Here is a 63,619-nt window from a genome sequence, read left to right as displayed (position 1 = left end):
GCTGCATACATCACCTTCCCAGGAGCCCCTATGCAACAGTTATGAGGCTCTGGAACTCGGAACTGGATGGGCAGGCAAATGATGTGGGCAAAGGTCCATCCACATTAGGGGAGTTGCCCAAGGCAACATATGCCCTACATATGATATGGACAAAGGTCCATCCACATTAGGGGAGTTGCCCAGGGCAAGTCAACATACGCCCTACACCACAACAACCCCCACCAAGAAAAAAAAAAAAAAAAAAAAAAAGGGTTATAGTCATAGGGGACTCCCTTCTGAAGGTAATAGAGGGCCCAATTTGTTGTCCAGACCCGACGCATAGTGATAGGGAACTCTGCTGTCTCCCTGGGGCCTGGGTAAGAGACATCACTCGGAAAGTCACTCGCTTGGTACAGCCCTCTGATTATTACCCCTTACTGTTTTTTCATGTTGGCTGTGATGAGATAGCAAAGAAAAGTCCATCAGTGATCAAAAGGGACTTCAGGGCTTTAGGTCTATTCGTTGAAATATCAGATACACAGGTAGTGTTTTCCTCTATCCTTCCAGTAGTGGGGATCAATACTGAAAGGAACAGGCAGACCCAGAAGATGTGGTTCTGAGGCTGGTGCCACCGATGCAGTTTTGGGTTTCTCAATCATGGGAAGGTCTATATGACACCGAACTTACTGGCTCCTGATAGGGAGCACCTTTCTCAGAGGGGGAAAATGGATTTTTGCCCAGGAGTTAGCATGGCTGATTGATAGGGCTTTAAACTAGATTTGAAGGGGGAAAGGGACAAAAACAGGCCCCACCAGTGATAAACTGTGGGACTGCATGCCAAAAATTGAGGGACTGTGTGATAGTAAGACCCTTCAGTCTGCCCCATGAGGAGCTGGGTCCAGTGAAGCAGATCTTAAATGTTTCTATACAAACGCACAAAGCATGAGAAAAAAAGCAAGAGGAGCTAGAAACCTTGGCCCAGTCCTAGAGCTACAACATCGTTGTACAAGCAAAACACGGTGGGAAGAAGCCTGTGGCTGGTGTGTTTTTATGGATGGTTACAGGCTCTTCAGAAGGGACAGGCAGGGCAGGTGAGGCAGGGGGATGGCACTCTATATAACGTAGGCACTGCACTGTACAGAGCTTGCAGTCGGCGACAATGGGGTTGAGAGCCTCTGGATAAGGATTAAGGGACGTGAAAATAAAGGGGTACATCAGTGCTGGTTGGTTTTTAAGCACCACCTCCTAAGAGCATAGGAACAGGCAATTCCAAGATGTCGGAAGTCAAGCTGGAAAGACAGAAGGCTGGTTTGGCTGAGCGGAGATCTTCATGACCTTAGGCAGAAAAAAAAAGTGATGGCCGCTGGAAGCGAGGTTGGACAACATGGTGTACTGGGCCTGGCTGGGATGTTAACTTTCCCTGCAGCAGCCCATACAGTGCTGTGCTCTACACTTGCAGCTAGAACAGCACTGGTATCACAGCAGTGTTGTGTCTGCTGCTGAGCAGTGCTGGCACAGCAACAGGACTCTCTCTAACCCTCCCGGGGGCTGGGCAAAAAGTGAGAAAGGAACATCACCAGGATAGCTGACCTAAACCAACCAAAGGGATATTTCATACCATATGATGTCACACTCAGCAATAAAAGGTAGGAAAAGGAAGAAGAGGGGAGGGGTGGGCTCTTGTTGCGAAAAACGTCTGTCCTCCCAAACAACAGCTATGTGCGTTGAGGCTCTGCTTCAAAGATGTGGTCTAGCATCGCTCATTAGTGGGAAGAAGAGAGTAATTTCTTTCCTCTGCACTTCCATACAGCCTTTTTTTTTTTTCTTTTTCCCCTCCCTTTTCCCCTTTCCCTTTTTTCCCTTTAGTTAAATTGTTTAATTAATAATAATCTTTCCTTAATAATTATTTTTCCTTTTAATTAAATTATCCTTATCTCATCCCATGAGTTGTTCTTTCCTTTACTTCTTCCCCTCCTCTTCTAAGGAGGGGGAGTGAGAGAGCGGTTGTGGTGGAAGTCAGCTGCCTAGCAAGGTAAAACCACCACACATGGGAGGACTACAGGGATGCTGCTCACCTTTGTAGAGAGAAAGAATCCAGGCAGCCAAAGCTCAGTTAGAGCTGAAGCTGGCCAGCATTGTGGGGGACAATAAAAAAAGGTTTTTAAAGTATTTTAGTGGGAAAAGGAAGACCAGAGCAAACATTGGTCCGATACTCGATGAGGATGGTCACCTAAACAACAGGGCCATATACAAAGCAGAGACATTTAATGCATTTTTCACCTCTGTCTTCAACAGGAGTGATGGGCCCTGGGACCCCAGCTGCCCTGAGTTGGAGGACCATGACTGTGAAAATGATAAACTCCCAGTTAACCCCAGACTTGTGCAGGATTTGCTGCTCCACCTGGATGCATATAAGTCCATGGGGCCTGATGGAATTCATCTCAGAGTACTCAGAGAGCTGTCTGATGTCATCACAGGACTCCTCTCAATCATTTTTCAATGGTCTTGGGAATCCAGAGATGTCCCAGTTGACTGGAAGCTGGCAAATGCGGTCCCAGTTTTCAAGAAGGGCAAGAAAGAAGATCCTGGCAATTATAGGCCTGTCAGTCTCACTTCGGTACCTAGTAAAATTATGGAGAAGATTATTCTGGGAGTTACTGAAAAACACCTGAAGGACAACGCCGTCATTGGTCAGAGCCAACATGGGTTCACTAGGGGAAGGTTATGTCTGACAAACTTAATTTCCTTTTACAAGATTACCCAACTAGTTGACCAAAGGAAGCCAATTGATGGAATCTTTCTGGTTTTCAGTAAAGCTTTCAATACTGTCTCTCACAGTGTCCTTCAGGACAAAATGACCAGAATACAGTTAGATAAAAGCATAATAAGATGGGTGAACAATTGGCTGACAGGTCAGGCCCAGAGGGTTCTTGTAAATGGGGTTACATGAGGCTGGCAGCCAGTCACTAATGGGGTTCCCACTTCGGTCCTCTTCAGTGTTTTCATAAACAATTTGGATGAAGGACTTGAAGTTTTTTTGAGCAAGTTCGTGGATGATACCAAATTAGGTGGAGCTGTTGACTCCATCAGGGATGATGAGGCCTTGCAGAGAGATCTGGACGAATTAGAGAGCTTGGCAATCAGCAACAATATGGAGTTTAACAAGAGCAAGTGCCAGATTCTGCACCTGGGAAGTGGCAACCCTGGATATATGTACAGACTTTGGGAACCCAGGAGTTGGACTCAATGATCCTTGTAGTTCCCTTCCAACTCAGATATTATATAATTCTATGAGTTACTTTGAGTCCATCCATTGGCTGAAAACAGCTTCTTTCAGGTCTAGAAAACTTCCCAGAAGTCTCTCAATATCCTGGAGCAGTGAGCTGTCATAGTTTCTAAGAGCTGATGTAACGGTGTGGGACAGGAAAGATTTTTCCATATGTCTTCGGAAAGCCATCAATAACTACTGCTTTTCTACAAGATCTTTGCTACCACTAGACAGCCTCTGCAGCCTCAGAGATCACCATTTTGCATGTTGCATTTGAATTACATGGCTGAATTAGCTGGAGAATGCCTAACTAGTAAGCTCACCTTCATATCCAGACTGCATAATGATAACATTCATAACAGCAAATTGTATCTTTCCATACAAATGTTAGTGTGTGCTAATATATTTCTATTGGTTGGTTTATTTGATTTTCCTTATTTAATTTCAAAGAGTGTAATGACACTTTACAAACCTACTCCCTTTAAATTAGGCACTGAAATTGTTTTCAATTGGATTAGAGGTTGATATCACATAATAGCACATTATTTACCTATTTGCACTGCATAAATTGCATTATTTCATCTTTTATGTCATTCTTCACACTCTCTACATATATACGTGCTATACAGCACTCTTGTCTATATGAACTGCACATTCCATTCCCCAGACTACTTACCAGTGAGTTTTTCTTCAGCAAAACCACCGGAATTTCTCTCCAATACAACAGTGTAGAAATCCCACCACAGTCTTTTACAGGTCCCATACCAATAAGGTGTTCAAAAATTCCTTATTTACCTGTGCTTGCATCAACCACTTCCTTCTTTTAAAGTTTATCACAAAACATAAGAACTGAGTCATACATCCTTCTGTGTACTTCAAACATAAGAAGGTAATTCTGTATCATGGGGCTTAAGTCTGCTTTCATTCAATAAATATAATTTAAATACTATGTAGGAAAACACTTTGTACCTTTTCTATATTTTTCAGCTATTCTAACACAATATCTTTGCACTACTTCAAGAACACCTACAAAATAAGTGAAGTTCCTATTGGAATTGGGTTCTCACACCACTTGGGCACTTCTGGAAATATCAAAATTCTGTTAAAAGGAAGAGGTCATAAGCGTCTGACTTACATAAGGCTTTAGGATACATACAACAGCACAGTAATGCTGGAATGTGAAACTGGGGAAGAAAAAGCAGGGCCATTTCAAAAGTCCTGAACAAGTTGAGTCTCACTTAGCCAAAGGAGTTCTATTTTGATTCTTCTGTTGCCTCTGAACTATCAATGGGGGATTGCTGTTAAAAATGCAACTGCCCACATGTAGAATGTAATTACTTTCAAACTCACACAACTCTGGGGAAGAAAAAAGTGAGGGATAAAGGACAAACAGTTCCAAGAAGCTACGGAGTTCGTTTCCTGGTTGAGGTTTTTGACTCTTCACAGTTCTGCCACAAAGGGCACAGCTCAGCACTAATTACCATTGTCCGTCAAATGGTCTTTCATGTTGTATTTGTGAGAAATAGGCACAATTTCAAGTCCTCTGACACCACAGGCCACTAATGGCCAGGAAGAACTGACTATAAGCTTCTCCATAAGGATGTCTCACTTGGAGCTTTAGAAAGATCCTTACCGCAGGGAATGAAAAAGGCGATTTTTTTCACAGTTCAAAAACATTCTGCATTCCTTGGTATCCTCCCATAGGATCTGATTTTTTCCTTTTCTTTCTATCATAAAGTTTTGTGATCTTAAACAGCTATGGCATCTCACCTTACATACAGCATTAGTCAAATGACAGCCTCATACTTTTGGTGAGTTAAGTTGCAAAGCAGTCAGTTGTGGTGGTTTTACTCAGGTGGGCAGCTGAGTTCCACCATGGCCACTCTCTCACTCCCCCTCCTCAAAGAGGAAGGGGGAGAAAATATGACACAAAGAGCTCAAGGTTTGAGATAAGGATGATTTAATTAAAGGGAAAAGGGAGAGGGAAAAAAATGAAAGAAAAAAAAAAAAAGCAAAGGCTGTGCAGAAGCACAGAGAGAGAAAAGCAGTTACTCTCTACTTCCCATCAATGAGCGACATTCATCCACATCCTGGGAAGCAGGGCCTCAATACACATAGTGGTTGTTCAGGAGGACAGACACTTCCACCACGAGAGCACACCCCCCCCCCCCCCCCCCCATTCCCCTTTCCCACCTTTTATTGCTGAGTGTGACACCACATGGTATGGAATATCCCTTTGGTCAGTTTAGGTCAGCTGCCCTGGTGATGTCCCCTCCCCACCTCCTGCCAACCCCCAGCCTGCTGGCTCTGGGGGGTTTGGAGAGAGTCCTGATGCAGTGCCAGTATTGCTCAGCAGTAGACACAATACTGGAGTGATACCAGGGCTGTTCTAGCTACAAGTGCAGCGCGCAGCACTGTATGGGCTGCTGCAGGGAAAGTTAACTCCATCCCAGCCAGACCCAGAACATCAATTTAAAGGCAAGGCATGATATATGAGTTGGGGGTACTCAGTGCCTGAAATAATTTAATGTAGTAACTCCAAGTTATGATCTCACCCAACACTGAGCTATCACAACTGCCTTGTTTCTACACATTAACAACTAAAACGTGGCCTGTATTCCACAGCAAAGTTTTTCTGACTTTATTTAGCAAGTACATTTTCCCCACGTTTAGATCTCCTGAAAAACAGTGTAATGTACCATCAATCTCAGACTTAAAAAAATAATAAAAAAAATCATTCTTTGAGTTCTGTTAGTGTTGTATAGATGAGTAGGATTTTCTTGAAATATTAAGAACAGAGGCCCTGGAAAAGAACCCTGCAGAGCTGTGCTAATGAAAAAAATTAAGTTACTATTATATGTGTATGATAAGAATATGATTATGTGGAATAAACAACTCTAAATAGCAGGATAAGCAAAACACCCCACAACAGTTATTACCATCCACATACCTGCAATTCAGTTTGAGCTAGTTCACAAATTATTTGAATCCTAAAATACATATATGGTGAGTTTCTGGTCACAACATAGACATTTCCAATTACCATCAGCTAGAAGAACCCTGAACCTAGAAACAACAGAAAGGTGTTAGTAGGTCTTCCAGCTACCAGGACCCACAAAAAACATTTTGATGTGTCTTTTTGTTTTCCTAAACACATTCTACTTTCCACACAGAAATTTTCCCCATGGGGAGGACAAAACTGCGGGCTCAGTCCTTTATCTATCTGCTTGATGTCAAGATTTCTGGACAACCAGTGGCTGACTTGTTTTTTATTAATTAATACAATAATTAGTGAAGTAAGTCATTGAATATTGAGATAAATCTAAAGTAAATTAGACTGCAAAAGCCATTTTTGGATTTTTTTTTCTGGCTTGCAGCGCAGAAAGTCAACCATATCCTTGGCTACATCAAAAGAAGTGTGGCCAGCAGGTCAAGGGACATGATGCTTCTCCTCTACTCTGCTCTTGTGAGACCCCACCTGGAATACTGCGTTCAGCTCTGGGGTCCCCAACATAAGAAAGACATGGAAGTATTAGAGGGAGTCCAGAGGAGGGTCACAAGGATGATCAAGGGGTTGGAGCACCTCTCCTAGGAAGACAGGCTGAGGGAGTTGGGGTTGTTCAACCTGGAGAAGAGAAGGCTCCGGGGAGACCTTATAGCTGCCTTTCAGTAACTAAAGAGGGCCTACAGGAAAGCTGGAAAGGGACTTTTTGTCAAAAAGTGAAGTGATAGGACAAGAAGCAATGGCTTTAAACTAAAAGGAGATTTAGATTACATATTAGGATGAAATTCCATTCTATGAGGGTGGTGAGGCACTGGAACAGGTTGCCCAGAGAAGCTGTGGATGCCCCATCCCTGGAGGTGTTCAAGGCCAGGCTGGATGGGGCCTTGGGCAACCTGGTCTAGTGGGAGGTGTCCCTGCCCATGGCTGGGATGTTAAAACTGGATAATCTTCAAGGTCCCTTCCAACCCAAACCATTCTGTGATTCTATGATTTTCACTGCAGGAGCTAAAAAAAGAATAAAAAAAGAAAAAAATAAAAGCACTTCATAAATATGAAGATACAGACACACATACCAGTCTGTCCTGTGATGTTACCAAACTCCCCGTCTAAGCATAGCACTCAGTGAGGGTCTCTCTGGAGCCAGCAGTGATAAATGTCTTGCCTGCACCTTTCCCTGTCCCTTTTCTTCTGTTTTCAGAGTGAGGGTCTCTCTATCCTGTGTGCATTTGTGTCCTTGGATGTCTAAATGCCAGCAACTGTAGATCACAGGTGAGAGAGCCTGTGTGCCTCTGGTGCCAACAACTGAAGTGACTAGACTAAGTGAAATCAAGTCTCAGCAACTAACCTGGGGACCTGGAGATCATCACAAGCTGATAACTAAATCTCTCTTTCCTACCTAAAACCAATTTAAGGCTGAAGTGGCAAACTTGAAAAATTCTGCTCAGCTGCCATCTAAATCCAGAGACACCTAAGCACAGCAGTAGTATCTCTGTGGTGGGGAGCAAGTTGAAGCTGGACACAAAATATGAATCCCAGCATCAAATTATTAGATTATTAGCTTGGTTATTTATTTTTAGTTTTTTAAATCATTCCAGTTTTACTTTTTTTCATAAACACTGTTTAAAAAGATAGAAGTATTTTTACTAAGCATACAGATTATGGTTTTGTCAAAATTTTATGGAAATCCAAGGAAGAAAAATAAAGAGGGGCTTCAGGACACAAATAGTGCTAGAAAAGATGACAAATTCATCCTGGGAAAGAAAAGAAAGCTAGCAAGAGAATACAGATTTTCTTGCGAAATCTGTAGACGGTGTTACAGGAGATGAACAACGGCCAACAAATTAACTATAGCATAAAATGCCAGGAAGAAAAGGTGTAGCAGATCAAGGTTCCCACACCACCATACACAGGGATTTAACAGCTTCCTTGCTGTGAACTCCACCAAGATCACAACTGAGATATGCCAAAGTTATTACACGGCATGTTTTACTGACATAAAAAAGACAATCAGAGGGAACAAAGTAAAAAAAAAAAAAGCACCTACTGCACATGATGGGTCTAGGCAAGGCAAATGAACAAAGTAATACAGATAGCCTAAATACCTACACCAAAGTTAAAGATACAGCTAATGTTCTGCAAAAGCACTGACTGCAGGTACAGACTTGCTTTTTAGCACAACAAAATGGAAATGGGGTGAAAGAGGTAAATGCACAGGGTTAGAAATATCTTGACAAGTAGTACAAGCATAGTACAATAGTATTTTAACAAGTGATTGAACACTGTTGGGTTTTTTTTGTTTGTTTTTTTTCTTTTTTAATACTTAACATGTGTTTAAAGGTGTGGACAATATATATTTTGGGTAATGGGAGTGGCATGGCTTGGATATACAGGGCGAGGACAGGAGAGAGGCGGCAAGAGCTGTACTATTCCACTCGCTTTCAGGGTCAAATAATGATCCTGTGCTGGTCTTGTATTGCAGCACAGTACCACTGTGATACACTGAAGGAGAGAGGGAGATTATTGGATTCTTTCTAAGATGCAGAATTTCTGGGGTTTGCTGGTAAGCACATTTGACATCCTCCACAGCTAACAAGGAAACACTGAGCAAAACACCCATACAACTGAAGGCTGCAGCATTTCTGCCACCATCTGTAGCAAACTCGTTTACCTTCCATGGTAGAAAATGAGCAGCTTACAGGGCAGGCTCCAATGAACACCAATAGGCTTCTAGCATGAGGAAGGACAGTCAGCTGGAACTGGAGCAGAAAGAGATGGTCCAAGCCAAGGAAAAATCCTATTCTAGCCAAGAAAGGATTCTGTGAATCACACTTTCTTATTGTTTCTGAAATATTTTAAACCCATAGGCTTCGGGAATGGTAAGTCTGGATGAAAGCTCATTAACTGGGTTAAACAGTCATTGTCATTAGCACTATTATGCCCTTCATCACCATCCCAAAACATGCTTCCAGCCTTTAATCTGCAAAGTAGGCCCATGTGCACCATGCACTATAACCCTCAGACCTATTCTACATATTTATTTCTAAGAAATTCCCTCACACTTCATAGCTGGGGATTTTCCTCCCAAAACTGGACTGGGCTGTATTTTTTACTCATTGACATTTTTATTCTTTTTTTTTTTTTTCCACATTCCTGAAGTCTTGAATGTTCATTCAATTGCTTTCACCCTCACAGGTATTTCCCAAACTTTCCAATTTAGAAACATCTTCACGTGTCCTTAATGCATCACCAGTCTCGTCTTGCACATCACAACAAAAAACTGCATTAAGCCAAAAATCAGTTAGGCATTACTTCTCTCTAAGTCCCCACACTATCAATGGGCACACTTATCATCACATTATTTGGTTTACAAGCCTTAAGGTTCTCCAGCTGCATTTAAATCCAAATTAGCATTGAAACTTCCATCAGTATGAATCATGTTTTCCTCTCAGAAAGAAGACATGTAGAGGTTCTGCCGATAAGGAGATTGAACACTGCCAGGATTCACTCATTTTGTAATTAAAATTAAGGATATTATCACGTGTGTTCTCCATATGTTCTGTACTCATTGAGGTTCTTTTATCTGGTGGCTTCTTCCCCCCCACCCCCAATTATCTGTATTTGTCCACCCAGGTTTTAAAGCAGCACTCAAAATCTGATAGTTGCTCAAAATCGATGTGGTTGGTCTCCACAACCAAAAATTGAGCAATGTTGTTTTCAGCACACTCCCAACTCCCAGTTCATCAGAGCTGATCCAAAACTTTTAGCTATTTTTATGAAGGAACCTTTCAACTGACATAGAAATGTTCGGGTGCCCAAGATTTTCTTAACCTCCCCATCTCTCATGTATTTTTTTTCCCCTCCAGGCAGAGGAAGAAACAGTGGCATAGGAAGATGAACAACAGAACACAAATACAGCCATGATAAACCTTGTCCAAAAAATTTACCTCCTATTTTTCTAACTGCTTTGCAGAAGACATTAATCTGTCTCCTCCCTTCCTCCTTGTAGGTCATACTTTCTTTTATTACACTAGAAAAGATGAAGCATATATTTAAAATAAATAAAAAGCAAACACACCCTCCCTCATACACACACACACAATTACAAATCAGAAAACTTTGAAGGAAAGTATTTAATGTCATTTCAATCAGTCTTATTGGCCCCAAAGATAACTACTGGCCAAGAAAGTTACAGTGGAGGTGGGAAACCTACGAAAGCATTTGCAAAGCAGTAGCACTGACTACCAGCTGACTAAATTCTAATCAAGGCACTGGCAGCACAAGGGGTAAACCAACAAACATGTATTGCTATGTGTTCTCCTCAAATGGACACTCAGCTGAGCTCTATGCCCTGCTCCAACTCAGAATTCCAGCAGCAAAATCCCTGGAATTTAAATGAGATTCCCTAGTGACAATGAGAAAGACTTAATTTCCACTTTCTAGTTTTCACCAAAAATCAAACAGGCTTTGCCCCTTCACATTAGAACACTCTCTGCAGTCTTAGAAGATCAGCTGTGATTTATGGTTGTTGATTTATATAAAAGCCAAAATAGAGATTTGTGTCAAAACAGGCCTAAGAAAGAAAAAAAAAAAAAGGCACACAAGAAGAGAGCACTAGCTTCATTCAGAACTTTCTCCAAAAGGTCTAATTTCTTTATTATAAAAACTTCAATGTTACCAATCTTGTAAGCTCTTTCAGGAAAGAAAGTGCCTTCTGCCTCCATACCTCAGAAAGGCTGCAATAACATTGCCACAAATTACTTGTACACACAGAACTTTGAATTATTTTAAATATAGCAGTTCTTTGATCTCCTATTTCCATCTCTTCTAGTACCTTTGCTGGACTACACATCACTTAGGGAGACAGAACGGAAGAAGAGAAAACAGCATGTAGGTAGAGGTAACTGCAGAATAATTATTGCCAATGGGATTGCTCTTCCCAGTTGTTAACCATCTGTCTTCTAAGAAGAAAGTTTTAAGGTTTTCCAAGTGAGTCAATGGAAAGAGAAAGAGAGAGAGAGAGGGAGAAAGAGAGGGAGAGGGAGAAAGAGAGAGAGAGGGAGAAAGAGAGAGAGAGGGAGAGAAAAGAAGCAGACAGGAACATTTAATTCTATACAAGTCACCTGTTCCAACTTGGGCACTACACAGTAATTTAAGAGTTACCACATTTTCAGCATAAATACACATGCAATTAGCAGCAAGTCCAAACCAGAATCTTTATTGCTTAGGATACACAGTCTCTGAAGAAATCTAAAGTCCAAATCCTTACAGGCTAGAAAAATGGGCCCAGGTGAACCTCATGAAATACAAGGACAAGTGCAAAGTCCTGCATCTGTGTTTGAGCAATCCCCAGTACTGGTACAGACCGTGCACTAATTTGATTGAGAGTAGCCGTGCCAGGAACAGTGGGATACCGGCTGGTGGAGATTTGGACACGAGCCAACAGTGTGCACTCGCAGTTCAGAAGGCAAATCATACCTCGGGCTGCATAAACAGAAGTGTTGCCAGCAGGTTGAAGGTCATGATTCTCCCCCTCTACCCTCATAAGGCCCCCACTAGAACTACCGCATCCAGCCCTGTGGCCCCAGTGAAAGGAAAAGCTCTTCGGTCCAGAGCAGAGGTCGGAAATGAAAAAGCCTGAGCAAGAACCAGCTGCAAATAGAGGCAAGCCGCATGCTTTTGAAGACCGTTGCCGCTTTCTGCTCCACCAGTGACCTCTTGTGGACAGGGTGGAAAACAACACAGTGCTTCGAAAAGCTCCCCTCAACGGCGTTAAACCCGTGCCTCTAGATTCTACGTACTTAAGGAACCTCCAGCAACTGCAAACTGAAGATTAACAGAAAAAAATTATTGCAGGTGGTGAGGCACTAGAGGTAGAATACGACGTAAGACCTTCTCACTGATAAATGAGCAGGGATAAAAACCACAGATGAAATTGAATCTTATTTTAGCATGGCTTTATGTGATGGTCATACCATGAAACCATCTAATCATTATTCAATAGCCGTCAAAAAAAATAAAATGTTTGGAATTATTAGAAAAAAAGGAATACAAAACTAAACGGGCAAGCACCACTGAAGGACTCTGTAAAGCCAGGATAAGCCCAACCCTTGATTGCTATATATGCAGTTACTCTTACCCACCACCAAATGGACAAAGGATACAACAGGACGAGAGACTGCAAAAGGCAAAAAAGGTACTCAGCAGCTGCTACAGACCAATAACAGAACTTCAATCAAAAGTGGCAAAGAAAGAAAAGACTACAAAAGTTTATAAATTCTCAGCAGTTAAAGGGAAACTTAGTAGGGAAACAGTATTTCCTTAAGCATGAGAATGTAAGAGAAAGGGATCACAAAACTCAATCAAATCAAATGAGACAACCAAAATGAGGAACAACCAAAACAACCAAAAACAAGGAAATGTTTCCTCCTGCTGAATGCCCTTGAACTTGCAGAGCCATAAGGTTTTATAGGTGATACAAGTTTTCTTAAGATTTAGAAAATAATTAGAAAATAATAATGGAGTGCCGGTGCATTGAGGTCTACCTCAGGTAAACTTCCAAACTACAGATTACTAGAAGATGGGAGAGTACCAAAGTAAGTATCACTCTCATTGTTCTGTTCTAATATGTTGCTCTATGTATCTGCTACTAACAGTGACAAAATACTGAGTTAGGCAGACCACTGTCTGACCCAACACAGAAATAGATCTGTTCATGTCATCAGCCGTTCTACCACAGGATACGCAGCTAAAACAGACAGGAAATTCAGAGTGGGATTAGTCCATTGTTTGCCTACATGAGATTTAGTACCAAAAGAACCTAAGATGTGCCTCCTCCATTTTTCACAGGAATCTTCTTATTCAACTTCAATTGAAATCAATGAAAGCTACCTACCACCTAAGTATTATGTAGGATACGACCTATTCTGAGGAAGACTAGGGAAAAAAAACAATACTTTTATGTTTATTCTGCAATCACCGCTTTCTCACATAGGTTCACCACAAAGAAAAAAAAATTCTTCAAAGACTTAGCCAATCAAAGAAACACCATAAAAAGAAATGAGATTTTCTAACCCCCAGTGCTCGTATATCAAAGCAAGGGCACAGCTTAGAACAGAGCCCCACTTTCAGATCCCCATCAAGGGCACTAGTCATATTCTAGCAAAAACAGAAGAAGCAGCAAATGCTAATGATTCCCTGTCTTTAAAGGGTACTTCAATGGTGCTGCACTATATTCCTTGGCAATAAACATTACTCTAAACTCAAGTGACAGCCAAAAAGCTATACAGAGACTGCGAAAAAATTGACCATATTAAAAATCATTGAAAGAGTGGAAGTAACGGAAGACACACTGCATAATGCAAAGCATGGAAGAGATTAATCCAATTAAATTTACAGGTGTGCCTTACTCACACAGCTTGAGACCATAGGTATGATGCCACCTACTGGCATTCATTCACAACAAAAGAGATACATAGCTAACTGAAGTCAACAACTGCGAACTACTGGAAGCTCCTATCTAGTTTTTCTTTGTAAATGAAAGAAAATAATAGTGACTGAGGCTGCAGTATCAGACTCTCAGAAATGAAAAATGTCAGAATTCAGGCTTCATACACTAGCTTAATTTGTTCCTCTTCCACATTGTGTTCTGATCTGTATTACCGTGGGTTTTTTTTTCAGTTTTTATTTGTTGTTGCTAATAGATTCAGGAACCGCGTGTCCTATGGAAACTTGCAGCAGCAACAGCTGAGCACTACTATGATGCTCCTCTTCTCTGGTATTCTTACCTGATGTGGAATAGGCTGCTTAAAGCAAACTTTTCATGGATCAGGTGCACGTTCTCTATTTAATGTGTATCTGAATTAAGATCCTGTAGGAGTGGTCTTTGGTGCAACTGAAGCCACTGGAAAAGCTGTACTTAAAATGCTTACTGTAATGTTGTTTTTTTTCCCCCCATTCTCAGAACTGGCATCTATCATTACAGCAGTACCTTTGAGAACTTTTTATGCCTGTTTGCCATCTGAAAATGGAAACTGCTCATTATCTGTGCAAGACTATCATGATAATTGCATATCTCTGTCTGTACTCTACATGGCTCCCGTGAAACAGTTTTGAAATACTAGTTTTCCCAGCAGGATGTGAGTAACATGCACAAATCAAGCATAAGCCATACATATTAAATGAGCACAAACAAGGCTATTTATTTAAAGCTAGGGTCTTACGGAAAAAAAAGGATTTACTCAATAAGTAAAAATAATATAAGGATCAAATTATTAACAATATGCACTTCCAGTTTGTCTATCTTTTGAATGTTTGAATTGGCAGGTTTATTTTCAAGTGAATGAATTTACGTTATCAAGAGAAAAGTAAACTATGCATGAGAGCCAAATCAAACACATGGCAGGCAGAATCAGTAAGTCTTATTATTACAAGAATCTAACTCTTCCTAACAAAGTAAACATTAGCAGCAGGTTTCTGTGGAAGAGCAAAATGCAGCAGCTGTTGAAATTAAAGAAGCACTTTGTCCAGGAGTTTCACAGTACTTCAGCAACAACACAAACACCAAGATTCTGATCTTTGGGTCCAGCAATCATCATGAGTTAAGAGACATTTTTAATGCTTTTCCTAACCTTGACCTTTTTGTTCTTTTCAATTTGTCCATTCTTCTTCCTGCTCTTCTTTTTTGTAACCTATTCAGTCCCAATCTCCACTTCAAATTTCTCCTCCACCATTAGGCTTCTACCTTTGACACCGTGATTATTTGTCCCAGTTCCTTCTCTCCTATTGTCACATCCAACAAAGTCAAATAGTAGGAAGCAAGCTTTGAGGTGAAAATACAAGGTGCTCTGTCACTTGTTTTATCCCCGTTTTCAATCCCACTCAATTTCCCCACCAATTTCAACTTATACCAGCTAAAATACTTCAATGCTCACCAACTAAGGAACAATACACAAATTTGCTATCATGACCTTTTAAAGAGAAGAATTGTTACAGTCTTCCATAATTAAAAAGAAAACACTGGCAAAATACAGCTTATGATTAACATATTTTACTCGGTATGTACACAGTTCTTCAAACAAATTAGGTCATACAAAGACAGTTTAGGAAGTGTTAAGCAACCACCTAAGCAACTGTTTACATGTTGTACGTCTTTGCTGGTTTTGCCTCCTCCAGCTCAGCATCCAACCAGCGGTATCTGCGGTGACGGCGCAGAACTTCAATTGCTTTTTGTTCTAGAGGTGTTGGTTGAATACCCAGGTCTTCCAAACCAGGAAGGTCAGGAAACTTCATGTCTGTTATGTGAAACTTCAAGAAGAAATGAAAAGGGGGAAAAAAAAAAGAGGGGGAATTAACAGAATGAACAGCATTAACACCCAGTGTAATTTTTAACATGCAAAAGAGAAGTATTGTGTATTCACGCCTGAGGTTACCTTTTTTCTTTCCTAAACACATACTAGCATAAATCTCTAGTACTAGAAACATTTTAATATGTCTCAAAACAATTTTCTACACGACAGCTCTTCAGAGATTCAACTGCAGTTTTGAGGCTGTTGATAAAAGGCTATTTCCCCTACGAAAGAAGACTTCATTACAATACATTCCCACATCTTGTAGTAGATCTGAAGAACTATTTAAAGAAACATGGACTCAGCCACCTATGTGTCAGTCCCTGCACACCAACTGTAATTTTGGCACAATTTTTCTCTCGGGGGGATGAAAAGACTCAACATGGCCCTACAAAACTATGGCCTAATTATACAATGTATTAAGGACCCATTGTACTTAGCTAGGAGATACAGATCCTCTGCACTGCTGGCAAAAAAAAAAAAATCCTTCAGACTTCAGATTTAGATACAGGAATAAATAACTGAGATATGCAGAAAGATTTTTCATTCTCTTTCCATCACGTCTGCATACCAGTAAGATTACTCAATTGAAACCATGAAATTAGGCCAAACTTGTATGTAGAGGTATATTTGAACTGCAAGTATACATCCTGCTTTGTCAAGAAAACGCATGTTGAATTATTGTCTTTAGTATCTGCTTTTCTCTGCTTATGGTTACAACAGGGTCCTATATAGGACAATTATTTAATTCTATTAACTTACTTTCAACACAAACGACCTGTACCTTAGAAAAGGGGGATTTCTCTTACAGTGCTATTTCTTAAAAGGTCTAAGTCAATCATCTAATTTTGTGTACAGATTGCTTACAGATGAAAAGCTGGAAAAGAGGGGAACAATCAGACACAGGAGACAGAGAAACTTTTATACTACCCATACTACAGCTGAATTGCAGTATTTTTAGTCAACTGGTACAGGCTTATTTCACAAAAATCTAACTATGAACTATGAAGGCAGCTAGAATTAAAGTTTTCATGAGGTAGCATGTCCACCTCCTGGGTCAATATGGTCAATAGAACTACAGTGCCAACTCCCTCTAACATCGGGAATGTGTTAGTGGTTTGGAAAGCGGAAAAAAGCTTTTATCTATACCATGAATAAACTTAATTCCTCTATTATATATACTATCCACGTTTTTTCACAATTAATTTCCATCAGGAATAGAAAATTACTGTTTATTTTACAGATGGAGAAATGCAAACAGGAAAGTTAATTCCTGACAGCTATTCAATAAGCAGCTCTAAGGATAAGACCTAGGTCTCCCAGATTCTTGATCGTCCCAGAATTTTAGAGACAGTGTACTATCAGGTCATAATAGGCTATTGTCAAGCTTTTTGTCCAACCTCCATTCACATACTCTGAGAATTAGGAATTTTAATACTCTGAGAACTTAAGAATGAACACAAAGTTTCAACACCTCCACTAGAAATGCATTCAAATATTAAGCAAGAATTTTGTCTGTATTCAATGTAGTTCAACTTGAGTTTTTAAAAAATGACACTGTCTGGGTGGTATAAGTGATTTTAATGCAGTTATAGGAACATAAATTCACTAGTTACCTAATTTTTAATAGTGTTTGCTGGGCAAAGAAGAGGGGAGGTAATGCATGCAGCCCTGATCACTTAACACATATGAATGTTGGGCATTCACCTGTCACCACATTACCATGTTACTACTACTAATTATATAACCCTTTGCCAATTGTTTCGACCACTTTCTTAAACCTAGTTAAAGAAAAATGTTAACTATTCTTCCTCCACCAATATTAGCAGAAAAACTACATCCTAATGATACCTTTAAAAAAATCCAGTTAGTCTCTCTATATCTCTTACTTAGCCTTTGTAAGACAAGTGTTAAATTGTTGTACACTGTTCAAAGTCTGAAGTTAATTCTTCATAATCAAACTCTAGCTAGTGAACTGACTGAAATACTGTACCACATGATGTACACACACTTCAGCACTCCTTGAAACGAAAGGAGTGCTCCTTGTAGAACTACAAGTGGAAGTTACAAACACAAACCTTCCCCAAGAAAAATTTGAAAGTTCTCCTTCACTTACCCGGTCTACTTTGTCTCGCGTTAACCATGGTTCAAATGGACTGATCTCAAAGAATCTTGCAACTAAACTGTAATCAGAAAGTGTTGCAAAATTATAGTCATTATGCAGATACAAAGGAAAAAAAAACCCAAGAACTAGGAAGGATATTACACACTTTATAGTGTGTGCTGCTTGTGCAAAGCTACAAAATCATTAATGCAATGAACATGCCAGCAAACAATTTCTTAGCTGTGTTTCTGTTAACTTTAACTGTTTGCTACTGAATTATTCAACCTCCTACTTTTCTACTTCATAAAGGGATGAAAGAGTAGATATCTAGAAGTAAAACTGAGTGTTGTTAGTAGGTAGAGAAAGTAAACACATCCAATTCGCTACACACCAGAGGGTTCGGTCCTTCCCCTGCCTTTCCTCCAAACTCTTTTCCCTAATAGCTTAGGCAGTAATCCAACTAGTCACAAAGTTTGATTCAATGCCTCCATGGGAAAACAAGCTTGCTGACAACTAAATGATTTAACAGCCATATAAACAAGATGATGGAATCTGGAACAATCTACATCTATAAAAAGGATGAGTATTAGTGTATTTACAATTTCCAGAAATCAAATTTCCCTTGAAAACAAATGAATCTGGCAGAGAAGAAAATAATACTACAGTTCTTGCTCGGTGATTCAGGACCAACTGTATTCCAAGGTAGAACCTCTTACTGAAACGCTCAGGTGGCAGACTAGGACAGTATAAAGTTACTACACAAACAGAACTAGGCTTATCTGCCTTACAGACATGCTCTTTTCTCAAAAACATGAAATACCACTTAGTTTAGCCCATAAAGAAAAATATATAACATGGACTGCAGCTAATATGAGCTAATAAGAATAATACACACCCATGCAGTTACTTTTTAACAAGCTTCTCTATGTCATCTAAGCCACGTTAACTAGAGGACTCTACAGACAATTCAGAAATAGATGCAACAGTTGAAGATGTTGTTCTAGAATTATTCATCATCTGCTACGTGAACCTAGTAGTTCATTAGTAGATTGATTCTGTAGATCAGCTTCTCTCCTGAGCGCTCTAAAGGGACAAAACATACAGCTACACAGGTTGTTCAGTGCATGCAAGCAGAACCTTTACAACTCATCCACTGTAGTCAACTGAAGTGATGCTACAGCTTTTTTTTTTTTTTAAACTATTTTCCTATTTATTACTATCTTCTGAAAGATGTTACTTTCCTCATATTGCCAAAAAAAAAAAAAACCAAACACGTGCTCAAATGCACTGCTTAAATTCCCAGGCCAACAACCCAACAGAAACTTACCTCCATCACTAGTTGAAATGAATACCCAGGGCTGAACTAGAAAGTCAAGTCAATACCCATAGATACCCACATCTCAATTCTATTTCCAGTGTGGCAGTGCTCAACAGACTGGAAGGACAGCTGACAGTAGCTGCTGCACAAAACATCTGTCAGGGCCTATGGTCAGCAGCATACACAGTTTTTCCCTGTGGTACTACTAAAAGTTCGTTCAATTTGCTACTGAGTGTCTCCACTTTGGACCTTTTACTAATTCTTGGCTCAGAAAAAGCAAGGCCATTCAATAACTCTGGAATAAATAGTTAAGTTTACTACAACTCCACTTTTTATTCAGTAGCTTATCAAGGGCAGGCCTGTGCCTGAGCAGAAGACTCAAAATTAACAGATGTGTACTTGGGGAAAGCCAGTTTCTACAATCCTACAACATTAAATAGCAATTAACAGTACTAATAGTAAATGACCAATGCAACAGTTATTTACACTTCTATGCTGCTTGAAAACTTCCTAGTGAAGGAAGGGTTCCACTTACTGATACAAAGGACGTGGAAGTGGATATGGAAAAAAGGTTCGAAAGGAAACTGCATATGCATATTCTACGAGGTCATGAAGAAGGTAGCGATTAGGTCTGAAAGAAAAAGCAATAAACATTATAGTTAAATTAGGTGTACTTAAACATTTGCAGTAAGAGAAAAATTAGAAAGACACACACACCAAGCCTACCAAGGGCCTATATTCTTCAGCGTAAATTATTTGTCAGGTTTGTCAAGTTACCTCACAAGAAGTGAAAAAAATTTTGTTATTAAAATTCTATACTGTTTGAAATAAGCAGATTAATTTAGAAAAACATATAATCAGATGTTAGCGATGATAACAGTACACTTCACGAATTACAAAATTGTTTTATCATAGTTTTGGGTGTCCCTACCAAGGTGTTGGCAGCAGGGGGGATGCTGAAGTGGCCTCTGTGGAAAGAGTTCAGGCGTTGCCCCATGCCCAGACACTCATCTCTGACCAACAGACCCACTGTCAGTCACAGATAAGCCCATCAGCCAAGCTGGCGGTGCCTCTGTGAAAACATATTAAAGAGGGACCTTGACAGACTTGAGAGATGGGCCTGTGTGAACCTCAAGAGATTCAACAAGGAACAAAGTCCTGCATCTGGGTAAGGGCAGTCCCAAGCACAAACACAAGTTTGAGCAGTGAAGGGAAGAAGTGTGTCTGAAACAGCAGAGAGAACGCCAATGTCAGAGGTGGTGGCGGCTCTAAGCACTGGAGCAGAGATTCTTCTACAGCCCACGGGGAACACCATCATGAAGGAGGAGAAAAATATGAAGATGAAGGAATGGCACAAAGGAGCTGCTACGGACTGACCCCATATGACATTCCTCAACCCTCTGCACCACTCAGGGAGGTGCAATAGAAGAGTCACGAGTGAAGCTGAGCCAGGGAAAAGGGTAGATGGGGAGAGGTGAGGTGGTTTCTTTTGTTTGTTTTGTCTTTATTTCACAATGCCAAAATCTATTTTAATTGGCAATAAATTAATTTTCCCCAAGTAAAATCTCGCTTATGACAGTAACTGGGTAAGCTGTCTCCCTGTCTTTATCTCAACCCACAAGGTTTTTCATTTTATTTTCTCCCCTTGTCCTGTTGAGCAGGAGGAAGAGTAAGTGGCCAGGTGTATGGGTATCTGGTTGCAGGACTAGGCTAGCCCACCACAATCATACTGAATAAAATGTATTCTGTGTGCTTCTAAATCACACTCTTAATGCGCCTCCTCCAAAGACTCAAATTCTGTATACAATACACTAAGTACTGGGATAGGACTGAATCTGTAGAAGCCCAGGTAACACTTTGTAATACAAGAAAGCCAAAAAGCTAGAAAGCAAACACTAAAATTAATAAAGGTTTCTTCGGTAGCAAATGGTTGCAAGGAAACTAATTCACTTGCCTTTGAGAGACTAAGAACATGCTGTTCTCTTCAAGAGCAAGAGGAAGAAACCAGGGTAAATTCCCCAAAAGAATGCATTCACCCTCTCAAAACGGAGGGATGGAAGCAGTCAGGCTCTTGTACACCTGCAGTCGTTTAAGAGAAACATACCACTGGGAGTTCCTATTCTTTTCTTGTTCAGACTTCACCTTGGCATTTAAATACTCCATTTTTCTAGATGTCTTGGACTGAAACAATTATCTACCTTGGCTTTCACGGCAACTTTCTGGTATTCTAAAACATTTTGAAAAATCTTCGTGACTACACACTAGAGCACACTACTAAGCTCTGATGTGTCATTTTGTGTTTCAGCCTTCAAAATTCTATGCTGCAGATCATGATTCAAAGAAACAATGAACAAACCAAAGTGTGAGTCTCCTAACGTTTTGTTGTATTTTTCAGATAAGGCAGAGACCTCAGTGAAATGACAACTATCTTAAGACTGACTCCTTCATAGGTAGAATCATCCTAAAAATAAGACTGTAGCTTTTCATCTGACAATGAATTACTGCTGGAATCTAAAATCCCACATAAATGAAGAGTAAGTAATAACTAGAGTAAGACTACATAAAACTCCAGAAACCCTTGGCTATGATACAAAAAACATCAATTTCACTTTGATAAACCAAATATCTCAAAGATATCAATGTTTGAGGTTGTAGGAATGGAAACTGAGCCTTCAATAGCTCAGGCTCAATAGCCTGCAATGTTCTTTGGAGAGAACAGAAATGCAAATAAGCAAACAAAATTTGTTGTTAGATGTTAGAAAAGAGAAAAATGCTAAATTACTACTAATATATTTTCTAAAGGCAAATTAGGGCAAAACAATCTAATGGGTATACTTTAAAGGTAGGTCAGCATATTTGGGAGAATTCAAATGAATTCAACACTCCAAACTCCTTGTTGACTTCATGCAGGTGGCTAAATTATATAGCCTGATAAAGATCTGGATTTATGAAGTTACACAGAAGGAGTACCAGACGCCAAGTTTTTTGCCTTTATACTTAAACATCCTAATACCTATCCAAAGCTAGTAAAATAAGCCAAATTTACTTCAATCTTGATAGTTAAAATCCACAGATATATGTAAGGTAGCTCTATATAATAAGATGTGAGAACAAAGACCAATACTTTTGTTCCTTTATAAATTACCAAACACTAACAATGCAACTTTACCAAGAAAAAAGTTACATACAAGTGTCATTACACCAACCACAAAACCAGCAGACAGCAAGCTTTTAGCATCCAAGACAGATTGAATGAACGGATGGAGCAAAACCAAAGACATCAGAGGAGAATGGAACAGAGAAAAAACATACAAAATCTTCAATTGCTCAGGAGCAGCAATGCTACCACCAGGTGCCATAGTTGAAACTCTATTCCACCATAGAGTAGGAGAGGGAAAAGCATTCTTTTAAAAAATTAATATTTTATACTCAAACTGTTAACTCCCTTTAAAAAAAAAAAAAGGAAGAAAAAGTGCTTCACACAGCTTTAGTCAAGGGTTATGTTGCAGAGTTCCTTTGGTTTTCCAACACTGACTTGAGTCTTCGGTTTAGACTATCACTTATTCAAAAGCTTTTCAGTCATTGTTAGGTGCCTGAAACTCTGTATTCCTTGCAGCAATAGCCTGGCATCCTCGCTTGAATTCCTGCCTCTGAAACCTAGGTGTTGAACTCCTGGCCTTCTCCAAATTGCCAAAAAATGAGACTTTGAAACTGCAACAATACAAAGTTTAGCCAACTGCCCTTGCATTTGGTTGCAAATATTGTTCTATTTAGTATGCAGTTCTCAGTTTCTCCTGCCATTGGAATAGTTACTTCTGCTGAGATAGGGGTGAAGCTAAAAATTATTTTGCTAGTTTTTAAACAGAAGTTCTTCAGCCTGATTAAAAAAAAAAAAAGCTGCTGCCTTTTCAAGAACATCAGCATACTGCACACCTAACCTGGCTACTAGAACAGCATCTTCCTCAATAGCTCAGTTACATCAAAAGAGTGAAAGATAAACCAGTAATAATCTCTGCTCTACAGTGACAGCTTGTTATTCTTGTAACAGCATCACAAAATGAATATGGAAAGAACAATAAAGTCTCAGATATGCCTTCTGCAAAATCCAGTACATTTTCAGGAATAACCGTGTAACTGATTTCAGTGCCACATACTGAAACATGGACCCATTCATTACCTTGGCATTTAGCAGGTCATCTTTCCTTATTGCTAATGACCTATTCTGACTTGGAGCTTTTGTAAATAAATATTCCAAGGGATCCACTGACTTTATCCATTCTTATTCAAGGTGATTTCCACGTAGTTTTAGCAGCATTTTCTCTAAAGCTGTTTTGTCTGGTGTATTTTAAAAAGACTGGGTTATTTTTTTTGTGCGCACATACATACCATTAAATGCAATGGGGCCCACACTAGGATTTTCAGAGTACTCACAACAACAGCTTGAGTCATTTTTCCTCCCAAAAAGGAGGTGGAATTTATTGCAGCTCAAACTGTGTGCATGGACGGAGAAATTAAATGTACTGTGCAGCATGCCAAAAAATGACACCAAAAAGAAGTACTTCAGATAATTAGAATCAGAAAAGTAACCTACCCAGCCAATGCATATGTTTTTCCTTTAGCATCAGGATCCTTAATTGCATTAATAATTGCCTTTGCTACATCAACCACCTGTGAGAAACAATAATAACAGATAATTGTCAACAGAAAACATGAATGCATGCACACTCTCTTCTTCAAGAGTGATTTATGTGGAGAAAGGAAAATAAAAAAAAGACACAGGATTTGGGATTGTCTTGCTTTTAGGAAAACTTACATATACTGGTTGCTTTGCTGTTTTTTTGCCCATTGAAATAAGAGGCACACCACCAAACCAGCGCATGTCTGATGGAGAGAAACAAACATAACTTGAGAATAAAATCTGTGAATCCTTTCAGCAGGCAAATAATAACCAATACATGTTGCACAACACTGAGTGTGGATCTCTTCTGAAAAAAAATTGATTAAAAAAATTGGAAATAATTACCACCCACATTCAGTTTTCTTATCAGCAACCATGGGAAGGCTATACTTGCTGTTCACCTAAAGTGGTTCAGGGATACCTCAACTTTGCAAGCCAGAAATAGCTTCTACTCTCTGCTGTCTAGATTGTCAGAACAATCTAAATAAAAAAAGTAGTAGCATATAAAATCAGTGAAGTCTAATTAGATTGAGGAAGAATTCAGGATCTACCATTTCACCACAAGACGAAAAATTATTATTCTTCTGTTACGCATCTTCAGTAAAGTAAAATACAATACATTTCTGATAAAAAAAATCAACTCTCCACTTCTCAAAAGTAAAATGCATTTTCCCTCTGTTCTCTACAAATATGTATACATACTGGACATGGTTTTATTATTTCAAGAATACATACTCGCATAATGATTGAGAAATCGGTCCTCCCTCCCAAACATCTCAGCGGGCTTCATAATTATAGCATCTGGAAATTCTTCCCTCACTGCTTTCTCTCCAACAGCCTGTCATTCAATTAAAGTGATTATATGAATTAGATCCATTCCAGATAGACCAAAAGATAATACCTTTTCAGAACTTAGGGCATCCTGACAATAGCACTCAAGAACTCAGCAGCAGCAGTACAAAATTATTTGTATCTGAGCCATTTGATTTTTGAGATGCTAAGTTAAGTTCTCGAAGACTGTCCCAAAAGTCCCATAAAAACGTAGATAACTTATTCCACTTGAGATACAACAGTCTCATTAGTGAAGGAATGCCCATTAAAAGTGATGAATTTCAAAAAAAAAAAAACCTAATCTAAGTACTTCTCTATCTTATGTCAGAATAGAGATTGAAAACAAAACAAAAAAAAAACCAATGTTTAAATAACCCCTACTGTATTATTAAAACACTCCAAGAATTGCTTAAGTACAGTGAAAAAACTTCAGAAGCAGCTGTTTTCCACATGGGACTGGTGAATACAATAAGGCCTATCTATATCCTATAGACTCATTACACTCTGAGAGCTACCAAATTTTAACTGTGTTTAACAAAAAAAATCTATTATAACCAAGACAACAGAGTCCAGTAGGCAGGACAAAACAAAAGGATACCAGAAACAGATTTTTTTTGTAGTAGTAGAATTATCTGTTCTTGTACAAGGGTCTGTAATTCTGATTTTTTGTTTTTGCAGAATTCATTCTGGCATAATCTATTTACTCGCATTTGTTAGGTCAGCCTTAGATGTAAAGCATGATATCGGATCCCAAACCACCACCAAACTCCTTCCTAACAACTGTAATTGTAGATGCAGAGATACCCAAGGACAGAAGAAAGGAGTAGTTTTCAGGAATACAAGATCTACTTCCCTTCAACGTACATGAAAAACTTAGGAGGATTTCTAGCCCCAATAAGCACAGTAACATAAAAATTCCTCAGATGAAGACAAAATTCCATAGAAGAGTGATTTACTTCAAACAGACTCAGTTGGAAAAAAAAGAGACAAAAAGTAGGCTTTCTGCAAATATATTCAAAATTATTCTAGACTTACCTTATTCCTTAGGTATTTGGAAGGACTCTTCATGCTAGCATTCAGGTGAGAGATATGAACAAGTGTTTCCACACCAGCTTCCCTAGTTATCTGGGCAATACTTTTGGGAATATTTACAAATTCATCTTCAAAACTGAAGTTTCTAAAACAAGCCAAAAACAAATTTTAATTTAAGAGTGACCAATAGTGGTTGCCTACCAACCAATAGCAATCATTACATATTACTTGAATATATTTCAAAAATCTATCATCATCATCATCATCTATCATCAAAAATCTATCTCATTAGAAAGTTTAAGTTTGTGAGATATTCTTTTCATAATAAGAACAAGTGAAATGCAACAGTGAGCTTCAATTACAGCAATAATACTGCCTTCTTCATCTGGTAAGATCAAATCAGTATGAAAAATTCTCTTGCCCACTCATCTGTGACAAGTAGAAACCCTTCCCAAGACAAAACAGGTTTGGGGATTTTTTTTTGTTTGAAAAAAAGTGTTTTGTTTGAAAAAAAAGTGCTGCATTTCAAAATCTGAGCAAAACTGTCTTTTTACAACACCTGTTCAAAATCTGACTTGATTTGGTGCACTCAATTACATTAAAAAGGAACACAAAAATTCTGAGTAGCCTAAGTTAGGACAGATGCTAGGCATTGGGAAAGTGGACAAAAACAGACCAAAGAACTCACGGGTGCTTATGCAAATGGAAAATTTTACACTGACAGAAGAGTTACAACTATTCCATAGCAGCTGTAAGGGGACTTCAAGAAGAAGCGTGCAGAAAGAAAAAAAAAATGCTCTACTCACTTCATAGCATTCAAGGGGCCTAAGTTAGCGGGGTTCAACTGTAATCTAGTTTGGCATCTGCTCAAGAACAATACAGAAGCTCAGTCTCCAAGCAGAACTGACACTATAGCCTGGCAACAATCCCAGAATTCCTTCCAATTATTCCAAGACTGCAAGAAAGAGAACTGGCTTCTCATGTCTTCATATTGTCCTTGTAAGCACCCCACTCCATCTTTTGTATTTGATTCTGAGTAACATACATTTTTGTTACTCAGAATGCCTCTCCGAAGTGCCTCTCCCTCTATCCTTATCTGCTCTCACAGTTCTTCAGATCCCACTGGAGTCTAAAGAAAGCCTTAAAAATAAGAAGTTATTTTTGACCCTTCAATAGCTAATCTGATCCTGGGAACCATTACTCCTGTTCTACTCACAAAAATAGATTTTAGAAACACACAAGAATGACCAACATCCCTCCTGTAACTATGGAGTTTTCAAACAACATAGTATACACAGATCATACTGTATACTAATACAAGGCAAGGAGAAAAGTATTTAATGGCAGGCTTTACTTCTCCCTCCTCCCTTCCCACCCCAATCTCCACTTCTAATCTTAATCTTCTTTTTTTCCTGCTTATGTTTCTCACAGACTTTGGGATGATTACAATGGTTAGTGTGACCTCACGTTTAACAGGCCACAGAATTTTATCACAGGGTTCCAGCACCACCATTGATATCACCATAGTAGATAAAAAACACCTAAGGACTTCTGAGCAACACAGTAGCAAATTTTGGAACACTATGAAGTCTTTAGGGTATACTAAGACTCCTCTGCTTTTGACACTGCTGAAACCGACCAGAGCAACAAGATTCTTTTATTTGGTTTTGATTGTTTTTTTAAACTAGAATGAAACTATTTATTGTTGTTTCGCTTACTTTCACTAAAAAAGGAACTCTCCCTTACACAAATCATACTTTTTATATGAGTCCAGAAATGTTGAGGGAGAAAGAACACATCTGGATGATAAATGGAGATTACATTGTCCTTTGGCCAACTGTACATATTATATTCATAATGTACACATTATGAAGAAATTGTTTCTGTTCTAACAGCAATAAGAGTTTCAACTTTCACGTTCATAGCTTAGTAACCACACGTATTAGTCTTGACAGGTTGTTTTTGTATGCTTTTACCTATACCCCAAAGTCTGAAGAAGACAGAAAAAGAACCAAAAACCTTGTCAGACGCACAGAGTTAAGTTAGTTTAGATGTTTTTCCCCAACTAAACTATGTATAGACTCCGAGAGCAGGATAAGGAGCTAAGAGACTATCAGGAAAAAAAAGAAAAAAAAAGCACCTCTAAGAGTTTGAATGCTATATCAAAGAGTCTCCCAGAAGTTATGTATAATACTTGACCAGACAAGAAACAGCTGAAATAGGTGCTTGCCAAGAGACACACTATTTTAGGAAAAGTAATTGTAGAACTTAGGACTACACCAACAAGTGACTATTAGCCAAAAATAGTGCAACAGAAGCATTAGGCTTTTAAGTATAGGTGAAACCAAGATCTACGTTTGATTCTGTCTGCCATGACAGCAAGATTATGTAAAAAGGCAAGCCACACAGTTAATGAGTTTGTGTCTGGCAGTTCTGCAGTAGGCTTTGAATAAAGTTGGAAAATTGCACACATGCAAAAAAAAAAAAAAAGAACCACCAACAAAACAGAAACAGGCTATTATGTGCATTTTTAACCTGAAGTATGTGAGATTTTTTTAAAAACGGATTTCAAAAAGGAGCTACTTAAAAAATTATTACCAAAAATGCTTATGTAGCTAAAAGCATCTGTGCCAAACTGTCAAAGAATTGTTATTAAACATAATAGGGACTTTCCATAGCTATTTCTGTTCATTAACATTTACCAGAGAATAGAAAATCCTTGATCTTAGCTTATTATAGTAGGCTACAATCCACCATTACCACAAAGTGGCAGGATGAAAGCCCATTTCTTTAACAAAGTAAATGAGTCCACAGAAACTGGAAAGCCTCCACAAGATACAGAAAAGGGACCCACCAAACATCAGTAAGGTGTACAAAAGCAGTAAATTTAACTCTCAAACAGAACAAAAACTGTACACTAGAAAATTACAGAAATAATTTACTTCTCAAGAGCAGATCATAACCACGTTTTAAAACATTAAACATTTAAAGTGGAAGAACGTTTATATGCAGGATTTCAGTTTTGCCTTTTGTATAGAAGGCAAAAATAACGTGTCACTGCATATTGTACGTGTGCTGTAAAAAGCGGCTGCAATATCCAATACCTGTTGCAAATCTATGCATATAGGGGAAAAAAATTTACTTTGTTTCCCATTCTTTTCCAACAAGATTAATGACCACATTGCTGTGTTCCACGGCTCTTCGGATAGAGTCTTTGTCCTTACAGTCCCACTCCTGTAACCAGAGCATCAAATGGGAAAGAGATGAGATAATGTGTAAAAAGGCATAATCAAAGAAAGCTCTTTCACATCATTTCCATTTACAGGCTAAACAATAGCAGGAGTTCTGACTTTGAGAATGATTAACAGACTTCCTTGTATAGCAATGGTATTATATTTGATCTGAAGCCAAAGTAAAAGACTTACTAAGAAGAGAAGTTGTCCCAGGTCACCCATTGGTCGCAGATACATGAGGTCATACTGATCACAGCGATAGGGTATGATTACTTGAGATCCAATGCGACCTAAACATTTAAAAAAAAAATCATTTAAACTACTACATACCTAAGTAGATGAACTTCTGAACGTACAGATTTTTTCCTTTGTCCCTAGCTTTAAGAACAACACAGACACATAACTATCTCAAATATTATCTGCAAAGCTGAAAGTAGCAAAGAAACAAGTTATTGAACTTAAAACATCATTTCGATTCTTAAGCAGGTAGATACTTGAATACTTGAGTGAATTAATAAGTCAGAAAATAGTAAGACAATAGTAAGTAAGTAAGTAATAGTAAGACAATAGTAAGACAGAAAACAAAAAACACAGTGCATACTATAAATGCAGTACAATACGTAAAAATGTGTCACATCTAAGGATATTTGCATTTTTAGAAGGTGGATGGAGAGAAGGAAAAACAAAGCACAAGAGTTATTTTCTAAAACTCAAAATCAAAAGGACAACTCTAAAGAACTCCAATCAAACTTCTGCAAGCTATTTACTATGATGTGCTAACAATGCCAAAATCAGAAGAATCAAATACATGCTGTACCTCTTCTCAGAGCTGTATTCTACAGACTGGAAAAACATTATGTGAATGAGAATGACTGGTCTTAATGATTATAACAATCTTCAAATGCTTCTATATTTTCTAGATTAAATTTGTTTTTACTAATTGCTACATCTTGGCACTTTACTAAACCAAATACTATGAAGAAATGATGCAAAACACTTTTGCGCTGCTGCATTTTTAAGATCCAAAATGCCACAGACTTCTAGATTAATCTGTAACCTAATGAAAAAACAGAGCTTGGTTAAGCACTTAAACTTTTAATTAGTATTCCTGGAGAGCATTACCTAAACGATTGACAACATAGCGTCCTAGGAAACCTGTAGCCCCAAAGACAGTGGCCACAATGCCACTAACAGAGGATCGTCCACTTCTTCCATGAGGGATCACTGCATGATGAACATGGCGGTGCTGCTGCAACACAGATGGAGCTGCAGCTAAGGCAGAAATCCCAGGGCCTGCAATACAAAATGGGAGAGAGCACGTGATACAAGCTAAAATTTATCAGTGTCAAACCACAGTTAAAAATACTTTTTCTCATTACAGACCTATTTTGTTTAGTTTCTTTAGTTTTTTAGTTTTGGGTTGTTTTTTTTCCTCCTCCTCTGTTAGAAAGGTTTTCCATGCCAGGATATTTCAGAGACATCTGGATAGGTCAGAGGACAAGGAGCATGCGGGAGATGTGGATAAAAATTGAAGTCCAAACTAAGACACAGAAGGAGCAGACTAAGGCTATCGGTTCCTAAACAGCAAGTAAACCTTAACTGGCTAGCACTAGTATTTGCTGTATGAGGTAAGACACAGAGGTTAAGCAAATAAAAACTACTTGCTACAGGCAGGTCCCTTCCGAGTACATCCACAACCTACTCCTAGACCTGAGATCTGTGAGACAAAGACATCAAGCTCATTCTAGATGTGCTTAAACCAGACTTTTTACCTCAGTCTAAATACAGCAGACTCAAATGTTGGAGGAGGCAGCAATCCTCCTGTAACAGAGCTCTAGAGTGCGGGGAAATGAAGAGATGCAAAGAGCCACCTCCATGATGCACAGGATATTGACTCAAAGCTGTTCCTTTCCTCAAGGAGGTACAAAGAGTTGAAACCACAAAAACAGCAGATCTGTAGAATATTGATATAAATTGACAAGATACCTCGAAGAGGAAGTTTGGAGAGCACATGTTTATTCTCTTCAAACAGGTTAGGCAAAAGGAACAAGGAATCTACTCAAGAGATTTTTGAAATTGGAAGTGTGTGGTGCTACTACATGGCCCTGCTCATAAGAAGAAAGAAACAGATGAAATGTAGAGTATAAGAACAGCACAGACATCCTGCTGTTAACAAGAGCAGACTGTAGCAGCTGTCAGTGGAAAAAAAAAACAGAAGAAAAACAGTAACTGACCTTCCAACTTCTAATAAATCATGACCACAAGCATTTTATAGGTAAAAAAGTTTCATCTTCCCCACACAAAACTAGGCAAAAAGAACTACAGTGAAAACAGGAAGACTAGTAATTGATACCAGAATCAGATGATTAGGAAATTTTAAGAAATCCCACTTGTACACTGAAGGAGCTGATTTTAATCAGATATATTAGGTACTGCCAGTTGAGACAGTGACACTGATGCCATAGCCACAATGTTAAGAAGATAAAAACTACGAGGTATGCTTGCAGGTGAATTATATTTTATTAGGTCAGATGATAACATTCCAACCAGAAAATCCAGCAAGACTTCAGTGCTCAAGACCTGCAAAAAATCCAGCAAGACCTGTTCCCAAAAGTTTGTCTATCCTTCCTCTCTTCATACTGTACAAACTGGAAAAAAATAAAGATGCCACATCTACAACTTTGTCCCGAAAGGCAGTTTGACACACGCTTAATTAAATAAAGCAGAAACATTCATTTGGACTTATCAAATTAATCTAACGTGCTTATAAACTGTACTCCAACTGGCCGATAGAAACAGGACAAAATAATGTATTACCTACATAAACTTCAAGTTTATGACTTTTCAAAAGCAACTCTCCTATGCAAAAAAGGCCCAATCTCAGGAACGCTTAAACAGCACGGTACCTGGCTCAAAGTAACAGATATGCTACTGCATTTCAAGTTTTTTAATGTGATGCAGTAGGTTCATATTAAACTTTGCGATACCTCAGATTGAATTCTAAGAAACATACCAATTCATCACTGCCATATTCTCCACTTATCTTCACTCTCTACTTTTTCTACCATACAGTTAATTCAACACTGCCCTCTAAAGTCTCTGTGTTCACTTCTGGAGAAGTACAGAGAAGGTGAAGGCAGTCATTTCAGTGAATTTCCAATACAGCATATCATAAACAAATTACCAAGCTGTCATTACTATGTTATCTGGCACAGAATACACAAACATGCAGCCTATATAGGTTCCTTGGTACATTAAGAAAAGCTGTATAAAATACTGTGTCACTAATTTTTAAGAGTGTTATGTTATGCAGTTATTCTGTTTTTTTCAATGATAACAGCAACAACTGAACTCTCAGCCTAAAAATTTACCCACATTTTTATGCTTAAAAATACTTGGGGAGAGGGCTTTTTTTTTTTTAATTTCTTTTAAACAACAACAAAGTAAATCTGTATATGTAAACAGGAGTGTGTATTGAATACTCTGTACAGAATAAAGCCTGTATGTAATGTAACAAGTGGCTGGAAGGTGGAGATCAGCTAAGCCCAGTACAAGTGCAAGTATAAAGGATAATACTGGGGCAGACAGTTGGATAAATATGCTGCCTTCGTTCTTCTTGTGTTCTAATAACCTTTTTTTTTTTTAAATACTTACTTTTAGGAAAAGCAAACCTATAGAAAAAATGATTGGGTTCTTCAAAACCAGATTCCTTTAATTCCAAAGAGCTGCATAGCATGCTGAGATGGTAAAATAGAAAGCTTGATGACCAACTGTCCTTCTTAATACTCTGTTCACATACACTCCTCTTTCCAAAGGTTTGAGGAGAAAAAAAAAAAAAACAGAATATCCTATTTACATAATTAACCAACACTCTCTCTGTTATGGTTCACTAGGAACATTTCAGTCCTTAAAACATAAAATATAAACCCAACAGGATTCTAATCTACTGTTAGTACCTTTCAAACGTAATATTATTAAATAGTTCTACCTAAATAAAAAGAAAAAGAAAGATAATATGAAAAATTTCTGCATGTGCCTTTCAACACTTCCATGGGTTCTTTGCTGTTATTTCTGCAAAAACACTTGATGACAGTCTCTTCGTGATACTACCGCTGTCACATTTGTAAATAATATCCCCTTATTGTCTTGTATTCTCCCACTTCTATGCACGCACCTGATGGTACTTGCCTTACGCTGTAAGCTCTTTAGCAGTGTACACCTTTTCCTGTTGCATAATTATTCAAGATCCATCACAATGTATCGCCATCTATGGCCACATGCCCAGTTACTACTACATTACCAAAAAAAAGTTTTAAGGATATCCATGAGACTCAAACAAAGCAAACTAGGGAGGTCCTCACACAAGATTCACAACCTTCTGTATGGTGTGCAGCCCTGCCAAAATGCAACCCCTAGTAACTGAGAACAACATAACTTAAGAGACCCATACAGCTTTCATAACCCACGTTAATATTTCCAGACTAAGCAGCACTACTTAAAGCTTTTTGTCCTATGCTAATGTGTAACCCAGACTTGACAAACAGTTCTTTCCCTAGATGGGCAGGATGCCACCTTCTTCACTAGGCAAAATCCATTTGGGACTAGAAGCTTGTTTTTACAATCCTTATCTGAAGCAGTTTGAGTACTGTTTTGAATTAAATAAATATCAACAGTAAACCACAACCACATTTCTCTTGAGAAGTCCCGCTGCTGCAATTAAAAGCATGTTAAACTCCTTCCGCACCTCTACCACCCACCGAATGGCCACCTCCCACTTTTCACAACAGAGGAGCACACGGCGAATCCATGTCACTAAATCGGTTCCGTTTCGGAGCCAAAGGCCCGCATCTAAGCGTTAAATATAACCCGGGCACCTGCGCACGTTAGGTGACACAGAGTTACCTAACAGAACATGAAAAGAACCCACACTATTAGCTTTCAGATCAACATTTCACCTGCTGAGGTGCTGGCAGCCCCTGCAAGAAGACGAAAAGGGGGGTGGGGGCCGAACCCCCCCCGTTTGTGCCACGAACGCCAGGCGCTGCCCGACGCCGCCCCGCTCCCTCAAGCGAGGGCCGCAGGAGGAGCAGGGCGGCGGCGCAGCGCTCAGACACCCCCAGCAGGCGGGGAAAGGAGCCGGCAGCCGCCCCCCGGGCCGGGCAGGGAGCAGGAGTGCCGGCAGCCCGGCCACACTCACCTGCCCTTGGCAGCCACAGGCCGCGGGCCGACCGAGGGCACAGCGCCGCCGCCGCCGCCATCTTGCCGCTCAGCCCACAACCCCCCGCGGCCGACGGCGGGCGGGCAGGGCCAAGCGCCTCGTATTGGGAGGGGGGGGGGGGGGAATGGCTGCGCGGGCGCGGCGCCCTGTGAGCATGCGCAGGGCCCGTCATGGTGGCGGGTCTGGGTGCCCGTGTGGGGGGAGTGAGCCAAAGCAACTGCTAAACCACAGTAACTTCGGTCGCCGCTGAGCCGGCCGGTTGAAAGCATTCTCAGTAACAAGTACTTACACCTTCAGTTACCTGGCCTCCTTATATTAGCCTTCCGTGGGAATTAAGCTATGACATGATTACAGCCAACCACCCTACGGTTCCCAGCCCCTCCTCTCACCTCAGCGTTGCACTGAAATATTTTCCCCCTCAGCAAGTGCTGTTGTGAATCTTGCATCGTGGTCACACGCAGGGCACTCTAAATCTGCCACCTGACCTATTATAGCCTCGTTTTTCCCATGAGCTCCCATTGCTTTTTAGTCTGCATGGAATACAAATGGCTGTTACTTTGTAAACTGGCTTGCACCGCTGTAACTGCTGCTCCTACTCACTAAAATGGTTTTAAAACATCAACAAAGTAAGAGTGGAGATTATTTCTGGCGATTTGATGCAGATTCCAAAATACTGACACAAACCCAAAGTAGCAGTTCTGCCAGAGATGGGGCGTAGCAAGGGACTGGGGCTTTGGAGCAAAAGCCTGGATGCTCTGCACACACTGGCCATCTCCAGTTCTCAGCCACAGTGCACTTTTGCGTCTAGCAGATAGCCAGGTGCACACCAAACTGAATGCAAGCATCTTTTGCTGGTACCTGGGAATTACAGTGCAGGTCCCGACGGCCTCCTATCCCCAAACTATGCCCTTTTCCCCTTCATCATGCATGACGGTCTCACCACAGCTTTTCTGAGTGGCCCAGCCTGCCTCTTCTTTGGGAAATCTCGTTTGTAGTGCTGTAGTACAGAAAAGCCTATTGTCAATCTGCAAATGCAGTGGCTGCCCATGGAAAGCAGTGGGAACTTACTTTCTGCATGTCACCCAGGCATGTTGTTCTTGACATAACTCAGAGCCTCTTGCTGTGGAGACTTGACCCCTACTTGTTTTGTACAGTGACGTAAATCACTTCCACAGAAAGTAATTTTATAACAAATTCAAAAATAGGACTAGAAAGAGAAGGATGAATTAAGGCTAAGGCAATGGAGTACAAATCAGGAGATGTCTTCCACTCCAGACTTACGACTGCCTTTGGCTCTGATTTTAGGAGAGATGAGATGAACCAGAGCTCTGTGCTTTCTACTCTCCATTTTTGAAGGAACATTTTCCTATCATTTTCCTAGCAGTGCTATTGTAGGGATAAGATGTGCCAGTTGAGCAGAGATACTCATGTGTTACAATGATGTAATCATAAAATAAAAAAAAGCACTAAGGTAATGGACACATCCTACTTGTTACATCTCCAATTACAAGTTAACTAGGTTAAATGTGCAATTTACAGAGAGCTGAATTTGATTTAATAAAAAATATGTGGAACATCATATTGCTGATTAAGGACTATCTTACTGTATTTGAATCCCAGAGAGGTTAGAGCCAAACATCTAAAAGTAGCCTCAGGGCTACTGATCGCCTAAAATGTGTGAGGATTTATTCAGAGTCCCCTACTGAGTGTCTGGTGTCTCTCAGCTCTCCCACATCACCAAAAGGCAGGCTAGCTGCAAGTGCTGACTTTAAGGGCTGGCAGGTGTAAATAGCATACCACAGTTTTTATACAAACCTGCACCCTTGATCTCCTTGTGGCCTTACTGCTGTTAGGGAAATACTAATATCACTTTGCCTTCTGGCTGGAGCAAGGTAAAAGGGAGACCAAAGTGCCTGTCTGGTGGGAACAACCCAACACCTTAGCTATAAAATTATCCTTTGAATGCTCTCTGGGCCCAACAAACACACTGATGCAGCCGATGTAGGAAAGTCAAATTGATTTTCTTTACAGTTGTTGACCATGTGAGTCTTAGAATGTAACATAGACAAAATTTTTCTGTAGGCCATCTCAGAGTGAGGCAAACTGCAGATTATTCAATGCATGTGAGGGATAAATAAGACCATGAGTTACTGTCTGGACACCCCTTTTACTTTCTATTTTCACTATCCTTTGAATTCATTTAGATGTTTGAGCTGTTTAAGAAACCTCTTTGAAATAGTTCTAGACCATTCAGTTCTGAGGCTTTCCCTCGCCCTAAACCTCCCTTGTCCCTAATCTGGCTTTTTGGAAAGGTGTGTGAAGAACAGTTTCCTTCCCCTGAGAATTCCTCCTTCCCTTTCTGATGGATTTCTCTGCTGAGTTGTGTAGGTGCCATGGGTAGGCAAGCAGGAGGAGTGTGGAAGTACCTCTGCTAAGCGCTATGTTGTGTCTACTTAATGCAATGTTCCATCTGTTTCATTTGTTAACTCCCTTGGAAAGTGTTTGATTTGTAAGATGTTACGTAATTTCCCCAAGGTGTTAACTTCTCTTGCACTCCATACATCAGAGTGAATGTCAGAAATGTCATTACATTTCTGTATGCAAGTAAACATACACATGCTGTTGAGATCTTTGTGTAATAGGTTGTTTCCTGTGATGCTGCACATAAATTTGACTGAGAGGAAGCTAGACTATATACTGTAGATGGCAGAAGGGGATCACAGCATTTCCAGTGGAACCAGTGCAGGGTTAGCGCTCTGGAGACCTAGGGTGTGCTCCCAGTCTTGCTGCTGCTCTGTTCCGTGACATATGGAAGTGGTGTCACATTTTCATATCTCAGCTTTCTCATCCATTAAGACTAATAATGCTACCTAATTAAGGAAACACTTAGATACAGATTAATGAAAAGCAGTATGTTAGAACAAAGTATTTATATTGTTGTTATTTGTTGATATTTCCTGTAGATAGCATATTTTTGAGGTTAATATCCCAATCCTACAGCATCCTCTGTTTATATAGAATTATAACTTTTATAATGATTTGAGGTGTTTTTTTTTCTTTTAAATTGTTTCTTAGTAGCGAGATATTGCCATTGCTTCCTTTATCCTTGGAAGAGTGGTAGCCTAAGTTACTCCAGGCTCCCTACAAGTAATTTTTCTCATAATATACAGCAATAAATAACTAAGAGAAAAAATGTGACCGTCTCACATTAAGATACAGATAAACAAAATATTTTAGTGTTGACATAAAGGCGTGCTCTTAGATAAATTGAAAGATAGAGCATATTAAGTTCAGCCTCAGTTGAAATTGATGTTAGATCTAGATGTTGGGCCTCTGAGACAGAAAGGGGAAGAGGAAGGTGAGGGCACACAGCAACCACATCTTCTGGAGCTGGGTGCAAGGTGCAGGGGGATTATGGGATGCCTGCATCATGGATGTGAATCTGCGGCTCCTTTGCTCCTGTGATAATCCCAGGGAAAACAGCGAGCATCTTTTAGTCTGCAGTCCTTCTACTAGAACTGGGATGTAAGCTAGCAGATAGCTGAAACTTCCACTGGCCTGGACCCCCCTCAGTGCATTTGACACAGTGCCTGAGTCCAACAGTCTCTAATTAGTTGCTTTTAGATATTCTACATGTGTAGGTTTTCATGCTTAATACCAGATTTACTTAGCTGAAGTTATATGAAGTTACATGGGGTTTTCATTTAGGAGAATGATACAGCCATGTACTTAAATGACGATACAAGTAGAAATTACACTTGCAATATAGAGCTGAATCACAATAGAAACCTGATTCTTAATAAGGGTCTCTATAGTATGCTCACCATCATAGTGGTGGGCATCGTTGGTTCATAGAATCATAGACTCATAGAATGGCTTGGGTTTTAAGGGCCCTTAAAGACCCTCTAGTTCCAACCCCCTACTGTCAGGTTGCCCAGGGCCTCTTCCAACTCGGTGTTGAATACCTCCAGGGATGGGGCATCCACAACTTCTCTGGGCAACCTGTTCCAGTGCCTCACCATCCTCTCTGAGTGAAGAATTTCCTCGTAACATAGAATCTAAATCTTCCCTCTTTTAGTTTAAAACCACTCCCCCTTGTCCTGTCACTGTCTGGTCAAGCAAAAAAGTTGCTCTCCATCTTTTTTATAAGCTCCCTTTATGTATTGAGAAGCTGCAATGAGGTCACCCCAGAGCCCTCTCTTCACCAGGCTGAACATCCCCAGCTCTCTCAGCCTTCCTTCATAGAAGAGGTGCTTCTGCCCTCTGATCAAATTCATGGCCTTCCTCTGGACCCGTTCTAACAGATCCACATCCTTCTGGTGCTGGGGGCCCCACATCTGGATGCAGCACTCCAAGTTGGGCCTCACAAGGGCAGAACAGGGGGGTACAATCCCCTCCCTCGACCTGCTGGCCACTCCTCTGTTGATGCAGCCCAGGATGCAGTTCTGGAGGGGCAGTCTTAGCGGTGAACACTTAAGCAAAGAAGACATTCAGTAGCTCCACCTTCTCAGTATCCCCTGTTACAAGGGCACCCACCTCATTCAGTAGTGGACCCACCTTTTCCTTAGTCTTCCTTTTACTGTTGACATACTTTAAAAAGCCTTTCTTGTTATCCTTGACCTTCTTTGCCAGATTGAATTCCAAATGGGCCTTAGCCTTCCTCATTGCATCCCTGCAGGCCATGACAGTATTCCTGTATTCCTCCCAAGTGGCCATCATTTCATAGACTTTCTTCCTGCCTTTATCTATGAGCACCTTGCTCATTCATGCAGGCCCCTTGCCACATTTCCCTGATTTCTTACTCTTAGGGATGTACCAATCTTGAGCTTGGAAGAAGTGGTTTAAGTGCTGACCCACTCTCTTTGGCACCCTTACCTTCCAGCACTCTAGCCCATGGGATACCTCCAAGTAGGTAGACTTCTTTGAAGAGGTCAAATTTGGCTCCCTGAAGTCCTGGCTTGCAATCCTACTAATTGCTTTGCTTCTTCTTCACGAGATCCTGACCTCCACTATCTCATGATCTCTGCATTCCAGGCTGTCTCCAACCTTCACGTCCCCAACCAGTCCTTCATTGTTAGTAAGAACAAGGTCCAGCAGCACACTTCTCCTCATTGGCTCCTCCACCACCTGCATCAGAAAGTTACCTTCAGTGCATTGCAGGAACCTCCTGGACCTTGTGTACCTGGCAATGTTGCTTATCCAACAAATATCAGGATGATTGAAGTCCCCCTTTATATATGTCATCTCTGATACATAAATCTTAATTTGGGGTGAATGAATATTCCTTTATAGTTTGGCCCAATGACAACAAAACATCTCTGGGGCTTCCATTTCCATTTATCCTCTTGCTGAATTGTACTGACAGAACTATTTTTCTTGGTCCCCTTTGCTCTCCAGCAAGGTAGGCTTCAAGGCACCACACTCTGGGTGGAATTAATTGATCTGCTTTTTTTCTGATTTAAAGGAACACAGTTAACTTGAAAATTAATTATTTCAAAGTAAATTAAATAAAAAGAATGACAGGTACCATATCTGTTCTTGAGTCTTATCATTTTGTAAATCAAGTTGGAAGCATTTTCTCCCACCTCTAGCAATATGGAACAACCAAATAAAGTAGGAAATTGGACAAGAAGATTAAGTGATTGAAAAAGATATAAAAATATATGCCAAGAATACAAAATGCATAATAGAAAATTCAAATTCCCCTTGTGGCTACTGTTGTAATCTTACGTGGGTTTTGTAACATAAATAAATGAAAAAAAGTCATGTAAAAGAGAACATCTATGCAGTTGACAACATTCCTGTATTTCACTGCATCTGTAGCCAAGCCTTCATCGGAATATTAATCAACATTCTGCAGCAGTAGTGCTGTGGACTAGAAATTCTGTAGCCTTTTGTGGTACTCCAAAAACAAATTTAAGATTTAATAAATGCAATAGGATAAGACAGCATGTGGTGTATAGCATTCTCTTTTGAACATGAACATTTAGTGAAGTGCACTTCATAGACAGGTTCATGAAATCAACAGAAAAATCCTGAACTGTAAAATTAACTACCTGCATAAAACTTTGCAGGATCTGGAGTATTAAAAATTTGCATTCAAACTCTTTCTCAACACTATTGAATAATACTAGTGATATAATGTCTGCTCAGTTAATTATATTTTAGTTTATATTTTGTAATAATTGCAATTGTTACAGGATGATTTATATTGAAAATGAAAAACAAAACAAAACAAACAAACAAACAAACAAACCAGAAAATTCCTCTGGAAAAAGATGAACATCAAAACTAAGTTATTTCAAAAACTTAATTAGAACTGATCTTTGAAAGAGGCATTTTTTGGAGTTAAAGTATTGAATTAGGATTTCCTGATCCTTTATAAATCTAAGTGTAATATTTTCAGCTGAATGAATTAAAAAAAAAAAATACAGGCTCTCCCTACAGAAACATCCCATACTTTTATGCTTATATTTTCACTGAGACGGAGATTTTTTGGAAGACTTTAATTTTCTTTGAAAAATCCCAGTTTCAGTGTGAGTCTGTCTATAAGCACAACAAAGTGTAAAGCTACCAAATTAAACTCTTACTTTTCTCTGGTGAAAAATTGAAAGTCCCATATTTCCATAATCTACTACATACTGTCAACAATTATTTTCTTTTCATATCCATTCCTCTCTTGTATTTTTATTATGATATTCACCAGTATCTGGTAATACAGTCTGGTTACAGAGCAGAAAACCCTGTAAAATAAATTGTTATATTCTTGGAGGCAAGAAAGAAGAGAATGGGATGGTAAAAAATGTTTGGTTTTTTTATTATTATTATTTTGTGTGCACCTGCATGTAGAAAAAAAAAAAAAAAGTACAATAAATCAAGAAAGAAGATTGTGTCTTGTTAAATATTTTAAAGAAAGTTACACCTTTTCCTTGGTAAATTTGCTAAATAATAATAATAATAATGCTCTTTGCTACTAAATACCAGATTGCACAACACAACTTTGGGTTCTTCTCACAGCTTAATTCTAGATCTGCCATCCCATCAGTGCAGAAACATCTCTGTTGCTTACATACTATAGTTACTGCTGCTCTGCAGTAAGGAATTTGTTGACTAAATAAAGAGAGCAAAATTCTTCAGTTTCTTGTACTGTAAATTGGGTAAGGACATGCAGAGACCTGAGACATAGAATTCCTCATCTGATATATACATGTTTCTTATCAGCCAAAATAAATCACTACTTACTTTTTTTTCAGACTATGTTCCTCAGCGCTTAATAGCATTATCCTTTACAAAAGCTGAGACGATTTTAATTAAGATTTAGTCTGTAAATCCTAACCGAGTAATTTCAATTTGAAGCTAGGCCTGGGTTAAGACTAGCCTAGCTGTTTCAAGCCCCTCAACAAAGTTGCCCTGGTTTCTTCCCAGAGTAACTACAAAAGTTCATTTCCTGTACATGAGGGCTTGGATATCAAAGGTGAATATTTCCAGCAGCATGTATAGTTCAGTCTGCATCTCTGTGTAGCCACCACATAGTTAAAATTTTAACTGAACGTTCTTTTTAGTTGTGATACCAATCTTCTGGTACTGGTGATAGTACCAATCTTCTCTCTCTTTAATTTCATGTGGCGACATACACTTAGTTTAAGCAAAGGTTTGAGGTTTGTTTACCTTCCAAATACTGATAAAGACAAAGAATGATAGGAAAAATTTGCAAAGGTCTTTGCATTGTGGATTATTTGAGATGGTTTTAGAGATAGACTAGATACAGGATAACTGGACAATCCCATTTTTACGTAGAAATTAAAGAAGAAATAACAAGTGAGGTAAAAAAGGAAGTTAAAGGAAAAGAAGAAGCCATGGACAAATAATTCTTTTTTTCCACCAAATCTTTATGATAATCACTGGTATTTCAGCTTGCAATACATAAAACTTTCACAAATGATGAAAAGATGGTGGAGCTTGAAAGGAGCTTGTTTGAGGAAGATAGGAGAAAGGAGACAGCTTTCAAAGAGTAACTAAAAAAGGAGAGGTGAGAAAATAAAACATAGTTGAAGACTGCAATTCTCTATTCTATGTTCCCTGGTGTATGACAGAGTAAATTACAAATCTACAACATTCAAACAGCCAGGTATGACCTAGAAACATAAGGAAAAGGCCATCATTTGTGGCACAACCACAGGCTGGAATATGTATAGCTGAAGACACAACTGTCTACTGAAATGGATGCCAAATATATCAACTGTTCCAGCTAGCAGAAGTGGGCCATTAAGTGTGGTCAGAATGACCTAAATATTGTTTTGTGCCAATGCGAAAAAAATTGAAGCTTTCAGACATTAAGGAGTGTCACAGCTGTAATCTGTCTGCTTCATATTTCTACTATGGCAATGGAAATACTGTGCTGATGAAAGTGCCATTTTTAAAATGGCTTATCCTAAATTCTAGCAGGCTAAAACAAGTCCCTGCCATTCTGTTGTTACCAAACGGAACTACAGTTACATAAATAAGCTCATGCCTATCTTGATGAGTACGCCTGTATCTATGCCTACAATCTTGAAGTCTACCGCAAACTTATTCTTGCGTCAGTACTGAGTGTAGAATACATTCTCCAGATACAAGTCCTTCTTAAGCATTCAGAGAGGATGAACCTAGGAAATTCTGCCACTAGGATTAGTGCTGCATGCTGAAATAGAACAAGGAGTGAACATATGTAGCCATGTGCTGTATCCCCCCATTTTTGCCAGTATTTGCTGCACTGCTTATACTGACATGTATACAATTTTTCATACAAGTTTACTGCAGATACTGACCTTGAAGCAATGCTAGGCAAAAGACTGGTTGTTGCAAGTCCCCAGACAGGTTCAGAAAACAGAAAATATTCTGTCGTGCCTTTCCATAAATACCCTCAGTGTTCTGGGTTTCTCCTATCACTCGCTGTTTTTTTGTTTGTTTTTTTTTGTTTGTTTGTTTGTTTGTTTGTTTGTTTCATGTGTTGTCCTTAATTCTTTGGAAAGATACACAGTAAGAGTAGCAGTCTGACTGTACACTGATTGTAAGAAAAAACAAACAAACAAACAAAAAACAGAGTGGTAGGGTCTTAGAGTCTATGTTTTTAATTTAACCTAAAATTAGAAGTGTCCTTAATAATGTCTGCAATAAGGCCTGCAATCTGCAATCAGACAGTGGTTGTCATCACCAGTGGAACAACAGTCACCCTCAATAGAAACCATCAGACAAGTTTAATGGCATGATGTCATAAACACCTAGTCTTTTTCCATATTAATATTCACATCATTTACGTCACTAGTGGAGCTAGTTGCTACCACTGCTATTTGCATTGACAACATACCACTGACATCAGTATACATACTGGTTCCTCTGTACAGAATCATAGAATGGTTTGGGTTGGAACCCCCCTGGACCTGGGCAGGGACACCTTCCACTAGACCAGGTTGCTCAAAGCCCCATCCAGCCTGGCCTTGAACACTTCCAGGGATGGGGCATCCACAGCTTCTCTGGGCAACCCGTTCCAGTGCCTCACCACCCTCATAGGAAAGAATTTCTCCCTAATATGTAATCTAAATCTACCTTCTTTTAGTTTAAAGCCATTACTCCTTGTCCTGTCACTACATTAGCTGACAAAAAGTCCCTCCTCATCTTCCTTTTAGGCCCCCTTTAGGTACTGGAAGGCCACTATAAGGTGTCCCTGGAGCTTTCTCTTCTCCAGGTTGAACAACCCCAATTCCTTCAGCCTGTCTTCACAGGAGAGGTGCTCCAGCCCTTTAATCGTCTTCGTGGCCCTCCCATGGACTCATTCAAATATATCCATTTCCTTCTTGTGCTCGGGGCCCTGGAGCTGAACACAGGACTCCAGGTGGGATCTCATGAGAGCAGAGTAGAGAGGGAGAATCACCTCCCTTGACTGCACCACTTAGCTTGGTGTCATCAGCAAATCTGATGAGAGTGCATTCAATCCTACTGTTCGTATCGCTGACAAAAACATTAAACAGTGTCAGTCCCTACACCGATTCCTGAAGACGACTTGTCAGGGATCTCCACTTGGACACCGAAGTGTTGACAGAAACTTTTGGGGTATGTGATTAGAGCTCTTGCCAATGAAGACTGAGGCAAAAAAAGTAATTAAGTACCTCAGCCTCTCCATAGCCTGGGTAACCAGGTCTCCTGTTTCATTCTGGAGTGAATCCACAATTTCCCTAGTCTTCCTTTTATCACTGATGTAGTTACAGAAGCCTTTGTTGTTGTCCTTGACGCCCCTGGCCAAATTCAATTGTAATAGGGCTTTGGCTTTCCTAAGCTGATCCCTGGCTGCTCAGACGATGTCTCTGTATTCCTCCCAGGCTATCTGTCCTTGCTTCCACCTTCCGTAGGCCTCCTTTTCTGACAGAGTTTAGCCAGGATCTCCTTGTTCATCCATGCAGGTATCCTAGTGTTTTTGCCAGACTTCCTCTTTGTTGGGTTGCGTTGCTCCTGAGCTTGGAGGAAGTGATCCCTGAATATTAAGCAGCTTTCTTGGGCCCTTCTTCCCTACATGGCTTTGTCCCATGGTACTCTACCAAGCAGATCCTTGAAGAGGCCAAAGTCTGCTCTCCTGAAGTCCAGGGTAGTGAGCTTGCCATGCTTCCTCCTCACTGCCCTCAGGATCCTTAACTCCACCATTTCATGGCCACTGCAGCCAAGGCTGCTCTTGAGCTTCACATACCCCACCAGCCCCTCCTTGTTGGTGAGAATGAGGTCCAGTACAGCATGTCTCTTTGCTGGCTCCTCTATCACTTGGAGACGGAAGTTATCATCAGTGCATTCCAGGAACCTCCTGAATTGTCTGTGCCCTGTTGTGCTGTCCCTCCAACAGATACCAGGGTGGTTCACGTACCCCATGAGGACCAGGACTTGTGAATGTGAGGCTGCTTCTATCTGTCTATAGAGGGCCTCATCTGCTTGGTCTTCCTAACCAGGTGGCCTGTAGCAGACCTCCACTATAATGTCACCTTTCCCTGCCCTCACTTCAGTTCCGATCCATAAACTCTCTGTCAGCTCCTCACCCATCTCCAGGCAGAGCTCCATGCACTCCAGCTGCTCATTGACGTAGAGGGAGACACCCCCTCCTCATCTCCCCTGCATGTCCTTTCTGAAGAGCCTGTATCCTTCCATGCCAACACTCCAGTCATGGGAGCCATCCCACCATGTCTCTGTAATGCCAATGAGGTCATAGCCCTGCAGGTGTGCGTACGTCTCTAACTCTTCTTGTTTATTCCCCATGCTACATGCATTAGCATAGAGACATTTGAGCTGGGCCCCTAATGAAGCTGACTTACTGGCTGGAGAGGCTGGAATTCCTTTGTGCTGCTCTTCAGGTGCTCTTCTACTGACCTGTGACCCTTCTCCATGCTCTGGGCATCTATCACTGACACCAGCATCAAACTGAGAGGATTGTGATAGATTGAGATTCCTCTCCCCTGGCAACTCTAGTTTAAAGACCTCTTCACCAGCTTGCCAAGCCTATGACCGAGTCCCTCACTGCTGCTCCCAGGGCGCTGTAAGCCCTCCTGGCTGCATCACTGGCCCCCCCATGAAACAACAGCAGTGGATAATAGTTATTAGGCTGTACAAGGCTTGGTAGTCTCTTGGTGACATCCTTGATACGAGCCCCTCGTAAGCAGCAGAAGTAGTCACTAAGACCAACCAGAATTTCACCTCATACTCAAACACAATTCCTTGATATGCACAGAACATTTGTACCAAGATACACATATTGTGGATAAGGAATCATTATGCATTTCCATTTTGTTTTATTCCTGAGACTGATTCAGGAAACAATTTGAAAAGCATTGCATCCAATCCACTCAGAATCTTGATCTGGTTTCAAAAAGACACTGAAGACTGTGCACCCAGCATTGAGGATATGGTGAAAGTCACAAAAATATCCGAAATTCAAGATAATTATCTACTGGAGGGCAGAGCTTCCAACACAGCAGTGTATCACCTTGAGGATTCAGTGTCTACGGTGAAGATACTAGTTTGGACATCAGATTCAACACCATTCATCAGATTCAACACCACCAGATTTTCACTTGAAGATGAAAGCCACTCCAAATCCAAAGAAGTCAAAGGCCACCGAGGACAAGGCCACTGCTTGAAAGCAAGTAAGATTTCTAACCCTGTCATTGCAATGGCACAGATTAAGAGATTAATGAAAAGTCAGATGCTTCTGGCCCATGTATACACAAGACATATTTTGTTGTTCTTTGGAAGTCTAGTCATAAATCTGTTGGACTGGGTACAAATAAAGATAAAAATCATCTCTCAGAGAACGCCACTCATATCAACTTGAAAGAAGCTAAATATAAAGAGAATCCACCTTCCAAGAAGATGTTTGTAATAAAGAAATAAACAAGTCTTCTGGTAGAAAAGAACTTTACTGGAAGAGAAGGGTAGGAAATCAGGAAAAGGAAAAGGACATCACAAAAATATTTTTGGCCAAGAATAATTTACAAATAATTTAAGCAAAGAATACTAATTTATGCAATAATGTGATTTCAGGCATGGTATTCTCAGTAATGAAAACCACAGAAGGTCGAGCAAATGACTCGAATGTATCTTGTATCATGCCGAATACATGTTGCTGAAGCACTCTAAGACAGTGGTTTCAGATTTAATAGACTCCTGTATGAAAAGCTTACATGACATAGCAGGCAAACTGTTGATTAATTCAGATTTTTCTTCTTCAGTGAAGCAGACTTTGTGCAGCAATCATAAAAGCTACAGGAACTGTACAAGCAATGTTGAATAATTTGTATTCTACCCTGATAGTACAAGAACCTGGAGGAGATAAAGTCTAGTATATGCTTCTATGAAGACAGGCTTGAGAACAGATGCAAAGGCTCAGGTGCTGAGGTTTGCAGCAAGGACAGAAACACCGCTGAAAGAAAAATAAATTACCCGTGCAGACACAGTTGGGAATCACATCATTAAATTAGGGTTTACCCTCTGGCATGAAAACCAAAACCAATATAGCCAATGCTCAAAATCACAACAAAGAAGAGAAGCTGAAACAAGTTCACCAAATAATGTGCTCTGGAGTTCAGAAATTCAGCATATAGCCAGAATGTCATGAGATTCATGGGCTTGATTTTGACTGCATTATTGCTCGTGCTTTATCATCTAGTCTAGCAGGAGACCACCAACAAGAAGACAAAAGAAGCTGGCAATGCTAGCAAAGAAAATCCCTCTTTGAATTCTTATTATGGGAGCCCTATGGCCCCACCTTTCAAATGTTTTTAGAAAAGTATCAGGATCCATGAAAAAAAGCTAAGAGTCAGATTCACAGTGGTCAGACAGGCAGAAGCCTGAAAATGACATGTCCAATGCTACGTTAAAGCTAATCTGAAAGTTAATTAAAAAAATAATAATAACAACTGCTTGCAAACTAAAAGGTCAGTCTGGAAATCCATTCATCGATGAAACAACCCAAAATGCTGGCAAAAGGATACACTGGCCTTTCAGAAATTGAGCAATCCTGTGAAGAGGTCATATCTGGACTGACTAAAATGCTTACTGATCAACTCAATCTGAGCAGAAAAGACAGAAGCAGTACACAATTTATTGACAGTCTGGTGGATACAGTAGTAAAGCTGTGTCTTATGAGAGCTAAGATACAGCAACCTTGAGTCCCTTCTGGCAGAGTCAAGGAGCGGGGAAGATGACACTGGATCAGTAGGCTCTAAGGCCATGGGAAGTGCTCCTTGGATGCAGTAAAGATAGTGTATTGGGACACCAGGTGGTAGTGGTGAATCAGAATTGGTGAGCAGAAGTTAGAACACACTTGGACTGTTGTTTATTTGTTTCTGCCCCATCCCCCAGTCTGATGCGAAACAAAAAACTTTTTCTCAAGAAAATGTTTTCTAGACATTTCTCTTTTCTAGTGCCCAGAGCAGCGATGTGGTAATATAAAATCTACTGACTTCTTACAAAGTAGTAAACTTACGGGAATTAAAGATATATATAAAAATATGCACCTTTAGCTCTGCACAAAGAATGGTGCAAAATTATGTTGTATGTTGTATTTCCCAGAAATTCGGTGGGGTCTAATTTTGAAGGTAAAAAATACATTTGCTTTCAGCACATTATATAAAGATTTTTACATTCAGAACTGTTCTAATGGCAATGCCATTTAATAAAGAAATATTTACCTTATAAACATTATGAGGTGTTCACAAACATTTTTACCCATGTTGCTGAATTGCTATGGACTCTGAATATCAAAATAATTCAGAATCCCAGACTACTTTTCACTTTATATTTATTATATATTTTTTTTTAAACTTCGACAATGAAGAGCTGTCTGAGTTGTGTTTGTAGTCTTTTCCCCTATACTGATCACCTAGCAGACTGCAGCTCTTCACATCTTGCAATAATTCCCAGTTTGGCTGCTGCTTACAGACTCCAGACACGGAGAAGGTCCAGCCTGCAAAAGCAGGATATAAGTAGAGGGCTGGGATGCATCTGGCACATCATGGATGCATCTGTGCGCAGATGCCTGCATGTGCACAGCCCTCCTCAGTTCCTCTTTAAAATGCCCATCCTTATCAGAACTCCTGGTATATCACTTCTGGTGTATAACACACTTCTGTTGTGTTTCTGTTTTTCCAAAATAGGGGAAATTTTGTGAGCAATGCTGAAATACAGGTGATCTGGTGAAGGCTCAGGGGACTTTGGTTAGTTGCCAGTCTTGAACTGTATGCTTAATACCTTGTGAGCAGGGCCATTGCCCCTTATGTCCTCACCAGCAGCACGATGGTGGTCAGCAAGATGCAGAGTGCTGATGCCAGCCAAGCACTTAGCAGAACTCCATCATTTCAGACTCATTTATATACCACTGGTTTGTAGGAGGTGGTTATAGTTGTACTGCTCCTGACTGGCAAACATATGAGTTAAAAGAGTATACAAAATACCTTGGAAAATCTATCTAAAAAAAAAAAAAAAAAAAGTTGGTCGTAAATACTGCTGTTTGTCTGCCTCCTCAAAACAAATTTTACATGCTCTTCATTGATGCGTCCACCACAGAGTTCCTGTCCATCCTGTGTATCTTCCTTCAGGCAAAGCTTAGCCTAGTGCACAGGGACCTAAGCTCTTTTCGTTGAGTTTTTACTGTGCTGTACACACTGAATGCAATACAGCTTGATTCTTTCTCCATTTGTTAGATAATTTCCCATGAAAAGCATGAGAAAGTGAAAACATCCGAGGAAAGGCAAACTCCTTGCTCTCTGGAGTGACCCGGGGGTTGCAACAAACCAGCCCATCACTCATGCGCTCTGGCCAGTCCTTCTTCCCTAGCAAGCACTACGGTTTTAGCATTTGTCAGACTTAGTGCTTTATCCACTTGAAAGCATTTGCAAGTTTGAGATCGATGTCTAAACAACCAAGGTTTTTTGTTCTTTAATGCATAGTCTGTTCTTCATATATATGTATAGTGGTATCATAAAAATCACAGAGATCCAGGGAAAGCACATTGTGACACAAATTTAGGGACTGGAGATTAAGAGGGATTTCAAATAATGTGGAAAATACAAAATAGTAAATTATTGAAATTTCCAGATAATACCAATAAGACAAAAATTACCACTGACAGCATAGAATATGACCCAGAAAAAAATAGTTTTATATTATCAGTAGAGACTGCGTACCATATCAGAAAAGACAGAATAATATAATATTTATAATATAATGTATAATACCAGGAAAGACAGAATTTATGAAAATGCAAGGCGGGTGACAAAAAATAAATACAAATATGCAATAGAAAGCAGAAGCCAGGAAAACAACTCTGAAGGAGACCAAGGAGTGACAGTGAAGATCAAGTGAGATGTGTTTTCAATACGTTGTTATACAGAAGCCAAAAGAAATAAAGATATAAAGAAATATGTTAAAGTGTTAAAGTGCAAGGATACCATAGTTCTCCACTGTGCATCCCCTTATGATTGCTCTTTGAACATCAAATGAAGTCCAAAAAACTGCTCTAGCAGAAAAATACTGAAACAATGGAGCAAACTTAGCAGACATAAAATTGCTAATGGGCTACAAGATGTGACTTTTTTGAATAATTAAATATATCTACTTGGGTTACAAGATTACATATGAATGGATATATAAGGTCTGCATGTGCAAGAGATCTGTAAATATTAGAGCAAGAAGGGAAATTATTTAGAAATATACTAGAAAGAACAACTGAAATAACAGAGGTAAAGTAAATGAGTAAATAATCACTACCCTTCACCAAGATTTACAACTGTGTATTTCACAGCTTATCCTGGCCAGCCATTTGTGTTACTTTACACAGACAGTGTATATACATTCATGTTACAAAGAAGGTCCGTGAATTGAGCTTTCACGTTTCCATTCCTTGCAGGACATTGCGTGCATTTTGCCCTAGTTTGACCTCGTTTGCACCAGTGCTAAATCTGGAAGAACTCAGTAAACGAGCTGGCCCTCTGCACCTTAATGGGTTTCTGTGGCAGAACTAGGACCATGATGGGGAGATTGCATGACTCTTGGGTGATCTGTGCTGTATTTTGCAAGATGGCTCAGCCCCCTTTCTGGACAGACTTTGACAATCCAATATTTCCCAGCAGAAATCTGGCATGGCTTGTGCCAGTAGTGGTGCTGTATTTTTCACCACTGAAGGCCCACAGAAAAGACCCTCCACAATTAACCAAATAAATGATCTTGCCCAACACAGCTTCTCTGTGTTTATTCTGCTGAAGCCCACCATCAGATCCTTTCCACGTGTTCATAAAATACAGTGAGAGAAAGAAAAATTTTCAGAGAACAAAATCCTTTTCAGAGAAAAGTTTCATGGCGAAAAGCACCCTGCACAGCTGGAGGACCACACAGCTCAACTTCATTTGCCAGATTATAGCCAATGATCTCATCTTAGATGTCATCTCAGACATCTTAACTAAACGACATAGTTAAAACAGGAAGGTTTAATTAAAGCTTGCTTTGGGCGGAGAAACAGTATCAGCAGCAGGAAGAAGTGAAGAGATTGTTTTACTCTGTGGGTATCACCTTTAACAGAGCTGGGAGAGAGGCTCCTCAGATTGTAGGTTGCTTCCTTTGGAAACATTACCTTCTATTTCCTACCAAATGGACAAGAGCTGTCAGGAGCCAGCAGGAAACATCCTTTTGGAATAGTTAGAAAAAGAAACAGCACAAAGTGAATATTAGAGGCAGAAAGAACCAAGCTAATCTTTATACCTGATAAAGATGACTAACTAACTCACTCCTGCATGTAAGTACAAATAGGTTCACTATGGGAGTCTGTAGATCTCACACAGAGTAAGCAGAGACATCCCCGTTGCTGCCATCAGCTGATGTAATGCTGTGCTTGGGCTTGTGTTTATGTCAGGAGCTGCTGAGAGTGCTAGTGACAGAATGGAAAACTTTGCATTAAGGAAAACATCTAAAACAAGATTGCGGCTTCTGGACTTTGAGGAAATAAAAGTCTGAAATTAATATGTTGTTATTCTCTCTAACTAGGCAAAAAGATGCTACCCACAGTCTACCAGGTGGCATATAGTATTTCTGTCAACTCCATCTACCCACAATTTAAAGTTCCTTGTATAAGCAAGGGTCTGGATTTCAAAATGATTTCTCAGACAGGTGGAGAAGGAATTTTACTCAATAGCTTTAGATCCCTTTGTGATCAGACAGGTAGGGAAGGTAGCTGCAGCATATAGCCAAGGCAAGGTAGAAGAGTCCATGTCTAATGATTTGCTAGGACTGAAAAAATAAGAGATCATTGATATTTATGGATGGAGTTTTGCTTTGTTGGGTTTTGCTTTTGTTTACCAGTTCTTCTGTCTGCTTTCCATGATTTATCTCATCATCTGAATTCTTCCCCACCTGGTTGCATAGTTTTTCTTCCAGCTAATCTCAGAAGTTTAGACTCTCTATTACCGGTGCAATTCTGTGTCAATAAAAGTCAAGAAGAGGGATTTTAATGTATACTAATGTCAGTGAATGAAGACTCTTGTTGCTCAGACTCCCTTACTATACATACATAGGAGAAGGGTGGGAGAATGCCTGTTACCTTATTCACTCTGTTGAAAAAACAGCATGCAGACAGATCGCCACAGACTATATATCTGGAGCTGGCTGTTGGTCTCCAGGTGAAGCTTCAGGGGCTCAACACCAACGCTGTTTCCCAGGGCAGGTGATCAGTTTAATTTCGCATTGTAAAACAGCATGAACTCCTAAACACTTCTAGCCAAATTTTCAATGGAAGTATAAATCAGCTTGTAGAAGGTTACCATGAGTACTAGGGGATTTATTTGTGGGCCTCAGTTGTAGCAGCAGCAAACTTAAATTTGAAAGTCCCAGCTGAGCTCCAGCCATTACAGTGGTACTCCAAACACATCAATCTAATTCACTGTCCTTAATCAGCCAGAAGACTCTTTTGTAACATAAATGATTTCCAGGTTTCCCTTTCCCACTGAGAATATTCATTCAGATTATATTTCCCCAAGTATGTTAGCATACATTTTCCAAACTAAATCCTGTTTTATTTTCGGCCTACATTTCAAATGCCTGTGTGTTATTTTTCTGTCATCTTTCATTTGCAGTTCTTCATCTCGTATGTATATTTTCTTAAACTTTAGTTTGTATATAAATGGATTTAAAACATTACTATACATCTTCCCAAGTTCTTGGCTAACACTCCTTTCTGTTTGTCGGCACAGAACCATAGAAAATAAATTTACAGGAGACCCAAAGAGGTCTCATGGTGTATTCCTCTGTTCTACAGTAGGATCAGCACTACCTAAATTGTTCCTAGCAAATATTTACCTGGTCTCTGCTTAAAAGTCTCCTAAATTAAAAATTCTATGATTTTTGTAGGTAACGTATTCTGTCCAGTTCTCTTAACCAGCCTTATCAATTAGAAAAAATGTTGCAGTGTTTAGTTTAACCGTTCCCTGAAAGATTTGAAGTGGATGAATAAGCATCACTTTGGTGCTTCATTTTAACCAATATATCTTCTTTTTTTTAATTCTTTTTTATTCTAGTGTCTTCTTTCAGGTTCACCTGAAATCCATGCCCCCTCAAAGATATGCTTCTGAGTAATTTGCAATGAGTGTGAAAAAAAGGAATGTTACTGTTACCCATTCTTTAACAGTCTTTTTGTTTGGTTGGTTGGTTTTGTTTTTGTTGTTGTTGTTGTTTGTTCGTTTGCTTATTTGTTTCAGGTTTACCTTGAGAGTGGTCCATAACAAAAGATTTCAGAAGAGATCTCAAGGAAACATTTTGACTTGCCATTAAAAAATTTAACAGTGCAGCAAGTACAATAGCTAATAGCCACACAAAGACATCTTAGGAAATATTTTACACAAAAGGCACAGTGAAAGCAGTTTCTAAGAAATCTCAGTTTTATTTGGCAGTGTAGCAGTTGTAGGTCAATTCTTGGATTTTTATTTTAAAGCAGCAGTTCACTGCTGGTGAAAGGAGTCAGCCTGAGAGACATAGTGACTTCAGCCTGCAGCCCTCTGGATCAAATAAATACCTTACAGAAAACACCGACGGGTTTGCATTCGTTTGACTGTTCCTCCAGATCCCTCTGTGGGGGGCATACATGGACTGATAAATTAATTATTGCCTTCATGCCCTTCCCCTCCTGGTCTTCTGACCCCAGACCTCTATGCAGAAAGAAAAATATTCTGTGTCTGCAGCCATTGGTCACTAAGCATGTTACTGCAACCATCTTTTCACTTAATATGACTGACTCACTGAATAGCCATTGGTTGGTAGCAACTTCTGGTAACTATGGGCCTCAATTGGATCTCATCCAGTCTCTCGCAGACCGATTCAACACTCAGAGAGACAGAGAAATCTTTCCATCGACTTTAAAAAGCACGAGCTTGGGCTGTCTCCATAGGCTTCACATTCTATCACAATATTCTAAGCCGTTTAGCTGTTACATGTAAGTTTTAAAGTTTATCTATCATTTTGCCACATCTGAAGCTGAAGACTTCCTCTAAAAATGCCTGAAAATTATATTTTAATTTCATCTTAATGCATAAATATTTCACTCCAGTGTACTGCTGAAGGCAGTTGCACCCCAGACATACCAGATGGTTTTAGCAGGATTACATTAGTGTGGGTCAAAGATGACACCTCAAGGACTAGTGCATGATGGCATACCAGTGTGCTGGGGTTACAGTTGTGCTGGGTCTTTAAAGAAAGATTCCACCACCTTTAACAGAGTGCCTTACAGTTTCAGATTTCTAAATGCTTCATAAGATCTCAGAAACAAGGAACCAGGTTTAGCAGAGACCCAGTGAAAGGCAGGATAGTATTAGCACCAGTTCTCTTACTGGGCTCAAGGGAAACCTTTGCTTAGCCTGTTCACCCATTTCTCTGTTTGGGTTGGTGGAATGGGCGGTGGGAAACTGCATCAGCTGATCTCAAAATGAAGACAGCCTGCCTGGATTCAGTTTCTCTTCTACCACTTGTTTACTTCCTTTTCTCACTTTTCTCACAGGGGGCCTGCAGGGGGGAGTCTCTGTGAGAAGAGTCCAGAAGCTGCCCCATGTGAAATGAAAGCCAGTTTCAGCCAGCTCCAAAAGGGACCTGCTGCTTGCCAGAGCTGAGCCAATGAGCGATGCTCTGTAAGAGCATGTTTAAGAAAGGGAAAATACTGCTGTGCAACAGCAGCTGGGAGAGAGGACTAAGATAATGTGAGAGAACCAGCCCTGCAGACCCCAAGACCAGTGCAGCAGGAGGGCAGGAGGTGCTCCAGGCATGGAGCAGCAGTTCCCCTGCGGCCTGTGGAGAGGCCCCTGGTGGAGCAGGCTGTCCCCCTGCAGCCCATGGGTCCCACACGGAGCAGATCTCCACACTGCAGCCCGTGGAGGAGCCCCCGGTGGAGCAGGTGGATGTGGCCTGGAGGAGGCTGCGGCCCATGGAGAGCCCCCGCAGGAGCAGGCCCCGGGCCGGAGCTGCAGCCCGTGGAGAGGAGCACACGCAGGAGCAGGGGGTCTGGGGGGAGCTGCCACGTGTTGGGGATCTGTGCTGGAGCAGTTTGCTCCTGGGGGATGGACCCCGTGGTGTCATTGCAATTACAGAAATGTAGTGGGATAGATCACATGACCAGAATGCTCTTGTGGATGGCTACAGGCCAAGAAGACAAGGTGGTGGAGTTGCTCTTTATGTGAAAGGGGAACTGGAATGTATGGAGCTCTGCCTCAGGGTGGATGACGAGTGCATTGAGAGCTTATGGATAAGGATAAAAGGGCAGGCTAACATGGGTGACACTGTTGTGGGTCAGGCCACCTGATCAGGAAGAGGAGTTGCCAAGACCTGAAGACATCTAGAAGTAGCCACATGATAACAGGCCCTGGTTCTCATGGGGGACTTTCTCCACCCTGATATCTGCTGGAAAGACAACACTGTTAGGCACAAACAGTCCAGGAGATTTCTGCAGAGCACTGACAACAACTTTTTGACATGTGGTGGATAAGTCAATGAGAAGAGTTGTGCTGCTGGATGTTGTATTAACAAACAAACAAGGACTGGTTGGAGACAGAAAGGTTGGTGGCAGCCTTGGCTGCAATGACAATGAGATAGTGGAGTTCAGGCTCCTGAGTGGAGGAAGCACAATAAACAGCATTACAACTCTGGACTTCGGGAGAGCAAATGTAGGTCTCTTTGGGGACCTACTTGGAGAAATCCAAGTTAGGGACCTAGAAGGAAGAGGGGTCCCAGAGACCTGGTCAGTATTTAAGCATCACTTCCTCCAAGCTCAAAACCCTTATGAGTAAGAAGTCAAGCAAAAAAGGGCAGGAGACCTGTATGGATGGCAAGGAGCCCCTGGCAAAACTCAAACAAAAGAAGGAAGTATGTGGAATGTGGAAAAAAGGGACAGGCCACTTGGGAGGAATGTAGGAATGTTATCAGAGTGTACAGGGACATCAAGGACAACAACAAGGACTTCTTCAAATACATCAGTAGCAAGAGGAAGATGAGGGAGAATGTGGGCCCTCTGCTGAATGGGGTGGGTGCTCTTGTGATGAAGGATACCGAGAAGACAGATTTATAGAATGCTTGCTTCAGTCTTTACTGCCACCCTCATGAATCCCAAACCCTTGAGATGAGAGAGGAAGTCTAGAGAAAGGAAGACTTTCCTTGGTCGAGGAGAATGAGTTTAGAGATCATTTAAGCAAACATGATACCTACAAATCCATGGGCCTGGATGGGATGCACCCATGAGTATTGAGAGAGATGGTGGACCTTACTGCTAAGCCACTCTCTGTCATCTTTGAAAGGTCATGGAGAACAGGAGGGGTGTCTGAGGACTGGAAGAAAGCCAATGTCATTCCGTCTTCAAAAACGTCAAGGAGGACCCAGACAGTCTTACCTCCATCCCTGGAAAGGTGATGGAACAGCTCATCCTGGAGGTCATCTCTAAGCACGTGGAGGAGAAGGTGATGAGGAATAGTCGGCATGGATTCACAAAGGGAAAATCATGCTTAACCAATCTGATAACCTTCTGTGATGGAATGACTGGCTGGGTAGATGAGGGGAGAGTGGTGGATGTTGTATACCTTGACTTCAGCAAGGCTTTTGACACTGTCTCCCACAACATCCTCATAGGTAAGCTCAGAAGTGTGGGATGTGTGGACGGTGACATGGATTGAGAACTGTCTGGATGGCAGAGCTTAGAGGCCTGCAAGCAGTGGTGCAGTCTAGTTGGAGATCTGTAGCTAATGCTTTCCCCCAGGGGTCAGTATTGGGTCCAGTCCTGTTCAACTCATTCATCAGTGACTTGGATGAAAGAACAGAGTGCACCCTCAGCAAGTTTGCTGATAACACAAAACAAGGAGAAATGGCTGATACACCAGAAGAAAGCACTGCCATTCAGAGAGACCTGGACATGCTGGAGAGTTGGATAGAGAGGAACCTCATGAAGTTCAGCAAAGGCAAGTGAAGGGTCCTGCACCTTGGGAGGAATAACCCCAAGCACCAGTACAGGTTGGGGGCTGATCTGCTGGAAAGCAGCTCTGTGGAGAAGGACCTCAGAGTCCTGTTGGACAGCAGGTTAACCACGAACCAGCAATGTGCCCTTGTGGCCAAGAAGGCCAATGATATCCTGGGGTGCATTATGAAAAGTGTTGCCAGCAGGTGGAGCGAGGTGATCCACCCCCTCTACTCAGCCCTGGTGAGGCCATACCTGGAGTATTGTGTCCAGTTCTGGGCTTCCCAATGCAAGACATGGATCTCCTGAATAGAGTCCAGTGGAGGGCTACAGAGATAATTAGCAGACTGGAGCATCTCTCTTATCAGGAAAGGCTGACGGAGCTGTGACACCTCATGGGATTTGCAAATAAAAATGCTATGCCATGTCTGAAATCCCATCCACTTTTTCTCCAAAGTTTCGAAACATTTGGTGCACTGTATGTGTAAGGCTGAGCCTTTTCTCAAAGCCAGACTTGTCCACTACTTTTCAGGCATCCTCATAAGCTTTTAGCACTCTCTGGAGGAGGAGAGTCTGAATGCTTTCTTCTCCTCAAGATGTCTTGTAGCTCTTTTATGTAAGGCAGATAACATGGGGATAAGGTGAAACAATGCAACCCATACCATTTACATATCTTGGGATCAGCTTGCTTAACCGCAGAGTAGGCACTTGTGGAGTCCTCACTACAACCAGTCGTCTGGATAGAAAGTTATTGAGCCTGGCCTGCTTAACATTCTTACCACACAATACAGCTATAACATCAGTCATCCCTCCACTTCACTACAGCAGCTGGGAAAACTCAGCAACTAACACATTTCTAGAATAAATTGTTTCAGAGTTGCATTTTTCTTTGAGAATGAGGGACAGATGAAGTTATCTTCTTCACCTCTTTTGCCTGGCCTTTGCCAGCTCTGCCACCTAAACTTTTGGTGGAAACTCTCCACTGAAGAGAGTTTTTCCACGAGCTCATGCTGTGAAATAACCAGGAAGGTCTATGCAGAAAAACGCCTTTACAAGACTAGTCCTGAGAGACTTTCCCCCTCTCCCTTCTCCTTTTTTCTACATATTCTCCTCACTAAAGATCTAAACCTTAGGAAGAAAGATCTTTTCAAAAGTCACCATGTAAAAGCTTGGATTTTTAGTTACTTGAACAAGTGCCTGTTTAAATGGTCCTTTTCCAGCCCTGTGGCAAGAATGCTGAATTTATAATCAGTAACTTTGTCAAACTCAGTCTGGGCTGTATTAGTGTCTAAGAAAGCAAAACAAAGAAAACCCCCAAACCCAGCATACAAGTTTATTTGAGTGGCAAACAGAAGGCATAAAATTAAGAAAGAATCTCCATGGACTGTTTCCTCTCCACAGAAAATCCTGAGCTTGGAGACATTTTGACAAGCCAAATGCTGGTGTTGTATGATTATAGATGCTGCTGTCAGTGGATTTATTTTGTGGCTCTCTTCAGAGATTATCTCCAGTTCTGTGGTTTTATATTCTGATGCATGGCCTGTTTTGTATTTCGATTGCGTATGTGTTGGAGATATTCATTAAGCTTTCAGAAGGATATTCCATAGCTGTAAGCCTTTTAAATCACATACAATGTGTTTCTTATTTCCCTATGGCATTCTACTTGCATCTGCTTGGTATGTAGAACGTCCTGGCCAGCCACATTTCAGTGGACCATTTGTCTCCCAGTGATGGAGCACGTGGCTGATAATACAGGGACATGAAAGCATTCATGGTGCTTTTCTTCTGAAAGCACATGCCTAGTGTTCAACACAGTCAATACTTTTAGGGACGAAAACAAGACAGAACTATCCTCTGTACCCAAGAAGAAGGAGAAATGTTGGAGTATTTGAGCTGGTGAAAACTTCACATTTAAGGTTCATAAAAAAATAAATTTGAAATTTCTCTTCCTAAGGCAATGATGCGGATTTACACAGAATGTTGATTATGTTTGCTAGTTTATTTGCTAGGGAAAATCCTGTCTGTCTCAGTGACTACAGAATCAGTGCATTCCTGTTTCACAGTGAATTGGTTTACTGAGGGCTGCAGCAGGCAAGCAGAGTTAAGTCTGAGGAGAAAAATCCTGCAGGAATGTCTGAGAGAGAAATCCCCCTGCTCTTCCTCTTTCCCTTTCTGCACTCATCACAAATGAGCAAGGAGGAAAGCCTAAGACAGAGACTGGGATTCCTTAAATTCCTAAAGCATCATGCAGCTGCCTAAATGTCCTTGCCTCTTCCAAGTGTTTTCCTACAGTTCACTAAGCATCTGAATCTACTGCTGGACAGATGTACTGTACTCCATTCCCTGACCAGAGTGAATGCACTGAAACCTAGTTAAGCCTCCACAGGAGCTCTCCATCTAGTTCAGCTGTAAAGTTGAGTCTGATCAGCGTTTTCAAAGCACGCTTCCCAGGTACGGCTCCATACAGACAAGCCAGAAAAGGAATTTCTTTCCTTAGCTCATGCTGGGCACATGAAATGGTCGAGCCAGGTTCAGATCTCTCTTCAGCCCAGGCAGGTGTGTATTCATATCTCCAAAGCAGATGGTGAATACTCGAGTCAACAGTTCTGGAAGAGAAAACTAAGACAGCCTCCTTTCAACATACAGCTCCGTGGTAGGACGTTCAGCTAGAAGATGGAAATCACAGCAACACAGAGGTGGGACTGAATGTGAACCTAGCACAGGCTGTTTCTCTTGTAGGATGTACCTTGCAAGCAAGAGCTTTCTTGGCTCAAATGCAAGTCTCCAGAAGAGAGCTCATTGGTGGGAAGCACTAGCAGGGATGGGTGCTTTCCTATAGGGTTCTTACATTACACCATCTCCCATTTATTGGTGACTACCTAGATGTCTCCCATGGTTTTTTGGGATGCCATGTTTTGGTATGCCTGACTCTCCACATGTGCTATTTTCTGGGTGCCTTGCTTGATCATCGACTCTGCATTCCTTTGAACGCTTTGGATGCCTAAAAGCTCTGAATCCTTTTATGGATCTAGCATGGAAAGCTTACTTATGGGACTGTGCAGACCTGCTAGAAGAACTCTATAGAGTTATCATGACAGCTGTTCTCCTTGAATTCCCTTTCCAGCAGTTTTCATTTATATGTAAAAGAGACATTGGACATATATCCTGCTGCTTCCAAAATGAAGATATTTACTGAGATAGAGTCTTAGCTATTGAGACTCAGCTATTGACAGCAAGTTGAATATGAGCCAGCAGTGTGCCCTGGCAGCCAGGAGAGTCAACCGTATCCTGGGATGCATCAAGCACGGCATCGCTAGTCGGTCGAGGGAAGTGATTGTCCCGCTCTACTCTGCGCTGGTGCGGCCTCACCTCGAGTACTGTGTGCAGTTCTGGGCACCACAGTACAAGAAGGACGTTAAACTGTTGGAGAGTGTCCAGAGGAGGGCGATGAAGATGGTGAAGGACCTAGAGGAGAAGACATATGAGGAGTGGCTGAGGTCACTGGGCCTGTGCAGCCTGGAGAAGAGGAGGCTGAGGGGGAACCTCATCACAGTCTACAACTTCCTCGCGAGGGGGAGTGGAGAGGCAGGTGACCTGTTCTCAGTTATCACCAGTGACAGGACCCGCGGGAACAGTGTTAAGCTGAGGCAGGGGAAGTTTAGGCTTGACATCAGGAAGAGGTTCTTCACTGAAAGGGTGGTTGCACACTGGAACAGGCTCCCCAGGGAAGCAGTCACTGCACCAAGCCTGTCTGAATTTAAGAAGCGATTGCACTGTGCACTTAGTCACATGGTCTAAACTTTTGGGTAGACCTGTGCGGTGCCAGGAGTTGGACTTGATGATCTTTATGGGTCCCTTCCAACTCGGGATATTCTATGATTCTATGATTCTATGTTAAGACGTAGTGCTTCATAAAAAATAGTGGATGACAGTTCATATTCACTGATGAACTGCTGTGGTTTTAGTCTTTTTTTCTGCTTATCAATGTTATTCAAAGATAAGAAATTCCCAATATAGTACTTTTTAATGGGGAAAACTGCAGTGTTTTAGTGACTCAGAATCTTAACAAGACATGACTGTACCCATTTTGTTTCCTCACTTAAAATTTTGCACAGCGTGATGGAGCAGGAGGCGCCATCAAATGGGCTCAGTATCCCCTTTCACAAATAAAGCGTGTACAAAGTGTGTCAGCATTTCAACTGGGGCCCTTCTCCTGAAGGCCGTTAATTAGTGCAGAACGCAGACTTCAGTTCTTTTGCCAGGGTAGATGAAAATGATTTTGGAAGACAGCCCAGACAGAGGAATTTGTCATAGGTTAGAACTGTTCCAACTCTAAGAACCAAGTGTACAGCTTATGCAAATTACTTTGCTAAACACAGATTCTGTGTTAATTTTTTTAGTGCTTTTTCTTTGACTAGCAACAAGAACTCACTTGCCAGATCTTGTCTGAAATCAAAAAGAAGTGATTCCTTCTCTGCCCCTGAAAAGGAAAAATGTTTCTAGTCTAAAACATGTCGAGAAAGAGCTGAGATGTGAGAATAAGGCAAATATTCATAGGAAGTAGAAATGGAAAAGCCCAATGATATCACCGCTCCATCTGCCCAGCGCCATCAGACTCCTCAGTACAATGTGCTCCACAGTACATTGAAGATGAGGATGGAAGAAGCATTGAGCAGTGTCTCAGACTGCTCTGAAGAAATGACAAAACTGGAAGTCAGAACATTTTCCTGATAACTGGCAGGTGTTGTCACTGTTCCCTTCAACAGAACTATTCATAGTGCATAAATCTGAATTGCAGGTAGGTGAGGATTCTGTTTGAAATTATTAGCACTGAATTTTGTCAACTTTTATCAAGTTATTTGGTGCTTCATAATTTACCAGAGCAGCACTAGAGAAATTGCCAAAACCAGCAAGAAGGCAAAGCTTGAATTTGAATTGCCCAGTTTCACAATTTTAGTTTTCCAGATCTAGGTACATACTTAATTTGAGATGAAATACAGCTCCAGAGGCAATATACCTTGGCCATCCAAACAACTACTAAGCCTCATTAGAGAAGTTCCTGAAATTGCCCCAGAATGGCAATTCTCTGCAGAGATTAGCATTCACTGGTGTCCAAATCATAAAAAGAAACCCAATGTCATCATTTACAGTAGGAAATTTCTGCTCGTTGTCTTTAGATGACACATTAAATCACAGCTGAGTTACTTTGCCACCTCTCAATGCAGAAAACTTACTAGTTTAATTCTGCTTTTATGTTTCCATCACACCACCTTAAATACTGCTTTTGAATCGTAAGGGGGAATAATTTCATTTTGGATTCACATGAGAACTAAATCACGATATCTCCGATAAATCTGGAGATTCAAATAGAAAATACTCCTCCACATATAAAAGTTGCTTATATTTAGGTTTTAATGTTTGAGCCACCCATCATAAGTAGCCACCTGTTAAGTATCTATTAATTTTTTATACACCATAAAATATAGAAACATATATCTTGTAGAACACTTCCAAATTATTCAAATACCTGTATCATAATCTTTGGAAGTTAAAGCTTTTACAATTCATTATGCATACTCCTGGATGCATTCTTTTTCAATAAATATTTGTTATTTTCCGAAAACTATGAGTGATATGACACCCAGATGATACACATTCTTCTACTTTTACATTCCCTACAAACTTTTGAATCTAATGACTACAGTAATGTCCAAGTAATTTTAGATTCAAAATGTTAAAAAAATAAGATCTTTCTTGACCACTTTGGCTCCCTATTCTCATGATTCTGTACTTGCTAAAACCTTGCTCTCAGGTCTACAGGAAAAGTGTTTGGTTGAATAATCACAAAGCTGGTATCTCCTTCCTGCACCAAATCTGGTTTGCTACACAAGGTTAAGGATATGTTTCCATCTTTCATTGCTGTTGTTTTTCAGCCCAGTCTTTTTCTGTCTTCTCCATTTAAACTCCATGGCATCCTGGGCAGATAAAATCTGTTAATACAGAATCAGGACAACAGAGCCCAAATCTTAGTTGACTCTTTGTGTGCCTACTGTAAAGCTAATCAATACTGATGTTAATCATTTTGATCTCAGCACCAGACTGTACAGAAGATTTTTTAATTGCCTGGAAATTTGTCTTCATCTCAGTGATGATTCAGAAACAGTTCCCTGTCTTTAAACACTAGGCACTTGTTGAGAAATGGTGCTGGGCTATGTTGGACACAGCTGGCTGACCTACCTGCATCCTGAAAGGTCACATGCTCCTGCAGTGCCTACTACCCTTGCACACCAGGCTCAAAGCCTGCTAGGTTTCCTGTGAGTGGAGAAAGAAGCTGAAAACAGCAGGAGAGGTTCTGAACCCTCCTTCTCGTTTCGTGCAGGAGTGAGGCAGTGACACAGCACGAGGGCAGCAGAGAGCTGGGGACTGGGAAATGCAAATCTACATCCAGCCCAGACCTATCTGGGAAACTGTTTCAGGTCGCTCATTTGCTACCTTACCTGTCTGATTTTATTTATTTATTTATCCCTGAGTCTCATCAGAGGAATATAAATACGTTTCATATTCTCTGATACAAGCAAAAAAGTTAGCCACGCAGACTAAACTTAGAACATTTGGTATGTTGATAGGTG

At 40.5% G+C, this 63,619-nt stretch overlaps 2 protein-coding genes across 2 annotated transcripts; one reads left to right on the top strand and one right to left on the bottom strand.

Annotated features, from left to right (window-relative positions):
- Positions 1-14,424: 14,424 nt before the first annotated feature.
- Positions 14,425-34,136, bottom strand: NDUFA9 (NADH:ubiquinone oxidoreductase subunit A9). Its single transcript, XM_080563652.1, has 11 exons — positions 33,989-34,136; positions 29,914-30,084; positions 28,984-29,081; positions 28,701-28,792; positions 25,562-25,703; positions 24,431-24,533; positions 23,831-23,898; positions 23,609-23,685; positions 19,553-19,648; positions 17,712-17,778; positions 14,425-15,554 (listed from the first exon to the last, which is right to left on the bottom strand). The coding sequence occupies exons 1-11, from the start codon at positions 34,047-34,049 to the stop codon at positions 15,384-15,386; spliced, it is 1,146 nt and encodes a 381-aa protein (XP_080419778.1). The 5' UTR covers positions 34,050-34,136; the 3' UTR covers positions 14,425-15,383.
- A 12,236-nt stretch (positions 34,137-46,372) lies between these two features.
- Positions 46,373-48,356, top strand: AKAP3 (A-kinase anchoring protein 3). Its single transcript, XM_080575900.1, is given in 3 exon segments — positions 46,373-46,805; positions 47,458-47,676; positions 47,678-48,356. Coding segments are annotated over 3 exon segments (486 nt in total). The 5' UTR covers positions 46,373-46,640; the 3' UTR covers positions 47,780-48,356.
- Positions 48,357-63,619: the final 15,263 nt, after the last annotated feature.

Source organism: Anser brachyrhynchus, assembly GCF_964034855.1.
Source record: "Anser brachyrhynchus genome assembly, chromosome: 1".
Classification (NCBI taxonomy): domain Eukaryota; kingdom Metazoa; phylum Chordata; class Aves; order Anseriformes; family Anatidae; genus Anser; species Anser brachyrhynchus.
The sequence above is the reverse complement of the archived record's forward strand: the minus strand, read 5'-3'. Positions and strand labels throughout refer to the sequence as shown.

Bases quoted from the DNA above. Each gene is read 5' to 3' on its own strand.
- NDUFA9 (XM_080563652.1), bottom strand. From the start codon at position 34,049: ATGGCGGCGGCGGCGGCGCTGTGCCCTCGGTCGGCCCGCGGCCTGTGG. The intron at 23,899-24,430 runs GTATGTATTCTT...TCTCTCCATCAG, and splicing joins ATTTCTCAATCATTATGCGA to ACATGCGCTGGTTTGGTGGT. The intron at 15,555-17,711 runs GTAAGTGAAGGA...TTCTTCTTGAAG, and splicing joins CGCGAGACAAAGTAGACCGG to TTTCACATAACAGACATGAA.